General features: G+C 38.9%; 1 non-coding gene across 1 annotated transcript; it reads left to right on the top strand.

The window, feature by feature from the left end:
* The first annotated feature begins 41,218 nt into the window (after positions 1-41,218).
* Positions 41,219-41,324, top strand: LOC130466626 (small nucleolar RNA R71). Its single transcript, XR_008926798.1, has one exon. It is a non-coding gene; the product is annotated as a small nucleolar RNA R71 (small nucleolar RNA).
* Positions 41,325-72,089: the final 30,765 nt, after the last annotated feature.

The following is a 72,089-nucleotide window of genomic DNA, read 5'->3' as shown; positions in this document are numbered from 1 at the left end:
GTTTTGACATCCATCTGCCATATTTCGTAATCGTAATATGCAGCGATTGCTAACATTATCCGAATAGACTTTAGCATTGCAACTGGTGAAAAGGTTTCATCGTAATCCACACCGTGGACTTGCTTGTAACCTTTTGCAACCAATCTAGCTTTGAAAACTTCAAGTTTCCCATCCTTGTCCTTTTTCAGTTTGAAAACCCATTTGCTTCCAATGGCTTGGTAGCCATCTGGAAAATCGACCAAATCCCATACTTGGTTTTCAGACATGGAATCTAATTCAGATTGCATGGCTTCTTGCCATTGCTTGGAGCTAGGGCTCGTCATAGCTTGTTTGTAAGTCGCAGGTTCATCACTTTCAAGTAATAGAACGTCATAGCTCTCGTTCGTCAAAATACCTAAGTTCCTTTCCGGTTGAGATCTATATCTTTGCGATCTACGAGGGGTAACATTTCTAGATTGACCATGATTCTCACCAGATTTTTCTAAAGATCTCTGAGTTTCATCCTGAATGTCATCTTGAGCATTCTCTAGAGTTTGTTGTTCGACTCGAATTTCTTCGAGGTCTACTTTTCTCCCACTTGTCATTTTGGAAATGTGATCTTTCTCCAAAAAGACACCATCTCGAGCAACAAACACCTTGTTCTCAGATGTATTGTAGAAGTAATACCCCTTTGTTTCCTTTGGATAGCCCACAAGGATACATTTGTCAGATTTTGGATGAAGTTTGTCTGAAATTAATCGTTTGACGTATACTTCACATTCCCAAATCTTAAGAAAAGACACATTTGGAGGCTTTCCAAACCATAATTCGTATGGAGTCTTTTCGACAACTTTAGACGGAGCTCTATTTATAGTGAGTGCAGCTGTATTTAGTGCATGTCCCCAAAATTCTAATGGAAGTTCGGCCTGACCCATCATTGACCTGACCATGTCTAGCAAGGTTCTGTTCCTCCGTTCCGACACACCGTTCCATTGTGGTGTTCCTGGAGGAGTCAATTCTGATAGAATTCCACATTCTTTCAGATGGTCATCAAATTCATAGCTCAGATATTCACCGCCTCTATCAGACCGCAGTGCCTTAATCTTCTTGCCTAATTGATTCTCTACTTCACTCTGAAATTCCTTGAATTTGTCAAAGGATTCAGACTTATGCTTCATTAGGTAGACATAACCATACCTACTGAAGTCATCAGTGAAAGTGATAAAGTAGCTGAAACCACCTCTAGCATTTGTACTCATTGGTCCACATACATCTGTATGGATTAAACCCAATAGTTCATTTTCTCTTTCTCCAACTTTAGAGAAAGGTTGCTTTGTCATTTTTCCAAGTAAACATGATTCGCATTTACCATAATCCTCTAAGTCAAATGGTTCTAGAATTCCTTCCTTTTGAAGTCTTTCTAAGCGTTTCAAGTTTATATGGCCTAATCGACAATGCCACAGATAGGTGAGATCTGAATCATCCTTTTTGGCCTTTTTGGTATTTATGTTATATACTTGTTTGTCGTGATCTAATAAATAAAGTCCATTGACTAATCTAGCAGATCCATAAAACATCACTTTAAAATAAAACGAACAACTATTGTCTTTTATTAAAAAGGAAAATCCCTTAGCATCTAAGCAAGAAACTGAAATGATGTTTTTAGTAAGACTTGGAACATGGAAACATTCTTCCAGTTCCAAAACTAGCCCGGAGGGCAACGACAAATAGTAAGTTCCTACAGCTAATGCAACAATCCGTGCTCCATTTCCCACTCGTAGGTCGACTTCACCCTTGCTTAACTTTCTACTTCTTCTTAGTCCCTGTGGATTGGAACATAAGTGTGAGCCACAACCTGTATCTAATACCCAAGAAGTTGAATTAGCAAGTATACAGTCTATAACGAAAATACCTGAAGATGGAACGACTGTTCCGTTCTTCTGATCTTCCTTTAGCTTTGGACATTCTCTTTTGTAATGGCCTATTCCATCACAATAAAGACAGCTTGATGTGGACTTGTCCTGCTTTGATTTAGCATTGCCCTTGGACTTTCCACTTTTCTTGAACGGTCTCCTTCTAGCCTTGAGTAAATCTTTGGCTTCACAGTCCAGTATTATTTCATCCTTTCTGACAAGGTGAACAAATTCTGCAACTGTTTCTTCTCTTGGTTCACTTAGGTATAGTTGCTTGAAGCGACCAAACCCACTGTGTAGTGAATTGAGCAAGATAGAGACTGCCATCCTTTCTCTTATTGGTGTTCCTAGTAGACTTAGGCGATCAAAGTATGAACGCATAAGATCCACATGGAATCTCAGAGGGACGCCTACCCTCTGTTTAGTGCGAAGGAGCTGAACATGTGTTTCTTGGACCTCCATCCTATAACACCTGTTGGGAGAACTAACCTTTAGACCAGACATTGATTCAATCAACTCATGGACGTTCAGGTCCCTGTCCTCCGTGCTTCCACGACAGATATCCCTCAGATTCTTGATGAGCGTAAAAGGTTCATAGGCTACAAACCTTTTAGCCCAATCATCAGGGATATTGTTCAGCATGAGACTCATAACCTTTTTGAGATCCGCATCCCAGGCGTAAAATCTCTCAGGGGTCATGTCTCTGGCATAGTAGCTTGGCATGGGATGTGACAGTACATACTCAAGTCCATTGAGTTTGACTATTTCAACTAGCTTAGCTTCCCATTCAAGAAAATTTGCCAGGTTCAGCTTGACCATAAGCTCAGAACCCATGATGATGTTTTGATTGTTGTTTGCCATATTAAAACTACAATTGAAAAGAATAAACAAATAAATAACCATTCACAGTTTCTCTTAATAAACTTAAATCCTAGCATATATGCATAATTCAATGTTTATTAAGCATTTTATTCAAGTTATGTGTTCCGGCAGGTGTGAATAAAATGATTCCAAGATCCTAAAATCATTGAAGAACTAAGCACAGTTTGTCGACTTAATCCTAGAACATCTTAGGTAAGCAAAAGCCTTTTGCTAATAGTCTAGAAACTATTCTTGGTTGATAGGTACGTCTAAGAACTTATTAGGTAAACCTATCGATTTTGCCACGACATAAAAGGACTCCTTACTTATATCGTTGAGTTTCACCAAAACTAACATGTACTCACAATTATTTGTGTACCTTGCCCCTTTAGGACCAATAAGTAACACCTCGCTGAGCGAAAACTATTACTAGATTGATGTAAAGGATATCCAAGCAAGTGTATATTTTGGCATGGCACCTTTTAACTCAATTTTTAAGTTTGGAACTTAAGGCTCTTACTATGTTGGTTAGATTTTAAGTGAACTAAAATCCTTAATCATGCAACATAATCAAGCCACAATCTTATGCATTATTAAGACATATTTAAAGCAATAAATAACTTAAAGCATGCATAAGATAAATGTGATCTAGTATGGCCCGACTTCATCTTGAAGTTTTGACTTCAAAGTCCGTCTTGAAAATCTCCGTGGGAGGCACCATTTTCTTCAAATAGGATAAGCTATAATTAAAACTAATTACAACTATTTGATGGTACGCAGACCATATTTGAATTGAAAAACAACTTTGGTACTTTAGACCAATTACATTCAAATTAATGGTGCGCAGACCATATTTTCTATCCTATTTGGGCCATACTAGTCACTTCATAACCTGCAAAACAGTACATATACAATATATACCATTCACCCATTCATTATCATGAATGGCCCACATAGCTGGTTAGTAAAACACATTATGCATCACGTAAACATTTGCAGCAATTAATCAAGGGCACCAATAATCTACCAATTATTCAGTCCTTATTAATTCTAATCAAGTTGTTTTAACCTTAAGGATTTGTAGACCTAATCAAGAGTTTATGACTAAAGGGGCTCCCACTTAAACCAATAAATTCATATGCTTTACTAATTTTAAACATAAAAATGTATTTCTAGTCTAACCGGAAACATACAAATTTAATTAAAATTTAAAGCTCATATAAATTTATAATTGAATCCAAAAAGTTTAACTTAATTTCAGCCGTATTTAAATTAATTCATGATTTTAATTTTAGTAAAATAATTAGAATAAATAGAATTTATTATAATTACAATATTCAAAATTAAAATCCAAGAAAATAATTTAAATTATTAATTTTAAAATTAATTAAAATTACGTAAACTGAAAATTTCAAATTAAACATTCAAAACGATCTAATCGCAACGCAAACACCCTACGCATCGCATGCCCATGGGCCACACGCACACAGGCATCGCTGGCCATGTGCTCGCAGCCCATGCGCTCGTCGCGTAGCTGCTGCATCTTCCCATCGCAAGCCATCGCACAAGTGGTGCTCGCTGCGCGCGCGCCAGCGCTCGACGCACGCGAGCCATCGCTCGCTGTGTGCGCTCGCCAGCGCTTGCTGCGCGCACTCCAGCGCTTGATGCACGCGAGCCATCGCTCGCTGTGCGCGAGCAATTGCGCGCTGCGCGCGATCAGCGCTGGGCGCAAAGCTCGTGGCACGCGAGCTTGCGCTCGCTGCGCGCGAGGCTGCGCGCGCTTGCGCGAGGCAGTGCGCGTTGTGGCGCAGCTCGCTTGCTGCCCACACGCGACTGCCATGCCTTGCCTTCGCCCATGCCCATTCATCCATAGCTCGTTGCCCACGACACAAGGCATGGCTGCTGCCTTGTGCTCGTGCACCATGCCCTTGCTCATTGCATTCGTGCCGCACGGGCGACGAGCTCCCTTGCTCGTCGTCGCATGCCCGCACTATACAACGAGCTATATGAACGAATCGCATAAAAATTTAAAATTTATATTTAAAATTAATGACAAATTAATAAATAATATTAATTTCATAATTTTAGGGCGAAAATCGAAAATTTATTATTCAATTGATTTCCGATTATTATGGATTCAAGCCTAGGTCATAAAAATTTAAAATTTAACATAAATTTACAATTTTTATGGTGGTTTTTAATCATAGGTATCTAATTAAATTATAATTAATTATGAAAATCAAATTAATTCTAAATTATTCTAATTTTCAACAAATTAATCATAATTACAAATTAGATTGCATAATTAACAAGGCTAGGCATTCAAACTTGTTAAACATATACAGTAGGTCAATCAAAAATTCAAGATTTATCAACAAGAATCGCAAATATTTAATTTAACATCTTAAATTTACGAAATTTTGCATTCGAAAAACTAAAACCTTCGAAAAGTCATAGTTAGGCTTCGAATTTGAGAATTCTGGGTTCGGCAAAAAAATACCACTTTCGTCAAAATTTTAGAATGCCTTTTACATGCGGAATTGACACAAAAATCACTCGATTTGGATGAGTAACGAAGAAACTGCCGAAAAACTGCGTACGTATAATTAAATAAACGCAATTTGCAATTAATTAACAATTACGAAAATTAATCACCCCTTTTAATTCTTGCAAATTTGTAATATTTAACCATGTTCATGCAATTTAGATTATGAAAATAATAAGAGGCTCGTGATACCACTGTTAGGTTATGATACATATGACAATTCATAAATCATGCGGAAAAACCATTTAGCCAGGAATACATATTATTTACACATAATCATATAGCATAGTTTAGATGCATACTCTTTGTTGCGTGCCTTCCCTAGCTGCGCCCGAACCGAACAAGAACAAGTCTTTAGGACTCCAAGTTTCGTCCCTCCGTAGATAGTCCACAGCACGTCCGGATCCGCCTTAAGATTGACCAACTAGAATCGCCCTTAAGGTACTAAATAATTTCGGCACTTATAGTCAAGAAATGTGTCTGAATTTTCTCTCAAAAACTCACTTTGAATACTTGAATAATCTATTAAAATATGTGACCCTAGGCACTTATTTATAGAGTTATGGAAAGGGTTTTGGAATCCTATTAGGATACTAATTTATTAAATTATAACCCTAGTAGGACTCTAATTAAATAATCATTATCTAATAGTTTTAGGATTTAATCACACTTCGAATCCTGATTGCTTCAGGATTCCCGCACAAGCAATGCACGAGCACCGTACACCCGCGCAAGCCTTGCGGCCCACGCTAGGCGCACAGCGCTCGGCCCACTGCTGTGCTCCGCGCGCGCGCCCAAGGCCTTGGCTGGGCCTGGCCTTGCGCTGGGCCTGGTCGAGGCTTTGGCGTGCGCTGGTGTGCGTTGGCTCGCTGGGCGACGGCCTGGCTTCGTGCTGGGCCTTCGTCTAGCGGGCCTCGTCCGATGCTAATTCGTACGATACGCTTCCGATTAAATTCCCGATTCCGGAATTCATTTCCGATACGAACAATATTTAATATTTCCGATTCCGGAATTAATTTCCGTTTCGAACAAATATTTAATATTTCCGTTTCCGGAATTATTTTCCGATTCCGATAATATTTCCGATTCTGACAATATTTCCGTTTCCGGCAATATTTCCGATTCTGGCAATATTTCTATTTCCGATAATATTTTTCCGATACGTACCATGTTTCCGTTTCCGGGAACATCTACGACTTGGATAATATTTATATTTCCGATACGATCCATATTTCCGTTTCCGGCAATATCATCGTTTCCGGAGTATTCATTTCTTGCCTGTGACGATCTCAGCTCCCACTGAAACCAAGATCCGTCGATTCCGAATATCCATAGATTGAGTATCTAATGCCATTAAATACTTGATCCGTTTACGTACTATTTGTGTGACCCTACGGGTTCAGTCAAGAGTAAGCTGTGGATTAATATCATTAATTCCACTTGAACTGAAGCGGCCTCTAGCTAGGCATTCAGCTCACTTGATCTCACTGAATTATTAACTTGTTAATTAATACTGAACCGCATTTATTAGACTTAACATAGAATGCATACTTGGACCAAGGGCATTATTTCCTTCAGTAAACAACACTATTAACCCTAAGGTCCTCTGGGCAATTGATAACTACGATAAGCTTATCGAACTCCCTTAGCCAATTCTCAAGTACAGTTGGGTCTATCTCCCCTTGATACAAAGGAGGCTTGCTCTGGGCCACCTTCTTAAACATCTCACCAGCTGGATCAACTCCCTGGTTATTCCTATTCTGTGCTAAGTTCTACACTACTTCAGCTAGTTGCCTAACCACGTCGGCAATCCCTTGGGTAGTCATTTCCCTTCTCCTGAATAAAACAAAAGACTAATTTTAACAACTGGTTGGACACTGCCTTACTAAAACATTGCACTAACTAGTCATTCAATTGATACACATGCATGAAATTTTCGGACCCTAAGCAAGATAAGCGCCTGTTATAGGCCGCTTTTCCCTCCGCATCACAAAGTTCAAGTGGTGAAAATTGGACCACCTTGCAAGTATAATTTCATCGAAGAAATATATGAAATTCCTTTGCGATAATCGCTCAAAGAAACATAAACTTAGAATTAAAGGTAAAAGAAGGAATTCTAGGCTTTATTACTTCAATGGAAAATAATACATCCTTTGGATCGTACTTTATTCGGAAAACCCAAAACTGAACTACTAAAACCATAAATAGTAGTGTCCTACTTTATTGCTTCACTATATTTTAGCACTAGCTATTACATTAGAAAAGTCTTTTAGAATGCTACTCTACTATCCAACCACCATTACAAACTGGTGAAGAGTGCTCATGGTCTTCAAAGTCATCAAAGTCTTCCCCTAGATCAGACTCATACTCCATATCCTCATTGTTCTGCTGTAGCACACTGTTCACTTCATCATTGTTGGTTTCAGGCTCAATTTCTGTGTCACTGGAGATCTCAACAGTGGGTTCAGGAATGATAGGATTAGGGTTCTCAATCTCAACAACATCATCATCACTATCCTCATCCATTTGAGTTTCTGTATCATGATATATTCCTACATTGTGAACACTTGACACTATCTTACCATCCACAAAACATTCCTCCGCGAGCTCTATAACTGTAGTCATAATCTCCAAATCATACCTCCATCTACCATCTGGAGTACCATACTTGTAGTAATTAGGAATACCATTTTCCATATGCATGTCAGGAAATCGGTTCTTAAACTCTATGTATGGGTTCTTGAAAGGTAAGCAATGAATAACCATCTCTGCCATAACATCTTTCTTCCTTAGTTCAAGTAGGTTCTTCACTATAGCAAAGTAATTGCAGGAAAACTCGATCTTCTTCACATAAATGTGTGGGGTTTCACAATCTAGCTTCTCTAGGTTTCCTAGATTTGCGTACTTTGAAATCAACATCTTAACCCTAAAAGTTAACAACTACAAAGTCTTACTAAAGTGTTCCAAAAACAAAGTAAGTTCGTTGAGCCATACAATTTCAATGCACAAGTACATGCTTAATCATGAATCGTGATGCAATTAATCACATAAAGCAAAACAAGGCATGATCAAACTTGAATTAAAAGATCACAAAAATCAAGGCATAATCACATAAACACTTGGTTAGAAATGCATACTTAAATCAAACGCATACTTAGTCTAATTATACCCTTCTTATTCTACCCTTTCCTCACTTAGAAAGATAAATAAAAAATTTCAAATTTAATTTAAATAAATAACTTCAAATATTCACGAAATTATTAAAAATTAAAATCGAAAATTAAAATAATTAATCGAATAGTTTAATTAATTAATTCGATCATTTTCAAAAATAATTAGAAGAAATAAATAATTAATTCGGAATTTTTGAATTTTTTTTTCTTGAATAATCCGAAATTATTTCGGAATTGAAATAATTAATTCTAAAAAAAAAATCGAGTAATTTAAAACGATTCTCAAATTCTTGAAGTAATTGGTATTTGGCTTTTCAAAGTTTTGAGTACTCAAAAATAACATTTTGACTTTACGAAAATAGTTTTCGAAAATCCTAAAGTTCCGCAATCGTAGTTTAAGGATTTACCACTTTGCAGTATTAATTAATGCAAAGCAGCTCTCAAACTAGAGCTCTGCAAATACCACTTTGTAACACCCTAATAATTCCTTGCTTTTTATAAAACATTTTCCAACTTAAAACACAAGAATTACCAAGATATTACCGCCATTGTGATAACGGCTAAGGCTATTTACCAGAATTACGCAACAGAATTAACTCTTTCAAAACCTAATAAATAAATAGTTAATGGACATTAAAACAAATTGGAACCGTTGAGGCCCAAGTTCAAAGTATTAAACCATTTGAAATCCATTAACTGAAAATAGTAGTCATGACTTTAATTAGCTTTTAATAGGGTACCTAAGAGTCTAAGAGCAAACAACATTTAATAATAAAAAGAAATAGCAGGCTAAAACTTAAAGTTCAGAGACTACTACTGATATTTCTTTCCCTTTTCTACAATTTCAACTATTATAGGAAATGACATATTGTCTCTCCTACCATCTCTTTGCCTTTTCTACAATTTCTTGTGGCAATCAACACCAAACATGCGTTCACAATTTCACACGAATACATGTCACTATTCGTGCGAAAAAAATTGAAAGGTATATTACTACTATTGTACTTCGTATATTACTAGTAATGTCAAAAAGAGTTGTATTATTTAATACTAGATGCACAAAACGAGTGTCTTAAATTTCAAAACTAACCTATACGACCATCATTTCAAACGAGTATATAAAATGTGAGGACATTTCAGATATGTGTACACTCAATTTATCAGGAGCTCACTTATTTTGTTTTTATAGCAATCAATTTCATAAATAATACCCCATTTTCAATAGTTATGTTTTTTTAATTATTAATTAAGATCAATGTAATTTTCTATGATAATCATATGTTTAAATTTTCTTGGCCCTCGGAAGATATTTAGTCAAGATCCGCCAATGCATGCACCTGATCCTGTATTGGCTAAATGATAATAATACTAATAAGGTACATTCATATTAGAGTGTAAGGAAAGTACCAGTTGTTTGAGATTGCATCCAAGAGTCAGTTCAGCATATTTGAGAGAGATAACAGTAAGGAGCCTCACGTCCCAAAAAAACTTTGGGATATGACTCTAGCATTGACTTTATGTCAGTTGAAATCTAAGGAACTTTCTCCAAATTGTCGAACTGCAATGGAATTTTACTGATATAAGCACGTCACCCAGCTCGAGACTTGTTAACGATGACCTGCAAATGTGACAACGACTTAAAAATAAACATAAAATATGTGTACAACTCCAACCATGATTATGTTTATAAGCTATTTATGTACAGGTATCAATGTATCCTTAAAGATAATGACATAATACTGAGGGAATATTATTTACTAATGCAAAATCACTAAGTCAAAAACAAAAGTGAACAAATGGAGAAAAGAAGATTTCACCTGATTAGAAAACATAGAGTTTGGAACTGTTACTGGAAACTTTTCAGCATTCAATAACGAAGTTGTAGTTAAACCCATCTCCGTCACTTGACCTTCTATTGATCCAGCCTACAAAGAATAAGAAACAAAAAATTAAGGGCACAAAAATAAACCACAAAAAAACACTAATGAGAGAAAAAGAAAAACCATAAACAAGCTGTAATGACTTAGTATCTTGAACACAAAGGACATTGCTATAATCAGTTTACACCATAAGGAAGGTAATATTCGGACAAGGAGTAATTATCTATTTAAATATGGAGTAGAACCTTGGAATAGAGACTAACATCATAACTTGATTGTATCTCCAAATGAAAAGGGCTTTGAGAATTGCATAGACAATCCACCAAGAACATTACCAAGGATGTCTTTTGACGCAAAAGCAGTAACAACTCCTGGATAAAAAACAATATATACACGCATTTGAGTGTTCACAACACTAATAAGTACAGTAATAACAGCTAAAAGTTAGGCACAAAATGACAAAATAAGAAGAAAATGAATGTAAACATCATAGTTTTGCAAGTTGCAGAGCAATGCATAAACTCTTGCCAAAGGATCATATCTAGGTTTTGACACTTGGATCACAACAACCATGCTCACTATGTAGAGAACTAAGGCTGATAAGTGATAAGGTAGGTAGGTATAAATGATTAAAAAAAAGATCAAGTTTCAATGAAGAGCCACGGGGAAACTTGGGAACCTGGAGACGCGGGTTGATAGAAACACGATCAGAACATTCAACTTTTGTATTCCCAGCCCTCTAAGAAAATGAGAGGCTACAGAAATTCTAACTCAATTGTAGTCCTGCGACATTGTCCTAGGTGTTTAACGTCTATGTCAACACATTTAAGCCCAATTGTTAGACGATCCACCACATTAAGATCAGAGGGTTCAACCTCTCATGCCATTTCCTAGGATACACTCAAGCAACCTCTTATAACAACCGAGCCAACCTAGGACCAGTCTATCATGAACAAGCATAAACATCCATTGACTTTATTCAGCCATAAAATCACATCTATAGAGAGGTCAATTAACTAAGAGATCCAAAAAAATTGACCAAAATCCAGTAGCTTAGCTACAATCAGAAACCAATATATACAAAATATATATCAACAACTAGTAAACCAAGACCCTAGGCCACAATCAAGTAATGCAACAAAGTCATATTACAAACGACAATGAAGCATAAAAATCTGAAATTCCAAAGCCCAACAATATCATCCATACTCCCAACAACAAGAAAATACACAAGGAACCAGAAGAAAGTTCCTTTCACACATTTTCCCACAGAATATTCTGTTTCTGAGAGGAGGAGGAATCAGAATAACTTGAGATGCAGGAGGAACGAATTAAGGTGTTGACTCCTATTATGTCCTAAACACAAACCTAAAATGACCTAAACCAATATCTCAACCAACAAAAACCCAGAAATTTACATCAAATTAACAAGTCAAATGAAGAACAACAAATCAACCCTAAAAATAATCACATCAGATAAATATTTATCAAACAAATTCGAAGAAAACTAAGAGTTTAAGGATCAAATTCTTACCGCAATCGACGAGGTGAAGGTAAAAGAATAAGTAGTACCCTTCAGTGTCACACTAGTTTCCAATTATTACCTGAACACCATTTAACAACCAAAATTCATCAAAAAGTTGAAGAACTTAGGAATTTAGAAAAACCCCAAACAAATGCAGACAAAACCCTAGAAAAAGACGGCGATGAAAAATTCGAAAAGAGAGATATTACCTTGCCTACTATGCAACAAACTGGAAGAATCGTGGTTCAACTCGTGTGGCTTTGCTTCTCCTACTCTGGAATTCTTGATGAGAGTGTAAATCGGCACCAAATTCGCTCAATATCATATGATAACGCCAACATTCCTTCGAATAACAGTGAAAACGGCGGAATTCCAACCTTAGCAATGTTAGATCTGAAGAAGAGAAAGACAGGGAGAGAGAGAGAGAGAGAGAGAGAGAGAGAGAGAGAGAGAGAGAGAGAGAGAGAGAGAGAGAGAGAGGGGCGAGAGAGAGAGGAGATGCTAGGGTTTCAGGCCGGGACTGTGAATGGGCGAGAGAGAGAGAGAGAGATGAAAAGATAATTCACAGCGAGCCCACTTCAAGACTAAGTTGCAAGTATGGAACTTATTCGCAACAACCACATACCCCCACGCTGCAGTTAAATTTCTGATTTTTTTCATTAATTCATAGCGTTTTGAGCCCATATAGGTTGCTAAAAGATCATTAAATAGTTGACCCGCGTTGACCATAGGCTTTTCGTAGCAATCAGTAATCACGTGAGTTGCAAATGGGTTGCTGCAAATGGCATTTTTTCTACTAGTGTAAATAAGAAAATAGAGTTTATAAAATACGGAAGAATAAAACTCTCAACTCGAATCCCATGAACACTTCTCCCGCAAGTTATCTCTACAAACCTGCTTTATTAAAATCTACTCCCTCCGTCCCGGAATACTTGACCTGTTTTCCTTATCGGATCGTCCCTTAATACTTGACCTATTTCTAAAAATGGAAATATTCTAACAATATTATATTATTTCTCAATCCACCCCTATTAACCCACCTACCCCCTACTCCATACAAAAAATAATTAAAAATTTAACACCTACTCTCCCCCAACCCCACCTCTTAACCCACCTCCCACTAACTTCATTAAAATAATACCCCACTATCAACTACTACCTATTAAATTAAATAAGTCAATTCAAGTTCCTTTAACTCTGTATCGGTCAAACCGGGTCGAGTATTCCGGGACGGAGGGAGTACTCCCCAACAACGCAAATGCAATTGATGGTTCATGACAGGGTCATTAAGGCGAAAGCCATGACCAAAAGACATGAAGCACGAAGTCAGCAAAAGCTGAGTACGAACAAGCTAGAATAACATTCTACCCTAACATGCTTCACTCGACAAATTAAATAATCCACATGTAAAAGCCATATAATAAAAAATTGAACATGGAGACAAGACTCGACACATGACACGACTCTTGACTCACAATTTAATAAAAATATAGCTTCGAACGGGTAAAATAAAGTATCCTCAAAAGGAAAGAAAGGGTGATGGGAGCCCACCATACACCAAATAATAATAAGTCGGACTCCTACCGACGGAATTCCAATGCACAATGACCTAAAAAGAAAGAATGAAACAACGTCTTGTATCATTCGAGGAGTACAAGTTTTCCGGCAAGCCTCCCCCCATTGTTCATACTCAAGGTATATACGTTCCAAGAGTTTTGAAGCTCCTTTGGGTTACGCTTTACGTTAATTAATATATTATGTTCAAGGCGACTCAAGACACAACATACAAACAATTAAATAATTCAACAATTCAACAATTCAACGATGACTCTCCAATATTTTACTTCTTTTAGGACTTGTGATCCAACATAGACTCAAGTGAAATTAATCCCATTGTTCCTTCTCAAAAACACTGTTTGAGATAACCTGACATTGCCTGTTAACAAGCGGGGTGTGCCCTTAGCACGAATTGTCCTTAAGTCAATTCACATAGATTCTTCAACATATTCTACCTCTTGGTAGAATATATATTGCTCACTGACAATATTCAACTGGCTCAATGATTATGCTAGACATCCTGTACTATATCATAATAATAAAAACAACTTGCATGCGCACTACTCATACATGCAAACCAACTTGAACAACATGCTTGACATAATTCAACAATTATAAAAGTCCATACATGATAGTTCAATAGAATCTATAAAGCATAAATCAATTCATAACATGCTCATTCACATAGATTCAATAATAATAATCACATGCTTGTTCACACATCAAACATGATTCCATAATAATAATATGTTCATTCCCAATGTCAAACATGAATCCAAAATAATAACATATTCATTCCCAATCATCAAACATGAATTCTCAAATCGTAAGTTAACATGATTCACATTCAATTCACTTCACAAAGTCCTCAAGGGATGGGTGGTCACCCTAGTCTTGTACGTACCTGGAATACCTAAGTACGGGGGCCACTGTGCGAATCACGACACACTAGAAATCAACTCCTATAAACAAAACAAGAGAACTAAATTATTATCCATGTTTACTAAATTTCCAGCAACTATTTAAGATTCTAAAACTCTTAGTTTAATTAGAAATCATTCATTAATTGGTAATTTAATAGTCTCAAATAGTCAACTCAAGTCCTCACATAAAAACATTGACTTTTTAGCTTTAAAACCCTTAAAAACTAACTTTTTAAAGCTTATAAACAATCTGAAAATTTAGGTTGATTCCCATAATTTAAATTTTCATCAAATTATGTGAATCAATCGCTCAATCAATTTGAAACCAAAACCCTAACAATGGTTTAATCCGAAAACATGTTTTGACTTCAAAAATCAACACTTTATAAACTTATAAAATCTGAAAATTATAAACTCAATCATCAAAACCAAATCTCTTGAATTAAAACATAATAATAACCCAATACGGTTTTCACAACCCTTTTAATTAGTCTAAACAATCAAAATAATTAAACTAATCACAATAATTAAATCAATTTAAAACTGAAATTTAATATTTTTGAAAACAAAATCTGATTATCCCAATTAATAACACACACCCACACAACAATTAATTGTGTTGTGCGTGTGTGCGTCGAACAAGCAACGCAACAATAACAACAATACACGCACCGCAGCACGCAGGCAGCGCGGTAGGTGCGGCGAGGGCGAGAGGAGGGGCGCTGGTGCGGGACACTCGACACACGAGCAGCAGCGAGCACGAGGCTCAGCGCTGGGGGCTGCGGGAAGGGACGAGGCACACGCGACACACAGCAGTAGCGATGGTGCTGCGCTGCGGGGCGAGGCACGAAGAGAGAGGGGCAGCGAGGCTTGGGCGCACGGGGCTGGGCACACACACACGACACAACTTGTGCCTTGGGCTGCAAGGAATAAATCGGACAAGGGGGAGGGTGGGGCGCCGCAAGGAGAGAGAAAGAGAGGAGAGAGAGGGAGTGCTGAAATTTCTGTGAGGGTTTAATGAGAGGGCCTATTTGTAGGTTTTCTCTCCCTTGTGGGCTAGGTTAGGGTAATTATGAGTTGGGCTCATTACCGGGCTCATTTAAGTTTACTCCTTGCAAGCTTTGTTGGGTTTGATTAAAACAAAATGACCGGGCTTTAAGTTTATTAAATTCGTTTTTGAAATTCGACCCAACAATTCCCGATTAAATAAATTAATTGAATATATTTAATAAAAATACGATTTTCAAAATAATTAATATTTAAATTAATTAAAAATAAAAGTTAATTTAATTCTCATTAAATGAAATTAATTTATAAAAATACACGAAATGCTTTGTAAATATAATAAAATATATTCATAATTATAGAAAAATACGAGGTATTACAGAAATAGAGACTTAGATTTCTACTAGGAAACCAATTACTAATCCTAGCAGGATTACAATTAATTTATCATAGGATTAATAAAACACCTAGTGTTTGAATCTAATCCTAACTATCTAATTCTAGTAGAAGTAGGGAAACTATACTTAAGGTCCAAGTTACTTGGCTCCTAAGTAATCGTTACAAGACTTGGTACACAAGACGAACGCCACCAGCGCAGCCACGAAGGCCCGCTGGCGCGCGCACCTGGCCAGGCCGAAGCGAGGCTCGCTGCTGGCCTTCAACCTGCTGCTGCTTGTCGTGGCCCATTGCACTAAGCTCGTTGTTGGCCCATCGCACAAAGCCCACGCCTAGCTGGGCGCATGGTCCAGGGCTGGTGCTGGGCTTTTGTGTTTGGAGTTGGCGCTGGCCTTGTGCCTAGCGCTGTGCGTACGACCCTTGCTCGTCGAGTAATGGGCCGAATCCCTTGCCGGCTTGTCGCTCGTCGTACTTTCGATTCGTTTTTCTATTTCGGAATTTATTTCCGTTTGGAACAATATTTACCTTTCCGTTAATATTTTCGATTCCGGTAATAATTTCCGATTCCGACAATATTTGCGATTCCGGTAATATTATATTTTCCGGCAATATTTCCGATTCCAGCAATATTTCTATTTCCGATAATATTTTTCGATACAAACCATGTTTCCGTTTCTGGCAACATCTACGACTTGGATAATATTTATATTTCCGTCATGAGCCATATTCCCATTTCCGGCAACATCTTCATTTCCAGAATATTCTTTACTTTGCCTTTCGACGATTTCTACTCCAACTGGAACCGATATCCGTCATTTCCGAATGATCATAAATAAAGTACTTTAATGAATAATATATTCACTTAATTAAATACTTGATCCGTTCACGTACTATTTGTGTGACCTTACGGATTCAGTCAAGAGTAAGTTGTGGATTAATATTATTAATTCCACTTAACTGAAGCGACATCTAGCTAGGCATTCAGTTCACTTGATCTCACTGAATTATTAACTTGTTAATTAATAATGAACCGCATTTATTAGACTTAGCATTAAATGCATTAAATGGAAACTTGGACCAAGGGCATTATTTCCTCCAGTCTCCCACTTGTCCTTAGGGACAAATGTGCATTTCCTAATTCCTTTGTTACTCGATGCCTGCTCATGAACATAAGGTAAGAGTAATCATCCTCATTTTGTCCAAAGGTATTTCTAGGTGTCAGAGTTCAACTGATCAAAGAAACAGATAATCATAGCCTATGATTCATCTGAGCACGACCATGCATTTTACAGTTTCTATCTCTCCGAGTGGCCTTGTACAAATTTCGGCATCTCATCTGGGTTTATGGGAGGACAATCCCAATATTGTTATCTTGAGGTTAAACTTCGTTTGATAGGCTATTACCTAAGCGTTGCCGTTATAGCCTCCTTTTACGGTGCGACGCTTGACAACGTCAAAGTTACCAGTTATCAAACATGTAATCTTAAATCACTAAGGTATTGAGGATAAGTGTCTAATAATGTAATAAAATTTACTTATGACAGATTTTCATCTCTTACAATAAATTTTCATAGGTTTGTCCGATACTAATCTTATCAAGTAAGTATCCATGCAAATGATTGCGACATTGCAATGTCCACATAGTTCAAGAAACAAAACTACTAGTCATCTTGCATTCTAGTCGTCTAGTGTTTTCTATGCGTCAACCTTTATAGAAAACTTCCGACCAGGGACCATTTTCAACTTTTGACATTCAAGTTCACTTAATAGACATTTCTTAGTCAGAAGACTGGTCCTGACAGTCTATCTTGAATATATTGTCAAATTGAAAGGAATCATCATTTAATACTACACCAAGATAAAATGGAATATGAAAATACATTTCATATATGATAAATGTTCAACCCCAATGTTTTACATCCATGGGCCTCTAACCCATCTTTAAAACAATTAATGAAATTCAAAGCTATGCTTGATTTCCGGTGCCACAATGTGAGTGTTGCTTCTCACTTGTTGCATAGGTTTAGTTATCACGCTTTGCCAATCTTAATATCCCTTTCATCGAATGTCTTTTGAGATAGGATGATAGGATCTTTTGAGTTTGTTTAATATGTGATCTAGCCTTTCTTGCTTCAATACTGGTTCTACACATTTTTCAATGAAGAACTATCAAGTCAGCAGACATGTGATCTACCCAAGTTTAGTGAAGAGCTCTTTAACATAAACAACTCTGTTTCATTGCTTCTTAGGCGATAATTACTTTTACTTCAACTGTATAGGTTGCTAGTGATGCTTTGTTTGGATTTACTTTTCAAAGCAGTTCACGGATATGTGGAAGCTTTTCCATCTGTGTATCAGAACATAGAAATTAATATTTAATTTCCCACGCAACAACGCATGGTCTTCACTCCATGTTTCCATTTCAAACCACGATGCATATAGCTCGTTATTGCCAATGGTTAACTCCAAAGGGATCATGCTGGATCCTTTGCCAGTGTTTATGCGTGTTAGCATCAATATTCAACACATCTTTATTTCCTTGAATCAAGAACTAATCCTATTTACCTTTTCAAGTACCATAGGTCTTTCTTGATCTAATTCTAGTTGATCTGTACTTAGATCAATAGAGATTGGTATATGTTCGTCATGCCTAAAGCCATACGATACATTTTGGCCATACTTATATTATATCATACATGATAAATTCTTTTGCAGAATAATTCACAATTGAATTATATTCATGTGACTTTAGGTCATCCAGTTTCAGTAGATACTAGAACCAACTAAATTCTTTAATATATAATATAGGTGAAGAATTTCATTTAGATCCTTTGATGTTTTAACTTAGTAATTAAATGCTTACACATAATTCAAATATTCTTTACTTAGATTTATTCATATTGGTCGAATATCTCCAATGGAGTCTTTCGTGTTTGATTTAGTAAATGCCATTACTTAATCTAAAACAATATTATAAGATCTTTGTAAATAGATCTTAATACCCAGTATGTACTAAGTTTCTCCTTGGTCTATCATTGATGAATAATTTCAAATCTAAGTCATTAGCATATGAATGTTATTTCACAATAGAGAGATATGTGTGTGATACACATAGGACCTATTAAGTTATATGTACTCCCACTAAATTTCTCATAAGAATCATGTACATTTTATGAAACTAAAATACTTACTAGCTTCACTAAAATACAATTCTAATTCCCAATTGCTTTCTTAAATCTGTACTTAGATTTCATAAGCTAGCTTTCCTTTTCAAGTATTTATTTGAATGCACAAATCCTATGACATGCCATGTACATAGTTTCTTCAAACATTTTATTGAGGAAGATGTTTTGTCATCCAATTTCTATATGTACCAACATGCAATCATTGCTTGATTTATAGACTTGAGCATTACGGTTATGCATGAGGTTTCACCACAATCCACGTCGCGAATTTTCTTGTAACCTTTAGCAACTAATCTAGCTTTGTGTGTGAACACAATTCCATGTTTGATGGTTTTTATCCTTAAAACCAATTTGCAACCAATAGGTGTAAACCATTCTTGCAAACAAAATTTCAATTTTGTCATCAAAACATTGATTCTGTTTTATGGCCTTTAACCATCTAAAACATTTGAGTCTATATATGGCCTGTAACCATTTTAGGGAATCTATTTTCGTCATAGATTTCTCAGAAGACACAAACTCATTACCATTCTTGATAATAGTTTGACTGGAAGTTATAGGTTTCTTCACTATCTAATAGAAGAATCTCATAGCTTCAGTGACCTGAACTCTATGCCTACATGGGTATAGAACATCAAACAATAGAATATCAATAGACACTTTGAAAGTCCTTTGAATATTCTATTCTCCTTGAAACACTTGTAAAGCCTTCTAAGAGATGTATATTCTTTAAAGCCACTTCTAAAATCCTTAAAGAATATGTGTTCGGATTTTCTGAAGAACTTCGAAAAGCCTCCGGAATCTCCGGTTTATGTTTGTTGTTTTGCCTCGAAGACTTTCGAGGTCTATTTCTCCCACTTGTCAATCAAACAAACATTATGTTCTCAAAAATTCATGGTCGAAACAATTTCCTTGTGTCTCATTTGAATAAATCACAATGAAACATATATCTATACTTGGGCCTTAGTTTGTCGAATGACAAACACTAAGCTCCCACTGAGTTTAGCAACTCTTAATATATATATATATATATATATATATATATATATATATATATATATATATATATATATATATATATATATATATATATATATATATATATATATATATATATATATATATATATATATATATATATATATATATGTGTGTGTTATTGAAAAGATATTCTAAAATTATTTTTCAATAGCTTTGACGAATTTGGTTTAGTTTGGTGGTAGTTGAGCATTTTGTTTAGAAATTATAGGAAAAATATTTATGATTCATCATTGATCGAATCAAGTTCTAATTGACTTCGATCATTCCAATTTAGTTAAACCATATCTTATGGAGCTAGATTGTGAAATTACAACACACAATCATTGATGATCATTCTTGGTATAAATAATCTTCAACATGATCCAACCCAGATCCTTATGATTTCTTGCCAAGTGGACGTTTTTATACTTTTCTATGAATCTTTGAACTAGCCAAACAGATTCAAACTTATATCACTTTGAGTAAATAAATCAATATTCACTCAAAACCCTGTGAAATAATAAAGTCATAAAATCTTTCTTTAGCTTTGAACTTTATTGTCTAGGTGTTCTAACAATAGTTCATATCTTTTGTTACTTTCAACAAGTAAGACTAGCTTGTCTTGAATGATCTAGAAATCAATCAACTTTCAGAAGTCCATCAAAATAGAGCTTTAGAACGTTAACTTGTTGAAATGGTCTAAGCAACAGTGCCAAAGATTAGTGGAACTCAAATCACGGGGTTGATTTGAACCTAGTAAAGTTCTTATTTAAAGAGTTGTTTGTTTTAATCAAGCATACGTGACTCAACCCGTAAATGACCATTTCATTCAAATAAACAAACAAACATTGTTTTTGTTTTTCTTGAATGTGAGTCTTTCTGTGTTTGAAAACAGAAATTTAGGTATGCTGATTAGCTTCCATTGTTTGAGTTATTACCAAAGAAATAACCTCAAGCGGTCACTTATCTTTCAACATAAATTTATAGGTAGAAACAGAATGTAAGTTTCTTTCACTTGTTCCTTGTTTTCCTATTTCTTGTACTTTTTCTTATAGTCTTAATAAGAATTGACTTCTCAAGTGTTGACTTTTGTACTTTGTTAGGCATGTCCAATGTCACTCCAACAAAGTTCTTACCATTTTATTTATGTTGAATATTTTTCTTCAACTAGATGATCTTACCAGAAGCTTCTAAAGGTCTCTAAGCATCGATCTATTCGAATGTCTAGGGACTAGACTCATTCGAGATTAAATGGACAAAGATATTAAGTTGTTAACCATTGGTAAAGTTGAGGGTTAAACTCAATGCTTTATGATCTCAATATATACTACATTGTATTTTGAATCTACAAGCACCAATTGGTTTCCCATTCGACTTTGTTAGTAAAAAACAACCATAAAAGTCTTTATAAGAAACATACATTTTAAATTGCTCATTTTCTCTCATTTCCGTGAATCGTTCTTGAATTCACTACCAATCGAGGATATTTATTGTTACCTTTGTAAAAGGATTTACTACAGTGCAAGATATTTAATTATAAACAATAATTAAAACATACATTGAAGAATGCAAAGTCTAAACATTTATCATGAGTAATAACTTGAAAATTAAAGCAATCATCCAATTTAAACAAGTCATTGGCATTTTATTCGAAATATTTAGTTCCGGCAGGTGCGAATAAAATGAATCCAAGATCATTAAATCATTGAAGAATTAAGCACATTATGTATTTTGACTCAATTCTAAAATATTTTAGGTAAGCAAATCCTTTGCTAATAGTCTAGAAACTACTCTTGGTTGATAGGTACGTCTAAGAACTTATTAGGTAAACCTATCTCATTTGCCACGACATAAAAGGACTCCTTACTTAGTTGAGTTTTACCAAAACTAACATGTACTCACAACTAATGTGTACCCTACCCCTTTAATATGTACTCACAACTAAGGTGTACCTTACCCCTTTAGAATCAATAAGTAACACATCGCTATGGCGGAAAACTATTACTAGATTGATGTAAAGGTTAACCAAGTAAGAGTTATTTTGAAATGACACCTTTTAACTCAATTTTAATGTTTGGAACTTAGGGCTCTTACTACATTGGTATGATTTTAAGTGAACTAAAATCCTTAATCATGCAACATAATCAAGCCACAATCTCATGCATAATATTAAGACATATTTAAAGCAATAAATAACTTAAAACATACATAAGATTTAAATGTGATCTAGTATGGTCTGACTTCATCTTGAAGCTTCAACTTCAAACTCCGTCTTGAAAATAGATTGGAAACTCCGTCTTGAATTTCACCATGGGAGGCACCATTTTATTCAAATAAGATAAGCTATAATTAAAGTAATTACAACTAATTATTGATGGTATGCAGACCATATTTAAAGAAAAATTTGGTGCATTAGACCAATTTTACATTCAAATTAATGGTACGCAAACCATATTTACTATCTTATTTGGGCCATACTAGTCACTTTCCACAACCTGCAAAACAGTACATTTACAATATACCATTCATCTATTTATTTATTAGTGAATGACCCACTTAGCAAGTTAGTAGAAAATATATGCATCACATAAACATTTGCAACAACTAATCAAAGGTTCCAACAATCTACAAACTATTCAACCTTATTAGTTCTAATCGAGTTGTTTTAACCTTAAAGGAATAAAGACCTAATCAAGAGTTTAATGACTAAAAGCTCCCACTAAAACCAAGAATTTACATGCTTTACTAATTTTTAAACATAAAATTGTATTTCCTAGTCCAACCGCAAACTTACAAATTTAATTAAAATTTAAAGCTCACATAAAGTAATTTTAAATCCCTTAATTATTTTCCAGTTGATTAAAATTAATTAATAAAATTTTTACCAAGGTTTTAATTTTATTTAAAAAAATTAGTATAAAATAAATTATAATAATTAAATTCCGAGAAAAATTAAAATCACGAAATTAAAAATTAATCAAAGTCGTTGTTCAACGGAAAAATTAAAACGAAACGAACCAACAAACTAAGGCAAGACCGTAGGCCAAAGCCCACGCCTCACCCAAGCCGTACAGCAGCAGCGCCCATGGGCCGCGTGCACGAGTGCAGCGCCCATGGCCTGCTCTGTCGATGGTCGTGTGGAGCATCGCAGCGAGCAACGCAGTAGCCAACGCTGTGCTTGCTTTTTTGCGTTGGTCAGTGGGCTAGGCATAGTGGCACGCGAGCTCCCTTGCTCAGCGTGCTGCTCGCCCTGCCTTTTGCCTTGCGCTTGATGCTCGTCGCCTTGCTCGATCACACATCACACACCGCACATGCCATGTGCCCGCACGCGCATGCTTGTGCCTTGCCCGCTGCCTAGTACCGCATGGGCGACGAGCTCCCTTGCTCATCGTCGCATGCCCGCACCATGCAACACTCCTTAAGGGTAACACTTAGCTTCCACTGCTTCGTGCGTGCAAGATTGTGAACGATTCATAAAAATCAAAACTTTTATCATTAAATTTTACGACAAATTAATAATCCATATTAATTTCACTAAATTTAGGCGAAAAATCGAAAATTTATTTGTCAAATTAATTTCCGATTACATGATTTCTTAGGGATTAAAATCTAGGTCATAAGATTTTTAAAAAAAAATCAACTTAAAAAAAATTATGGTGGTTTTTTAATCATAAGATCCTAATTAAATTATCAATTAATTATGAAAATCAAAACAAATTCTAAATTATTTGAAATTCAACAAATTAATTATAAATACAAATTAGGTTGTATAATTAACAAAATTAGACCTTAAAATTCTTAAACATATACAGTAGGTCAATCATAAATTCAAGATTTACATACAAGATTAGTAAATATTTAATTTAACATCATAAAAATTACAAATTTTGCATTCGAAAAACTAAAACCTCCGAAAAGTCATAGCTAGGCTTCGAATTTGAGAATTCTAGGTTCGGCATCAAATCTAAGATTTTTGTCAAAATTTTAAAACGTCGTTTACATGCGAAATTCACTATAAAAACATAAGATTTCGACCATTATTGACAAAACTGCCGAAAATCCTGCGAACATATAATTCAAATAATCGCACGAATTTGCAATCGATTACAATCACGAAATCAATCACCTCTTTAATTCATTGCAAATTAAAAAAACTTAATCCATGTTAACTATAATTGGTTATGGAATTAATTAGAAGCTCTTGATACCGCTGTAAGGTTATGAACAATATAAACAATATAATTCATGTGGAAAAACCATAAAGGTAGGAATCCAAATTAATTGCCACATAGTCAATTAGCATCATTTAGGTTACATACAATGTGATGCGTGCCTTCCCTAGCTGCTCCCAAACCGAACAAGAACAAGTCTTTAGAGCTCCAAGTATTGCCCCTCCGTAGATAGTCCACATCACTGCACGTTCAGAGCCGCCTTAGGTTCAACCAACTAGGATATTCACTAAGGTTTTATTCACTCGGGTTAGGCTATTAATTATGTTCTCCCTTGAACACAATCTATATAAAGTATATGTTATGGGTTTTATAAATTGTGAATACTAATCACATATTTATAGAGTAGGAAATAGAGACTTAGAGTTCTACTAGGAAACCAATTACTAATCCTATCAGGATTACAATTAATTAGAATCATAGGATGAATAAAACACCTAGTGTTTGAATCTAATCCTAACTATCTAATTCTATTAGAAGTAGGAAAACTAAACTTTAGTTCCAAGTTACTTGGCACCTAAGTGATTGTTACAAGACTTGGTGCACAAGAAGAACTCCACCAGCGCAGCCACGAAGGCCCACTGGCGCGCACGCCTGGCCAGGCCCAAGCAAGGCTCGCTGTTGGCCTTCGGCCTGCTGCTTGTTGTGGCCCAATGCACCAAGCTCGTCGTTGGCCCATCGCACAAAGCCCACGCCTAGCTACGCGCATGGTCCAGCGCTGGCGCTTGGCCTTTGTGCTTGCCGTTGGTGCTGGGCCTTGTGCCTAGCGCTGTACGTACGACCCTTGCTCGTCGAGTGATGGGCCGGCTCCCTTGCCGGCTTGTCGCTCGTCGTGCTTCCGATTCGTTTTCCAATTTTTGGAATTTATTTCCGTTTCGAACAATATTTACCTTTTCGTTAATTAATATTTTCGATTCTGGTAATAATTTTTGATTCCGACAATATTTCCGATTCCGGCTATATTTCCGATTCCGGCAATATTTCTATTTCCGATAATATTTTCCGATACGAACCATATTTCCGTTTCTGCCACCATCTACGACTTGGATAATATTTATATTTCCGTCATGAACCATATTTCCGTTTTCGGCAACATCTTCATTTCCGGAATATTCTTTACTTTGCCTTTTGACGATTCCCACTGGAACCAAGATCCGTCATTTCCGAATGATCATAAATAGAGTACTTTAATGAATAATATATTCACTTAAATACTTGATCCGTTCACGTACTAGTTGTGTGACGGTACGGGTTCAGTCAAGAGTAAGGTGTGGATTAATATTATTAATTCCATTTGAACTGAAGCGGCCTCTAGCTAGGCATCTTATTAACTTGTTAATTAATACTGAAGCGCATTTATTAGACTTAGCATTAAATGTATTAAATGCAAACTTGGACCAAGGGCATGATTTCCTTCAGGTAACAATCTTCTTTAGGGAAGGCATCCAAGATGAAGTATTCCGATTCAGTCGGCTTTACTTAGTTTTGTAACGGTTGGGAGAGGGTTTCAACATGAAGAGGGATCATAATTCATTTCATTGCCTAGATTAAATAGGCAAAGGCCCCCTACTTGGTATGTGCTACACTGCTACATGAATCTTTGAGTGCCCAACTCTTTTCTTACATGAGCTGCTTATTGTATCTACTCAACTTTTTATTTCTTCTTTTCTTTGTTGCTCGCAAATAGAATGTGGCATGATTATGATAAAAGTTTACGAACTATTGTGTAGAAGTGTTTTCGATATGTTCTATGTCTTCTTTATTACTATGTTTTCCTTCACATGGTTATCCCTTCTCTTGTTTTTTGGTAAGTATATTCTTTCTTTGATACATCTAATGTTATTATGGTTCCCGTGAGTCAGATTTTGATTTTTGATACCTTAAAAAAATTGAATCCAATGATGTTTGAGAAGGAGGGAAAGGAGAGACTAAAATAACATCAGTATCAAATGCACTATGGAAGAGTACAATCATAAACGAAGATTTAGTCATTTAAAAACCGTTGTCAGAATATGATTTTTTGCAGAATGTGAATTTGAACACCAAACAGTAAATCTAAACACACAAATAGATTTACTGCCTCTCCACCTCCACATCACAAACTTAAGAAGATAGACTGGTTCAGATTCCAGCACTCCCAAGAACATGCTCGAAAAAAGTTAACAACTAACCAACCAGCAATCCTAGCTCCAATGAACTTGTTACTTGTCACTCTATGGACTGTCTAATGCAAGTCTAACACACTAAACTTACAAATCCAGCAAGAATCTAAGCTCCAACATATTGGCAGGGAAAATTCGAATCCTAACAAAGTGCAACGATTTTCAGAGCACTGCTCATCCAACTAAACACTTATTACAATTTCGATCCTGAAAAATCTACTATTGAAACTAGCAACTGTAGACTAAAATCCAACTCAAATAAAAATAAATAAACTATTGAACTAATTCTTTACTACCTTCCAAAAAATATTCTCATAATTGGCACCACATTAGAAAATAACTTTTCATTAGTGCGCACCCTAAGAAAATCAACCCAAATCCGAATCTACATCGATCAAAATATAATTAAATTCATCAATTTCAAAATCCCACCAAGAATTCAAGACTTAAATAGAATCTAAGTGGCACCCAAAATTCCACAACTCAATTCAGGATCTTTAATAAAAACACACTAAATTCTAAGCATCAAAATGCAAGAAAATAGCCTTTCAAAGATTCTCACACTTAATAGAAAAATAAAGCAAATTTCAACCAAATAAGAAAATCAAATTCAGAATTAAATCCAAAATTGAAATCAATTATATTTGAAAGAATTTACTAACTGGGCAACAAGAAGAAAGGAGAAAAGTAAAAAATGGTTGGGTGGGAACTTTGAAGCATGATGTTTCTTCTCTTCTGCTTTAGAATTAGCAGATCATAAATTGTATCTGAGTTGAGCTAAACCAAACCCCCTTGTGTTCCTTCTTTGTTTATTCTTAAAGGACTGGCAGTTGGCCTGGGAAATGATATCAAGTATAATTTTCACTAAATTGATCACTTTAACTCGCTCTTGGACTTATCATCCCCTAGAATAAGAGTGCAAACTAAACTAAACTCCAATTTCAATCAGACATGACTCTGACCTGCCACCTTAGAGCTTGCTAAGCAGTAAGGTGATATAGGATCATACCATCATTGCTGGCATGTGCAAGATGCTTTCACACCGCACGAAGCACCTATGAGTGAAAGGTTTGCATATATTTCTTTTACCAATAATCTCCACACGAACAACACCCATTCTTAAAATGATGGAACCGCTTGTTATCTCTAACTACTATCTCCCTGTTCACAACCTTGGATACCAATTTAATAGCGTTATGGATACCCTACCCGGACCCTGTCAGACCCTACCCTAAAATTAGGGTATGGATCTTTATTTTTTAGACCCTATAGGGTTAGGGTAGGGTATGGGCATATGCTGTTTTTTTTAGGGTAGGGTAAGGGTCTTAATTTTTCAGACCCGTACCCTACCCATACCCTACCCGCGGACCCTTAAGACCCATACCCTACCCATACCCTATATTTAGACCCGCTTAAATTTTGTTATTTTTATGTACGTCACTTTTTTTGTTGGATCTTGATGATGAAGTAGATGATGATATTGACGATAACTACTACTAAAGTACTGAATGGATGCCTATTTATTAACATTAATGTTGTGTAGTTAAGAATGTGGGATTTTGTAATTTATGAGCTTCGTACTTTAAAATGTATTGTGTTTAAGGAAAGACAAGGATAATTTTTGAAGACTAGCTATTTATTTATTTTAAAATGCCTTATTAATCGTTGTTCTTGTACTATTTTTGCATATTACATATAATTGCATACAAAAAAGGAAATAAAAGTTATAGTTTTACACGGACCCGCATAAGACCCTAGACCCTACCCATACCTTGTCGGACCCTTAGGGTCCGGGTAAGGGTCTTATAATTTTAGACCCTATAGGGTAAGGGTAGGGTATGGGTATATGTCAAAAATTTAGGGTCCGGGTCCGGGTATTACTAGACCCTACCCAGACCCTACCCCTTGCCATCCCTAGTTATTGTAGTCACCACATATACGTAGATTCTTGCAAACTCCCAGTCTCATACCTTCTGCAGCTTTTAACAAGCCAAAGGATACTACGAGCTTCTCACTATGCCCCCTCAACATTTGTATTTCTCTTCTTGTCCTTCATCACGAAGCACTGAGCTAGTATCAGGAACGTAACCATTATTATTGATCTTCTCCTCTAATACACTCCACATTTCTCGAATCTCTTCTGATTTAGAACGCATGTGATCACCAACCACAAAATTATAAATCTTCCCTCCAACTTCAATCCAACTATAACCAGCATCTTTCTGAAGACCTTTCTCCCTCATCTTTTCCCTCACACTTCTAACATTGCCCCACTTACCTGATTGTGCTAGTATATTTGATACTAAAACATATATCTCTACCATGTTTGGATCTAGTTGTAGCAGTTTCTCAGTTGCCATTCTTCCTAAATACTTATTGCCATGAGTCCTACAAAAGCTAACCAAAGAAGTCCAAATTTTAGCGCCAGCTTCCATGGGCATGTCTTTCACAAACTCCATTGCTTCATACAGGTATGTCATTGATTTTTCTGGAAATCTGGAGAAAGCTATCTCTATATTCTCTCCTCTTCTAGCCCCCTTAACTAGCAACCTTTTAGTTGATCAGAAATACTAGCATGTGCAGGATGCTGCCTCCTACCAAACCCCAACCTCCTACCAAACCCCAGCCAGTAAAAAAGCTGCCCCCACAGACCTCTTCAGGCATGCCTAAAGCTTGGAACCTACTCAGATTAAGGGTAGTGATATCATCAGGTTTCTATTTGGCAGTGTATCAACTATGGCCTGGGTGTAACTGCAAGGATAAAACTACCGAAGCAATGTCTCAACTATGGCATAGTTTCTAGCTACTTCTATGTGTAGGGGCGACTTTCTCATCAACTAAAACTAACCCAATATTCATCAACACTAAAGCTAACCACATCTTTTTTTGTGTGAAAATTATGCATTTCTTAAGCACAACTTTTATGATTTTCAATTACCAAATCTTTATCATTTATTTGACACACCCATTAACACTAATTCAACCACTCAATTAAGAAAATCAATTGGAAAAAAAACCCAGAGGAACACTCTAAATAGCTTAACTTAAATAAATAAATAAAGATAACTGACTCGATTTTAATAATTAAGGATAAGAATAAATACTTGGAAACCCACAATTAGCAAAGCAAGATTGGCCGGAATCCCGTATCGATGCCACGCGACAATGACAAGGGAAAAACATGGAAATTAGTTATAGTTATAGTTTGATGTAAGGATGGTCTATTTTAGTTATAGTTATAGATTTTTACTTATTTCATGAAAAGTAAGTTGAGATCGATAAGCTCTAATAATTTCAGATAAGTCTGATTAAGATAATTAATGAGGAGGGTAATATTCACCTTTTAACGTATCTGATTTTAAATGGACCTAATTAACATGCATAACCTATTGATCATAACTTATTAAGTTGTGATTTGTACTTGGTCTAATATTAATCAAGCTCGAGAAGAATTTACAATTTAACTACTCGATCAAAGTAGAAACTGGTACTATCGCATGGTAATTACAATATGTAATTATATGTACTCCTTACACTCATAGGTTCAATTTTCTACCATTAAAAAAATTTAATACACTAAATCCAGATTTTCTACTTTGGTTATCGTTTTCCCCTACAACTATATATGTTCGCTATCCGTATATTTTTCTGTAATGCTACATAGTATGGAATATAAAATATGTATGATGTTTCCGCATGATTATAGACTTTATTTAATTTCATTCAATTAAGAATTATTTAACCTTTATTTTATCTACTTTTATGATCACAAAAAAAATATTACAATCACCAAGATCATTTACACACGTTGACCTTTGAATTTTTGCAGATAAGTCTAGTCAAACTTAATGAGACGAACACCTCCTACTTTTAGGTAATTATAATAAAAATATATTTAATCACCAATTTTCAATAGTAAAGAAAACAAGTTTGATGTTATTCTAACAAAATTGTAAGACCACTTGTTTCCCGTGACAATAAATCATATTGTCTATATATGTATGTTGTTTTTGCATGTTGCTAAAACTATTCGAATAACTTTTTATCAACGAATTGACAACCAATAAAATTAAGATTTAAGGTCATTATGGAAGCAAATAATAAAGCATAAACTCGTTTCTAATGACAACAAAACAAAAATTACTTGTCGTAGGTTGTTGAAAACGGATTCAACGAAATTTTTGACCGTAACGAAAGCTCCATATAATTTAGCAAAGAATTTTAATATAAATTGTTTATAATGGAAACAAAATAAAAATCTTATGTCATGTTAGCACCGGATAATAAAACAACTTATTTCCAATGGCAATAAATCAAATCAAACATTTGTTTTCACAATGGGTTGCTAAAACTATTTTTATTTTATCTTTCGAAAAATAAATCCGATTCCATGTTTTAGAAACAACAGTTAAGTGTTTGGTTTCTAATGACAACAAATCAAGTACTCATTGCCATGTTTTGTTAGTAAATGGAAACAAATAAAACTATGATGCCATCTCGCAACCAATAATAAAAATATTGCGTTTCCATTTGCAACAAATCAAATACATGTTTCCGTAGTTAGTTGCTAAAATTGATTAAACAACGTTCCACGTCTGTGGGAATATATACACATAACGTAGCAACAAATATTAACATAACTTGTTTCTAAAGGAAACAAAATAAAAATCTGATGCCATGTTAGCAACAGATAGTAAAACAACTTATTTTCAATGGCAACAAATCAAACATTTGTTTCCACATTATGTTTCTAAAACTATTTTTTTTTAATCTATTTAAAAAAAAAATATAATTCCATATTTTAGCAACAAATAGCAAAATGACTTGTTTCTAATGGAGACAAATCAAGTACTCGTTGCCATGTTTTGTTACTAAATGGAAACAAATCAAAACCATGATGCTATCTAGCAACAAATATTAAAAATAATTTGTTTCCATTTGCAACAAATCAAATATATGATTCCATCTAGCAATAAATAGTAAGAAAAATGGTTTCCAATGGGGAAAAAAATGTCGTTGCTACCATTTGAACTTGGCAACCAAAAAAAAAACTTGGGTTTCTATTTAGCAACAGTACAAAACTCAGTTGCCAAACTTTGAATTTTGGAATTGAATTTTGTACCGAGTTTCGAAATGGAAACGGGCTCGGGAATTAGACTTTGGATTTGGCATTTTGGAATACATCTTAGCAATTGAGGCTTCTGCACGGAGTTGTACCTACCACCTAGCAAGGATAATCGTTTCGTCATTATCCCATTAGGAGAGACAAGAATTAGGTGTCTACAGAAGCTCCCACTTTGACTGAGCGTTCGGTTAGGAAAGCGAAAGTCAAAGTTTTCTAATCAGGACGGAGAATAGTCAAGATGTTCTGCAAATTCTTTGTACGCCGGTACCTGCACATGATAAGTGTTAGAAAAAGGATAGAGTCTATCTCCGTGCGGCTTAACGACTCTGATCTTTGCATGTATTGCATTTATTTTCCGCCTTTGACTTAGAACGCAGCTTTGGCATCGAAAGTTTTGAATCTTGGATTTTGAATTTTGAACTTTGAAATTTTGAATTTTGAATGCCCGGAGTGAATCCGCTGGGTTTTTGTACTTGCTTGAAATGCCATGTGAAGCATGAACCACTGCGGAATACATCCACTGAGGAGAAGAGTTTTTTTTACTAACTCTTGGAATTTGAATTTCTTTGATTTTCCCGGAGCTTGGGTCCGCAGGGAGTAGAAGGCTTAAATCCGCATAGTTTTTGGACTTTGTATGCTTGAGATATTAATCTATCATTGCTGATGGAACAAATGTATACCCGTATTTATTGGAAAGAAGCCTGATTCGGCGTTTGATGCCTGGTGTAGGAAACCGTAGCAGCAAAGTACGCACAATCAGCATGGAGGACCGCGCAAAGATTCCGCGCATGCAGACTTCCAGGGCTTGCGCCTGGTGCACCATGATAAGGTGTTTTTCCGTCGTTGAATAGAAATACACCTCACCAAACAAAATTTATAAAACCACTCAACTACCGGCTAGCGGTAAGCAAAGGGATCGTCCCAAAGAAACGGTGGTTATTGAGTTTGAAAGTCAATCTAGTTCGAACGAGGATTTGGTTTTGAATTGTCACTTTTAAGAATCTAAAACTTAGAATTATGCAAAAATTGAATCAAGAAAGGGAAACGTTAGGGATTCGGGGATAGGCTAGGGAAACCGGGGGAAATGAATTCAACTATCTAGAAATGGTGATCATGCAACAAAATGGTGATTAGGCAAATGACATCTAAAGACGAACCCGCCACCTCTCGGATAGGGAACGCTAAGCGTCTAATCCACGGAAGAGCTTTCGCCTAATCCTAGATTAAACTAACTAGTATATAATAGGCACCGCCATTTGATCACACAAGATAGGCCCACAATCTCTCGCCAAACCTATCCTATGGTTCCACGTGAACCCAATCGAATAGCATTTGCAACTACCACTCAACTAGCATGAATATCCTATCATCAAATCATATTTAATCACATGAATCAACCAACAATCAATCAACAATTTCCCCTAATTAAGCCCCTAGATTCTCCCCTTTCCCTAACCTAATTCTACTCACTAATCATTCTAGAAATCAAGCAATCCATTAATTCTAATCTAGCAAGCATGAAATTGAAGGAGTAGGAGAAGAGAATTAAGAGTTCAATTGCACAATCAAATCATATATTGAATATCAAAGTAACTTCAAGCAATGAAATCAAGAATTCAAGAAATTAAGGAATTGAAGAACAATCAACAACAAAGCAAGAGCAAGAATTAAGAAACTAAGAATTAAATTGCAAGAAAAGAGAAGAGTGGAAGGAATTACAGATTTGAAGCTTGAAATCAATGAGTTTCTCTCTCTAGAACACTAGCTTGAAGAGAAAAATATCTAAAACTTCCTAAATTCTATTTCTGAAATTAATTGTTTAATGAAAATAATGAAAATTCTATTTATACTAAACCCCAAAAATAAGAGATTTAAACTCGAAAACTGAATCCCGCGCAGCCGTGTGAACGGGCATACCCAGTTGCGATCGCACCTGTGCGATCGTGCTGTGATTCCATGCGAACGAGCTCAGCGACGATTTTTCTCCTTCGTGCCGTGCGATCGTGCTCAACAACCGTGCGATCGCACAGTTCTGACTTGGCCAATTCTTCATAAATCCTCATGTGCTCGCACAGGAATTCAGTGCTAGCCCACCGAAATTCCGTGCGAGCGGGCTCCTCTGCGGTGCGATCGCACAAAATCACTCATAATTCCTGCATCGGTTTTTAGATTTGTGCGAACGAGTTCTTCTTCTGGTGCGGTCGCACAAATTCCCATATAGTTCCTGCATCGATTTTCCGAATTTGTGCGAACACACACTCCTTGGGGAACGAGCACACGAACCTGCTTGACTTTGGAGGAAACTTTGCTGACCCGTGCGAATGCACATAAATTCCGTGCGATCGCACGGGCTCTATTCGAGCAATTCTCATCCATTTTCCATCATTTTCAACATTTTTACCTCAAAAGTACAAAGATGGAATAAGGGGATAAAAATTGCAACAAAACTATGCAAAACTATCAAAAAGCATAATAAAATTCTATAAAATCCTAGGGCTAGAGCGACATAAATGCCGCTCATCAAACTCCCCCAAGCTAAGTGTTTGCTAGTCTCTAGCAAACAAAACTCAACTAGGGAAGAATGAGCAACTAATCAAATTCTAAAAATTTACCAAAATCAAAATCTAGCAAATCTAATCAAGGCAAGACTAAAATGGAAAACACAAAGCAAGAAAAGAAAGAAAGAAAAGAAGAAGAAAAGAAAAGAGAATAAAAGAAATTAAACTACAAAATCCAAGATGGGCCTTATTATGGAACAAGTATAGAAGAACACTAATATTACTAATCAAATAAATGAGTACACGCTAACTAATGTCCTAAATCGAGTGAAAGATTAGAGCATCAAGCAAAGCGAACTAAGGGCAAGCACTAGTCAATCCCCCTACATCCGGGCATACCACGTCAAATCTCTAGATCTTATCCACCCTTGAGAATAGCGTCTCAAGACACCGCAAAGGCGCCAGAAAATCAATATTAGGCTACCCGACATCTTAGCATGACAACCTTGTTCCTTAAGCTTGACCAAATCCTCCCTCCACCGACAATGACTCAACTCTAAAGGGTCAAGAGGGCTTTTAGGGCGTAACGTAGGCTAGGGGTAAGGTGCGGAACAAATTTGGAAATTTGTTGCTCATACCTAAACTGAAGCGCAATGATGGAACTAAACTCAAGCATTTTAAACCAAACACAAACTCGTACCACTTATTTGGGGTACCCCCAAGCTTATTCAACAACAATTCTAAACTACAACTCTTTTTACATTTTTTTCCTTGATTTGATTTTCCCCTTTTTTTGTGTTTCAAATGAAACTTTTCATGCCTTGTTTTTCTCTATTTTTTTGGCTTTTTCACAACTTAACTCTCTTCTTGCTTTTGCATCAATTATTCACTATATACAACATTCTTCCAAAACTTTGCCATTCATACCAAACAACATTCATTCCTCAACTTTGCATAATCAATCCAAAACAACAAGCATCATAACTCTAAGCTTCACTATCACTTCTAAGGGTGAAAACAAAACAAAGGCTATTAGGCTTGTAATGTGCTCATAAGAAATGAAGGGTCAAGGCTCAAATGGCTAGCAAAGGGGGCAAATGCAAACAAAAACATATGAGAAAAATAGAAAATAAAGTCCTAAACTAAAAAGAAAAATAGTCACCGAAAGAAATGCCTCTATCGTCCCATAACGTAGTTCGGTCGCGGTCTCGGGAAGGAAATGGTCAAACTCGGGAGACAAGAAAGTCAATGCTAAGGATCCATGCCACTCAATATATGAAAATGTGTTTGGGCTAATTTGAACATGAACCTCACATGGGAGCAAATACCACTCTCTCCGGTTTCAAGTCACTAGAGAGATCGACACCATCTTACCACAAGCCAAGGGTTCAAGACGCATGCTACTCAAAGTTCAACCGACTTTCTTCACACCTAAATCCTAGATTCGATCCAAGACATTAAGAACCGTGTAAAAATCTACCAATTAGGAATAAAAGCATTCTAATCTACAAGTTCCAATGTTATATGCCCCAATCAAGAATATTGCCTAAGAAAACCTAGAAAAACATGCCTTGACGAAAAGGAAATCAAAAAAAAAGAAAAAGGAAGAAAAATAAGAAAACACACCAAAAAGGGAAACAAAAAGAAACAAACAAAAAGAAAAGAAACTAAAATCAAACTAAATCAAACTAGAAACAAAGAAACAAGCACATAATGGTATGATTTCATAGCAATGAGCATCAACAAGTAGGCATCCACACCCAAAACTCCCCCCAAGCTAGAATTAGGCCATGTCCTCAAGGCCTAAAACCAAGCAAGGAGGGGCACAACTGCCCATCCAACCAAATGCCCCAACATGATATATGCCCGTCCCCTAAAGTATGCATTAGAGTTAGAAGGATGTTACCGGAATTGTCGTGGGAGCAAGTCCCGCAAAGAACCGTTAAAACCCGAACAAACTCACCAAAATATAGACAGACAAGGAACACGGTGGAAAGTGTGAACCACCGCCAAGAAACATACCAAAAATGACTCAAAAACAACCAAGAAAAAAATGTTAGGAGTCAAGGGCCAAATGGCCAAAACACACCAAAAGTATCATCATAGACTCATCATCATCATATATACAACCACACGAAGTGGCAAGAAGACCAACAACACCAATAAGCTTCAAAAGATCCCTAAGCAAACCCCCACTCCCCATTTTGCCCCCAAGCTAATCGCAAGCATACCATCACATCAAGACGGGGGAGAAATGGAGTGAACCTTAAGAAGAAGGACCCGAGGCATGTGCCTTACCCTTCGAATCATAAATCCTCCAATAGTCATCCCGCTCAAGGCGATGAGCACGAGCCTCATCGGTGGTGAACAGGGTGAAATTGTAGGTGGGGTCCACATCGGGCCCCGAAGCATCGGTATAAGGCGACCAACCATATTCGGGCCGAAGGGGGTAATTGCCATGGGGTGGCTCTCCTCGGGGACTATCCCAACCTCCCGTGTACCCCTAGGCCATCCGGTGAAATCCTCGGGCCAACCATCTGGCCGATCTACCGGGGGGGGGGAGTGGGATACATGTGGTCACCACGGTAGTCACTCCCGCCCATCATGGTATAATCATAAGGCGGAAGAGAGGGAGGAGTGACACCGGGTTGGGATGGGCCCGTCCAATACGGGTAAGTGGGTGTACGCTCCTCATTCCAACTAGGGATGGGCCCTTGTTGGGGAGGGTTATAAGGATAGTTGACATAGGGGGAAAAGTCCCCTTTGTCAACATGGAAGTCGTACACCCACCTACAGTAGTAGGACGAGTCATAATCGGGATAAGAATCCCCCGTGCGGCTCCCTCGAGGAGAAAGAGAAGCCAAGGTATGAGCTTGGTTCTCTTGTCCTTGCAAGATAGCCGCAAGTGTAGATTGCAAGCCATGGAAATGAAAAGGAGAGGAGGAAGAGGACGTACCATTCTCATTAGGGGAAGGCTCCGAGATAGGAGGAGGACCATGGGGAGGAGACTCCGGAGCGAGTTGAGGAGGAGGAAACCGTTGTTCTTGGGCAATGAATTGAGGATCGCGGGGAAGCAAATACCGGACATTGGGAGTCCAAGAAGTGATGGTAGGATTGGGGAGGATGCACCAATCTCGTTGCTTCACCGTCCAAATATACTTATCATTCTTGGTGGCCTTGATCCACTTGGCATTGGAGAGCGTCCTCAAGTCAAGGAACTCCCCTCCGGGAACCTCATCCAACTCAGCTAGGGTGTGCTCATAAGGATCACCGGGGAGTGCCCTCAAGAGAAGAGTGAGCATCCCACCTATTAGAATATCCTTACTAGTTGGTTGCCCGTCCCGATGCTCACTTGTTCGGGTGATCAAAAGCTACCCAAAATCCAAGATCCCTTCATCCTTTTTAGTATCTAGCCATAGTGCCCCAAGTTCCGGACTCGACAAGGATCTGGTGGCCCCTTATGCAAAGACCGCGTATAGGAGCATGCGGTTCATGTAACGGATGGCGGGGTGATGAAAAGAAGATGACTTCGCCGAGGTGGAAATGAACTTCCTCTCCTCTCCCGTGAGCTCTCCCCACCAAATATTCTCATCATAAGAATCCGCACACTCCGCCACCGGGTTAACGACAAGACCCCGATTTGGGTAGATAGTGAAGAAATCATTGATCGCTTCGTCGGTGAGCACATGTTGATTATTGAATGCTTGAAAATGAAGCTCGACCGACTCATTTTCATTGTCATGAACTCGGCGCCTCCTAGCCGAGGCAAGAAACTCGAGAGTGACTCTCCTGTATGTCTTGGCACTCATCCCCACAAACTCCTCGAGATCGAGCCCCTCAATCAAAGTGTTAAGCTCCTTCTTAAACCCCAAAGTTTGAACGGCCTTCTTGTCATAGAATTTTATCGGGGGGATGTTCCGCTTAGACAATTCCTCAAAGTAAGTCCAAGGCCGTTGCTCCGGAAATGAAATTCCGTAAGTCTCGAAGGCCGGAGGAGTGACAGCCTTGCGCTTGTTCGGTTGGGATTTAGGTCCCTTCTTTGATCGTTTTTTCATCATGATGAGCCTTAGGGAGCAAAAATCTACACACAAGAAAGAAAAGAAACACAATCCAAAGCAAAAGGAAAAACTAAGTTAATCAAAAAAGGCTACAATCTACTATGAAAACTATCACAAACAAGTACCAATTCACCACTCAAGTTCAATGCGAACAAGAGTACTTCAAACAATCCTCATCAACCTAAAACAACAACCCAACTAGAATTCCACCAACATTTCACCAAAAATCTACCAATAGACTAGTCTTTACAAATATTAACAATGAAACATGCATAGCAAGTCTAGACTTTCAAGGAATAAGCAAAAAACACACATGCAAATCCAAACAATCAAAATCAAAAATTTCAGAATTTCACCAAAATAATATGAACAATGAGCTTAAATGCAAAGAAAAATGGAGAAAGAAGGGAAAGAAATCATCACCACTAGTAAGGGAGGAAGACAAGATCACCCAAAAGCAAACACCAAAGCTCCAATTGCAACAAGGAATCACAAAATCAAAGTTCACATAAACCCTAGAAATTGGGGGGTTTTGTGAAAAAATCTGAAATTATTGGTTTTGAAGTGAGGGAAGAAGATTAATTTGTGAATGCGAGTGATTTAGAGTGAAATGTGTGAGTGGGATTGAGCAGGAAATGGAATTTGAGGAGTTTGAGTAGAGAGAAAAGTGGAGAGATGGTGAAGAAATGAAAAATGAAAGTAAGAAATGAAAAAGAAAGGGTGTGTTTCCTGATAAGCTCGATCGCAGAACTGGGTTGCCTGACCCGTGCGAGCGCACAAAATATCCATGCGATCGCACGGCTCGAGCTCGATCGCACAGAAGACGAGCGCGATCGCACGAAACTGCTGGGAGCTACTGACTCAAATTTCTAGTTTTGTGCGACCACACGAATCAGCTGTGCTATCGCACAGAACTGGAATAATTCCTTTTGGCCTTGCTCGACTAATGCACCCCCATCTCATCATATTTATTTATTAAAAAAAAGGAAAAAATATAAAAATATGAAAAAAAAAATTTAAGAACAAAAAAAAAAACAAATTAGGACAAGAGTTAGACAACCGGGTTGCCTCCCGCGTAGCGCTCGTTTAACGTCATTAGCTTGGCGGACCCCCCCAAAAGGTCAAGGGGGGTCGAACACAACCAACCTAGCGTCAACATTAGTCAACATGCACTTCTTTGCCCCTTTGGGCACAAAGATCTTACCGACATCACCATTCAAGAGGCGGAAACCAAATAATCCACCAACATGCCCCTCCTCGAGACTCGATGGACTCTTATCTTTCTTGGACGGCTTAGCTTTCTTAGCCAATGCATGATACACTTTGGAGGGTTTAGCTCCATTATCATCATCAACATGCATTTCAAATATCTCGGGGATGGTTACAACATCATCAAACTCATCCCCAAGCGCCTTTGGGACTCCATGGACGTTCTTGTCATCAAGAGAGGACCTAGCAAGATCATTAGCACACTTAGAAACATGAAAATCGTTAGAAGAATTAGCACAAGACTGATTGTTCTCAACACAAGAAAGAGTGTCAATTTTCATGCAACTTTTCATTTTAGAGCAACATTGATCATCAATAGCAAGCTTGAAGCTAGCTTTGGCGTAGGGATAGAAAAACTTCCCGGGTCTTTGAGTTTGGGTGGCGTTTTGTTAAGAATGATAGCACTACAATTTTCGGTGAGGCTCACCATCTCCTTTACGTCGCAATTTCGCTTCCAATTCAAGATTTCCTTAAGGAATCTTAAGTAGGTAGGCATTTGTTTCAACGCATCCATAAAGGGGAGAGTGAAATGCAATTTTCGAAGAACCTCAAGACATTTTGAGAATTGCACATCTAACTTGTGCCTTTTAACTCTTTGAGGATAGGGGGGAGGAGGAGTTGGGAGAGGAGGAAGAGGAGTCTCCTTCGACTTATCACCATCACTCATGTCGTCGACATGAGACTTCTCTTCCGCATCATCACGGTCCGAGGACTCATTTCCCATAGAACTCTCACCCCTAGAGCTAGGAGCTTCAACATGCGTAGCACTATCATCTAAGGTCTTCCCACTCCTTGTCCTTCGGGTGGGAGACTTGTATGCACTTGTTTCTATTTGATAGTGCTAGCTAGTTGAGCAAGTTGGGTCTCAATCATTTTCAAGTGAGTGTTAGATTGTTTGAATCCATCCTCAAACTCGACATTCTTCTTGGCTTGCGCCCCCACAAACGACTCCATGAGATCCTCAAGATTAGACTTAAGAGGCGGGAGTGGTGGAGGTGCAACGCCATAACCACTAAGGTTTGCTTGATATTGGCTGCCAAAGGTCCTCGGTCCATTGAATCCGGGAGGTGGCAATTGAGATGCACCATAAGGACCTCCCGAGTTCAAAGGATAACCCCCACTTGAGGCACCCCTAAATTTCCCATAAGAGTAGTTATAACCCCCTCCACCTTGATGGTTGGGATTATAACTCCTTTTGGTTATATTGGCCTTGATTGCCAAAACCTTGAGATTGACCATATGGCGCTTGGCTTTGATAGCCTTGTGCTCTATAGCCACCTCGATTTTAGCTATCATACCCACTTCCTTGGCCATAGCCTTGGTGGGGACCATACATGGAGGGCCCTCTATGTTGCCTAGCAAAATTAGGATTGTTAGGGTTATCATTCCTAGACCTCTCATTTATGGCATTAGCATACTCTACATCAAACTCGCCTTCATACGAAGGGCCATAATCCACAAATGACAAGTTATGAACTAAGAGGCATGCATCGGGGGAATGACTATAGTCTTGGCAATTTTCGCAAAAGAAGGTGCCCGGAGGCATTGAGACATAAGACCTAACCTTGCCCTTCCCCTTAGAGAGAAGAGTGGCCGAGGGAGGAGGGATTGTAGACGGTGATGGCGATTGGCTTGGTGTGTTTTCGAGCTTCTCCAAGCGTGAGGTAAGCTTCTCTATCATCCGTTCTTGCTCTATGGCGTACACCGAACCCTTACCATCTTCACTCCTACCTTTCCCATCATAATTCCTTGTGCTTACGTGCCAAGATTGGTAGTTTTGAACTACATCCTCAATGATTTCCTCTATTTGATCCTCAGTTTTATTCATAATGGGGCCTCCGCGCCCGCATCAAGACTTGTCTTCGAACTTGGACTCAACCCCAAGTAGAATGTTTGGAGCAACAACCATTTAGGAATTCCATGGTGAGGGAATTCCCTTTGGTACTCCTTAAAACGATCCCAAACTTCGAAGAGTGACGCATCTCACTTTTTTTCAAAGGATTCAATCTTGTGGCGACACTCTGCCGTCTTCCCATGCGAATAGAACTTGTTTAAGAAAGCACTTGTCACTTCGGTCCAAGTGCGAAGTGAGTTGGGCTTGACCTCCTTGTCAAGACAATCACTTGCTCGCCCAAGTAGAGAGAACCGAAACAATATCAACCTCACGTAATCCAATGTGACACCATTGTGCTTGATTGTGTCACAATAGTGCTCGAATGTTCGTGAGGTGATTCATTACTCTTCTCACATAAGGGGTGGATTTGCACCAAATTGATCAAGGCAGGCTTGATCTCAAAGTTGTTGGCACCCGTTGTTGGGGCTTGAATACCACATGTAGCTTTGAATTCCCCCGGTATTCCCAAGTTCTTAACCGGGAGCGCCATGTTCTCAAAAACTTGCTCACTCTCTTGTTGTTCCTCACCAACACTCAACGATGCGAATCTGTTATTGCTTGATGAGCTAAACCGTACACGCCTTTGTCCCCTAAGTGTCCTCTCCAATTCGAGGTCAAGAGGATGGAGGGTCCTTTGACGAGCACGCCCCCTAACAAGCATACAAACTCAAGAAAAACCGTGAGCAATGCCAAGGAAAAAAGAAAGCTAAGAGAAATTGCAATGTTTTTGTATTTTCTAATGATGAACTAGTCTCAACTTAAACTCAAAAACAACAACCGTTCCCTGGCAACGGCGCCATTTTGATAAGGTGTTTTTCCGTCGTTGAATAGAAATACACCTCACCAAACAAAATTTATAAAACCACTCAACTACCGGCTAGCGGTAAGCAAAGGGATCGTCCCAAAGAAACGGTGGTTATTGAGTTTGAAAGTCAATCTAGTTCGAACAAGGATTTGGTTTTGAATTGTCACTTTTAAGAATCTAAAACTTAGAATTATGCAAAAATTGAATCAAGAAAGGGAAACGTTAGGGATTCGGGGATAGGCTAGGGAAACCGGGGGAAATGAATTCAACTATCTAGAAATGGTGATCATGCAACAAAATGGTGATTAGGCAAATGGCATCTAAAGACGAACCCGCCACCTCTCGGATAGGGAACGCTAAGCGTCTAATCCACGGAAGGGCTTTCGCCTAATCCTAGATTAAACTAACTAGCATATAATAGGCACCGCCATTTGATCACACAAGATAGACCCACAATCTCTCGCCAAACCTACCCTCTTTCCCTAACCTAATTCTACTCACTAATCATTCTAGAAATCAAGCAATCCATTAATTCTAAGCTAGCAAGCATGAAATTGAAGGAGTAGGAGAAGAGAATTAAGAGTTCAATTGCACAATTAAATCACAAATTGAATATCAAAGTAACTTCAATCAATGAAATCAAGAATTCAAGAAATTAAGGAATTGAAGAACAATCAATTAACAACAAAGCAAGAGCAAGAATTAAGAAACTAAGAATTAAATTGCAAGAAAAAGAGAAGAGTTGAAGGAATTACAGATTTGAAGCTTGAAATCAATGAGTTTCTCTCTCTAGGACACTAGCTTGAAGAGCAAAATATCTAAAACTTCCTAAATTCTATTCCTGAAATTAATTGTTTAATGAAAATAATGAAAATTCTATTTATACTAAACCCCAAAAATAAGAGATTTAAACTCGAAAACCGAATCTCGTGCAGCCGTGCGAACGGGCATACCCAGCTACGATCGCACCTGTGCGATCGTGCTGTGATTCCATGCGAACGAGCTCAGCAACGCTTTTCCTCCTTCGTGCCGTGCGATCGTGCTCAGCAGCCGTGCTATCGCACGGTTCTGACTTGGCCAATTCTTCATAAATCCCCATGTGCTCGCACAGGAATTCAGTGCGAGCCCACCGAAATTCCGTGCGAGCGGGCTCCTCTGCGGTGCGATCGCACAAAATCACTCATAATTCCTGCATCGATTTTCCAGATTCGTGCGAACGAGCTCTTCTTCTGGTGCGGTCGCACAAATTCCCATATAGTTCCTGCATCGATTTTCCGAATTTGTGCGAACACACACTCCTGGGGGAACGAGCACACGAACCTGCTTCACTTTGGAGGCAACTTTGCTGACCCGTGCGAAGGCACATAAATTCCGTGCGATTGCACGGGCTCTTTTCGAGCAATTCTCAGCCATTTTCCATCATTTTCAACATTTTTACCTGAAAAGTACAAAGATGGAATAAGGGGATAAAAGTTGCAACAAAACTATGCAAAACTATCAAAAAGCATAATAAAATTCTATAAAATCCTAGGCCTAGAGCGACATAAATGCCGCTCATCACACCACCAGCGCCAGGCGTAGGGGATGTGCATATATACTCTCGCCGTGCTCTGGTCGAGCACATTCATTTGTTTTTCTTTTTCTTTATCTTAAAGTTCGATTGCTCTCTCCCTTTGATCTTGTTGCTCCTGCATTTCCTCTACACCTGTCCATGTAAGTATTTCAAGTTTTTCTTTTGAAATTACCTTAGGATTGTATGTAGGATAATTTTTTGTACTTGAAATGTTCTTGTATTGTTCGTTCTGTACTTGTATCTTAAAAATGTTTAAATGTAGATAGTAGTAGGCTTCTTGTACTTTGTATGAAAAATAGTTTGACAGCCATCTCGAACATGAACTGTTAGAACTTTGTAGAATGAGAATTTGAACTTTTGCACTTGGAATCTTGTACGTAGAATTTGTAGATGACGACTTTACCGGGGACCTTTATGGGTCTTGTATAGGAATAGGCATGGATAGCCTAAGCGTTGATGTTGACCTTGAATACATGCTTTAGCATGGATAGCCTACGCGTTGGTGTTGACCTTGAATAGTCTCTTGAAATAGAAGTCCCTGGCTAGACTTGTACTGCCACTAGGGATGTTTGGGATTTTTAATTTTGTACGCCCTAGTATGAGATATCCCCCCAGACGTGGATGTTGATTTTGGTATTTTAAATGCTTCTAGTATGCCTCCCCACACTCGGAGGAAGCTAGCTGAGTGCTCGAGCAGTCGAGCAGCTATGGAGGATGCTTCCGACAATGAAGTTTCTGAGATGGAGGCGTTTCCCACAAGCGCGACCCCTCGGGAAAGACCTACTTTCGATGGTCGTGGCTGGCGGCCGATGGACCTTGTATTCCATCTGAGACTTCATTTGTCTCAGCGGCCACGTACTGGCGTGGAATACCTTGTACTCTGCTTTTGAATTTTCTATTTGAATTGTATTTATTTGTATTTACCCTTCCTTTTTGTAGACTGATATGACAGAGATCCAAGTGTTTTGGTCTCGGAGGGAGCTCTTGCATGCTTCTCGGATTATTCACTAGGATGAAGAGGCCTGGGGTATTTGGGCTTAGACTGGTTTCACCACCTTCTGGGAGGCGGTTAGAGGTCTTGAGGGAAACACGGGCGTCAAATTCCGGACACAGGCCCTCTTGGAGTGGTGGTGTGTTAGGTTATGAAAAATATAAACAATATAATTCATGCGGAAAAACCATAAAGACAGGAATCCACATTAATTGCCACATATTCAAATAGCATAATTAGTATACACACAATGTGATGCGTGCCTTCCCTAGCTGCTCCCGAACCGAACAAGAACAAGTTTAGGACTCCAAATGTTGCCCCTCCGTAGATAGTCCACAGCACGTTCGGATCCGCCTCAGATTCAATTAACTAGAATATTATCTAAGGTTTTATGTGCACTCGGGAAACTTATTATAATGTTAGGGAAATATTAAATTCTATCTTGAACTTGATGTATGTGAATACTTATTGAATTGCATTATAAATTGTGATCATGAACCACATACTTATAGGGTGGAAATAAAGGAGTTAGTATTCTACTAGGAATCAAATAACTAAATCCATTAGGATTCTAGTTAAATAATGTAATTAGAATTTTATGTTTAATCAAATACCTAAGTATTTCAGATTTAACTAAAATATCCAATTTGAGTAGAATTAGGAAAACACGATTACTTGACAACAAAGTAATCCTAACCGGGCAGGGATTGGAGTAGCACCCCCCCCCCCCCTGCGCAGCCCGCAGCCCGCAGGCTCACGAGTGGCGCTGCTGCTTGCTCGGCTGACCTAAGGGCGCTGGTAGCATGCACGCGACCCACTTGAATTATTAACTTGTTATTAACTTGTTTATTAACTTGTTTAATCATTTAACACTGAACCGCATTTATTAGACTTAGCATTGAATGCATACTTGGACCAAGGGAATTATTTCCTTCATGGTGGGACACCACTGACACGTTCCATATGTGTTGGGGGGAGATTACCATCACTCCCTTTGTGTTTGCTATGATTATCGGGCTCCCGTTTTCTGAGACGGAGGTCGCTTTTGACTCCAACTTGACATGGAGGTCTGCTGGTGTCAGGGACTTAATGGGCCCTGTTGTAGATTTGATCACAGAAAGCGACTCCAATGCTTCGGTGGAAGTGATTTTGAGAGGTATTGGCATGGCTGGTACCACGGCTGAGCAGAGGGTTCGACTCTTCCTTCTAGTGCTCATATGCCGGATGGTTATCTCGAGCAGGAGTAGCCGAGTGCTAGCGCGCTACTTGGGGCCTTTGAGCAACTTCCAGACCATTTCGAGGTTTATCTGGGGTAGCTTGGCATATAGACGCCTCTTGTATGAGTTAAAGAATGCTTTAAGGACTACATTGGAGAGCTCAGTTGGCATAGCTTCCCTGTGGAGAGTGTTGGAGGTTTTTGAGACTCCTTGAACTCGTATCTTGTACTTGTACTTTGTATGTTGTATTTCATATGCATACAACTAACTAATGTCTTGTTTTCTTGAAGATTTGGGCGTATGAGAATTTCCCTGGCTTGGCGTCTGCTCGCCCTAGAGTTGCGGCTTACCCGTTTGTTGCCTCTTGGGAAGGAGCGGAGCACATTGGTACGACTGTAGCAGTATTTCGCAGAGCATTGCGGATCACACCTTTCGAGGAGGTACGTTTGTATTTCGTAGAGACTTGTACTGGTTGAATTTTGTATATTGACTGAGCTGCCTACTTTGTAGGTGCGTTGGTCCCCTTTTTCGATGTGTCCATACCCGTCTACGCTATCCGAGCCTACTCCATGTCTGAGCGACGGGTGCTGATTCCGGGGGTTTATCGCCCCATGTTATATCTAGGTAAGCAAGTGACACTCCAACATAGTACTGTAGATCGGTTTGTTCCTCTGGACCCTCCGGAGTCCATGATGTTGAGGGCTACCGCAGCTATTCGAGCCTACCTGGATGTTGTTGAGGCGGGTGGCGACTCCTTGTGTCACCCATGGGGGAATTTTGTAAACAGGGCTTCTAGCTACAGAGATTTCCTGCCGAGGCTTGCTCCAGTAGTTCGTTTCGTGTCACCGGTAAACTTTGAACTTGAATCTTGTATTCTTGTATTTTTTTTGTATTCTTGTATGACTTGAATCCTGTATGTGTGTTTGCAGGTCGAGGAGGTCGTCCAGGAGGATGCCCCTATGCTGATAAGGTCCTCCGTTATGTGGACTCAAATGGGGAGCAAGTAGAGTTCCTTGTTCCAGTGGCCCATTCCTTAGAGTGGATAGCGGCCAACGCCCTTCCTGAGCACTACGTGGCTGTGAGTGCTCTTGTATTTCTTGAAATTGTTGTACTCTTGTATATAGAAAATGACTTCAAATTCAGTACGTATGCAGGCACCTCGGGCAAGAGTGCATGGTTGGATGGTTGTACTTGATTCCCCAAAGTAGCGTTGTGTCAAGCTGACTAAGAAGCTCGCTGGTCGAGATCAAGCTGTAAGTTTACTATCTCTATGCTGCTTCTATTTTGAAATTTGTACATGGATATCTGATGCTTGTACTTTGTATAGGAGCGCCGACGTGGCCGTAGAGAGTCCGAGGGTAGAGCTCCTCAGATCGGTGTTTCGATGGAGCAGACAGGGGGAAGCTTGTGCCCGGACCCTGACTCTAGTGCTGAGAATTTTTGGAGGCCCTCTTCTTCTGCCCAGGCTGGAAGGTATTCATACTCCTTTGTAGATACGGGTGGTCATCCGCCTCGGGGACCTCCTATGGGTAGCTATGGAGTTATGGGTGGTTCTCATTCTTTGAGTGCCGGCTTCATGAAGCCGAACATGGCTCAGTGGCAGAAGTGTGAGAGGATGCGCTTGTTTGAAGAGATGGAGATGCGGCGTCGTTTTGCTGCGGCCCAACAGTCCTATCAGTTCTTTTCCCGTCAGCGGGGACCTCAGCAGTTTCCTAGTACACTTCATATTCTAGAGCAGGAGCCAACTACCTCAGGGAAAAAGATTGACTGAGATTTAGAGCGATATATGAGCCAGAACAGGGGCGAGGGACCTGCTGAGACTGGTTGTAGCTGATGATGATTCAGACTGATCCTACATCGTAGCAAGATCTAGCTTTTCCTTGGATAGGCTGATTTGTATTTGGGACTTTTGTATGGATATTTGTATTTTGTACTTGTATTGATATTTGTAGGTTTGTACTTGAATTTTTTATTTGCATGGATATTTGTAGGTTTGTACTTGGATTTTGAATTTGTATGGTTTTGAATTTGGATTTTGTATTTATATGGTTTGAATTTTGTATGGTTTTTGAAACAACGCGGGTTTTTGATATGTTGTTGCGTGTTTTCGCATGGTTTGAATTGAATTGGTATGCGTTGTGTGTGCATTTTTGAAATTTGTGGCTACATGTATGCATGCAAAATGAAAAATTTGCCCATTTTAACGGGTGTATATACCTACTATAAGCCCCCACTTTGACTGAGGTTTTTTGGTTAGAATGAGCGCAAGTCAAAGTACATTCAACTTTTTCTTATGCATATGATGACTCGACTTAGGACGTCGATCTAGGACTAGAATGCTTGAATTTCGGACAAATAACCCGAAATTGACCCGGGTGCTGATTTGAACTACTTGAATTGGCGCGACTTGTGGCTTTCGGAACATCCAACCTAAATCATTGAGTTGATTCCATTGAACTATGCATTGCAGAAGGCGTGGTTTATGCCATAAAGTTGGAGGTTGGGTTTGTACTTCTGGCAGGCCCTGCGCCTAGCGCCGACCTTGCGTCTAGCGCTGGTGGTACAAATGCCGGCTCTTGTATAAATAGAGGGCTTTGCAAATCAATTCTTTGCACCTCTACTTCCTTGTTCAGATTCGCTCTATACTTCTTCTTTGAAAAGAAAGCAAATGGCTATGTCTTTTGAAAATGCCTTGAACTCATGGCTTGGTTCGCTAGGCAAGTTAAAGAAAAGAGAGCTTGATGCCATGCATCTTGGGGTGCTTGTCTCTTTCTGGTTTGTAAAGATTGATTTGCACTTTCTCCATGCTACTTTGGAGGCTTGGGATCCAGTGAACCATGTTTTCCGCTTTGGAACCAACGAGGTATGCCCCCTCCCTGAAGAGTTTAGTGATATACTTGGCTGGCCCCTCATGGTAGAGCCTTGCTTGCCCAGGGTTGAAGAACACTTATTTTCACCTTTCGAGAGGTATTTGGGTCTTGAGCCCCCACTCTTTAGTGTTGTTGTGTATGGACGAGGGGTGGATTTGTCCCTCTTTGTTGCTCATTTTAATGGAATAAGCATTCTCAAGGTTTGCCGCTTGAGGGGTCTGGATTTTTGTATCTTTGCTCGTTTCCTGTTTTTGAAACATGGGCTTGGCAATGGCAATGCCTCCATGATAGAGATTGTAGAACAGTTTGCTGGTGGAGAAGACCCAATGCCTCTTGTAATTGGCGAGACACTGTTAGGCTAGATATGCTGAAATCGGACCCATTTTCCATGCTTTTAGGAAGCGCAGTGTTACTTGAAGTAAGTATCTGAAGTTTCTTTTATGTTGAAATTTGTATTTGTATTTAGAGTATTGAATATTGAACTTCTTTTTTTGTATCTTCCCCAAGGTCTAGCTTATGGAGAGGCTCATGTTGGTGGCACCACCAGAAAACATTGTAAGTTACAATAGAAAAGGTTTCACTGTGCGTCCCATGCTATACGGCCGGCTTTCTTTGGATGAGTGGCGTTGTGTACTCTCGGAGATTGGATCCTCCATCAGGTGGGTAATTTTTGGTGGGAATTGCTTCCATGACGCATGCACCTGGCTCATGTTGGTGGCATCCTCCTGCTCGAGTGATGAGACAATATGGCTTGAGGCAAGTGATTCTAGGGTGTGCTATGGACCATCAGAAGCGTGTTGTACTGAACATTGACCGTCTTACATGGTGGTGAAGGTATTCGATTGCCAAACCTTCATTGGATATTCAATTCCCACCCGAGCCTGCTACTCTGTCTGCGGGGTATGTTGTTTGGATGAAAGGTCCTATCCAAAGAGACGCTTCTTTCTCCGAGTCTGTGGGAGTCAGAGGTTCTTGGGCTAGACATCCCGCATCAATTGCTTATTAGGAGAGTGATGAGAGCGTGGCCCATTTGATGCTTGACCAGTTCAGATCTAGAGGAGGTTCATCATCTTCTCGCCTTGGAAAGTTTGCTAGTTCCTTCTCCCACAGCCTGGGCAAGGGGAAGATGGATGAATGACTTCAAGAAGGGAAAGGGGATAATACTCAAGGCGGCAAGGCTCAGGAGAATAGTCGCCCAATCCCAGAACTTTATAGGCTTGAAGTGTTTGAAATTTTTTTTTGTAGGAAATGTGTTTAGGAGTGTGTTTATAAATGTGTTGGGTGGAAGTGAAAAGGCTTGAAATGACTTTGCTTCACTTGATTCCGAACTTGTAATCGAATTAGCTTGAATTAAGGCCTTAGAGACGTTTAAAAAAAGTCATTTGAAATCGTGCCAAATCCCGCTCGAACATGCTTTTGATTTGCACATTTGGAATAAGAACAACAACATCGATTGAATTTTGATTTATGGACTTGATTTGATTTTTAGGATGCCCTTAATTGAGGAAACTTGACTTTTTTTTATTGAATATTAAGGTGGCCGGGCCTTGGAATGAGGTTGCCTACGTGTCCCGTTAAGGAATCAGGCCAAACAGAGTTCTAACTTACAGAAATTTTTGAAAATTGAACTTGAATTTGAATTTAGACATAGAACTTCTTGAGTTGATCCCTGGTTCGTCTAAGAACGGAACTCAGTCCCATCGACATATGTTAATGTAACTTCTCCCCCGTAGAGGATCATCTTGACAATGTTTGGCCCAACCCAGTTGGGTCTGAATTTTCCCCTTGGATCCATGACGCTCTTGCGAAGGGCTTTCCAGACAAGCTCGCCTTCTTTAATGTTTCGGGTTCTAGCCCTTTTATTGAAATGACTGGCCACTCGGCGCTAAAAGACTTGTACAAGGTGAGTGGCTTGAAGCTGGCCCTCATCGAGTCTGGGATTTCGCTTTCGAGGACTATCCTTAAAGAAGGCAGCTCCAGCTCAATAGGTTGTACCGCTTCCATCCCATAGACCAATGAAAATGGAGTGGCGCCAGTTGAAGTGAGAATTGAAGTTTGATACCCCCACAATGCAAAGTGTAGTTTTGGGGACATTCTTTGTAATTGGTTGTCATTTTCATGATGATGGTCTTGACATTTTTGTTGGCCGCTTCAACTGCCCCATTGGTCTGTGGGCGATAAGGCGAAAAATGGTGATGTTAAATTTTGTACTGGGTGAATAGATCTTCACATTCGCCTTGAAAATGGGTCCCCTGATCAATGATGAATTCACGAGAAACACCATATCTGCATATGATGTTTTCTTGAATGAACTGGGCCACTTTCTTGGAACCCAATACTTTGAAAGATTTGGCGTCGATACACTTGGTGAAATAATCGATTGCAACGAGTATGAACTCATGACCCCCGATGCCTGTTGGAGTGACTTTGCCGATGTTAGGTTATGATACATATGACAATACATAAATCATGCGGAAAAACCATAAAGCCAGGAAAGCATATTATTTACACATAATCATTTAGCATAGTATAGATGCATACACTTTGTAGCGTTCCTTCCCTAGCTGCGCCCGAACCGAACAAGAACAAGTCTTTAGGACTCCAAGCGTCGTCCCTCCGTAGATAGTCCACAGTACGTCCGGATCCGCCTCAAGATTGACCAACTAGAATCGCCCTTAAGGTGCTAGGAATTTTCGGTTGTTATTGTGCAAGAGTGTGGCTGAATTTTCTTTCAAAAACTTACCCTTTGAATACTTCAATCGTACCCATAAATTATGACCCTAGGCCCTTATTTATAGAGGTTTGGAAATGGAATTGGAATCCTAGTAGGATACGATTTAATTAAACTTAGAATCCTATAAGGACTCTATTTAATTAAATAATCCTAATAGGAATAGGAATTTAATCACACACCAAAAACCTAATAGATTTAGGAATTGTGCATGGACGCAAACACACACGCACGGAGCCACGAGGGCACCCGCACGCGTGCGCTCGGCCCACGCAGCCCACGCTAGGCAGCCTTGCCTTGGCGCGCTGGGCCTGCCTTGCGGTGGGCCTGGCGCTGCCTTGGGCTAGGCGTGCGCGCGTCCTTGCTTGCTGGGCGATGGCCTGGCTTCGTGCAGGGCCTTCGTCCGGCAGGCCTGGTCCGATGCTTATTCGTACGATACGCTTCCGATTAAATTCCCGGTTCCAGAATTCATTTCCGATACGAACAATATTTAATATTTCCGATTCCGGAATTAATTTCCGTTTCGAACAAATATTTAATATTTCCGTTTCCGGAATTATTTTCCGATTCCGATAATATTTCCGATTCTGACAATATTTATGTTTCCGGCAATATTTCCGATTCCGGCAATATTTCGATTTCCGATAATATTTTCCGATACGTACCATGTTTCCTTTTCCGTCAACATCTACGACTTGGATAATATTTAAATTTCCGATACGATCCATATCTCCGTTTCCGGCAATATCATCGTTTCCGGAGTATTCGTTTCTTGCTTGTGACGATCTCAGCTCCCACTGAAACCAAGATCCGTCGATTCCGAATATCCATAGATAGAGTATTTAATGCCATTAAATACTTGATCCGTTTACGTACTATTTGTGTGACCCTACGGGTTCAGTGAAGAGTAAGCTGTGGATTAATATCATTAATTCCACTTGAACTGAAGCGGCCTCTAGCTAGGCATTCAGCTCACTTGATCTCACTGAATTATGAACTTGTTAATTAATACTGAACCGCATTTATTAGACTCAACATAGAATGCATACTTGGACCAAGGGCATTATTTCCTTCAGCCTCCCACTTGTCCTTAGGGACAAGTGTGCATTTCCTAATTCCTTTGTAACTCGATGCTTGCTCTTGAACATAAGGTAAGAGTTGTCATCCTTATTATGTCCGGAGGTGTTTCTCGGTTTCAGAGTTCAACTGATCAAATAAACAGATAATCATAGCCTATGATTCATCCGAGCACGGCCATGCATTTCACAGTTTCTAGCTCTCCGAGTGGCCTTGTACAACTTTTAAGCATCTCATCCCGATTTATGGGAGGACAATCACTCAGGTATTGAGGATTTAGTGTCTAATAATTTTAATGAAATTTACTTATGACAGATTTTCATCTCTTACAGTAAAGTTCATAGGTCTGTCCGATACTAGTCTTCCCAAAGTAAGTATCTATGCAAATGATTATGAAATTGCCATGTCCACATAGTTCAAGAAACAGAACTACTAGTCATCTTGCATTCTAGTCGTCTAACGTTTTCTATGCGTCCAATTTTATAGAAAACTCCGACCAGGGACCATTTTCAACTTTTGACATTCAAGTTCACTTGATAGACATTTCTTAGTTACAGGACTGGTCCTGACAGTCTATCTTGAATATATCGTCAAATTGAAGGGACTCATCATTTAATACTAAACCAAGATTAAATGGAATATGAAAATATATTTCATATATATGATAAATGTTCAACCCCAATGTTTCACAACCATGGGCCTCAATCCCATCTTCTAAAACAGTTCATGGAATTCAAAGCTATGCTTGATTTCCAGTGCTACAATGTGAGTGTTGCTTCTCACTTGTTGCATAGGTTTAGTTATCATGCTTTGCCAATCTTAATATCCTTTTCATCGAATGTCTCTTCGAGATAGGATGATAAGATCTTTTGAGTGTGTTTAGTTTGTGATCTATTCTTTCTAGCTACAACAGTGGTTCTACGCATTTTGCAATGAAGAACCATCAAGTCAGCAGACATGTGATCTACCGAAGTTCAATGAAGAACTGTTTAACATAAACAACCCTGTTTAATTGCTTCTTAGGCAATAAGTACTTTTACTTCAATTGTATAGGTTGCTAGTGATGCTTTGTTTGGATTTACTTATCCAAGCAGTTCACATATATGTGGAAGACTCTCCAGCTGTATCTTAGAACATATAAATTATTATTTTAATTTCCCACGCAAGAACTCATGGTCTCCAATCCATGTTGCCATTTCAAAACACGATGCTCTATAGCTCGTCCTTGTCAATGGTTAACTCCAAATGAATCTTGCTTGATCCTTTGCTAGTGTTTTTATGCGTGCATCATCAATATTTAGCATATTTTTATTTCCTTGAATCAAGAACTATTCCTATGTACCTTTTCAAGTACCATAAGTATTCTTGATCTCAATCTAGTTGATCTTCACTTAGATCAATAGAGATTGGTATATGTTCGTCATGCCTAAAGTCATACGATACATTTTGGCGATCCTTATATTATATCATACATGATAAATTCGTTTGCAGAATATTTCCCAATTGAATTATATCCATGTAACTTTAGCTCATTCAATTTCAGTAGATACTGAATCCAGCTAAATTCTTTGACATATAATATAGGTGAAGAATCTCATTTAGATCCTTTGATGTTTAACTTAGTAAATGCTTATACATAGTTCAAACATTCTTTACTTAGATTTATTCACATGGGTCGAATATCTCCAATGGAGTATTTCGTGTTTGATTTAGTAAATTCCATTACTTAATCCTGTGAGGGGGTCGAAAAAGCGCGAGGCTAATGCGTGACTTCGTCCCTCGTGGGTTTGACGATTCTTTTTATTCAATCAAGTGTAATTGGATTTCCTGTGAGTATACACCCAATTGACTAGTAATATAGGAGTCGCCATTCAGTTTTTAATGACAATGAGAAAAACTGACAAAACCCGGTTATCGTGACATAAAGGGAGTGCAATTATGTTTGACCACGACGGCCGTAGGTTCCCTTGTGATCCCTGGTGTGGGGATCTCTCAACATACACCCGCAAGGTAGAGATTGAGGGTTCGGGGGACTGTAACTACCGAGAGGAGTACTTCGCTCGTCGATAACTCCAGAGGAAGGATATCCTAACTAGCTGAGCATAAATAATTGAAGGGACATGCGTTAACTATTAAACTAATCTGAGTTGATTTTAGCAATATGCAACACATAATACTAGATCGATCGAGATTATCTGATTTAAATACCATTAAGGGACCTAGCATGATATTCCAATTTCCCAAAAATATTATATTTGTTAGGCGTGATAGAACAATCAGATTAGGTTAGTTTAACAGTTCATAAAAAGGGCGAGGGAAGCAGTTAAATCATCGAAAAGAGACACATTACGACGCACCCTTGAGAGGTGCGTCACGGTTCTCAGAAAACTAACCACTTTGACTTTGCTATTTCTCCTTTTTATTTAACGAATCTCAATTATGGGACAGGATACGTTCTGTTCGATTTATGGATCGATTGCGACAGAACGCGTGAACAATTTGGCAGCGAGAGGCTTAGGCTAAGGGTTGGAGTCAATACTCAGAATATAGTTATGTGTTGTTGTTGTTGTGTTCCTTTCACGTCATAGGGAAGAGTTCGTGGAAAGATAGAATTGCAGAGTTCTAATCCACAAAGAATTAGGAAAAAACACGTACCCAGAGCCAGGCGTTGAAAATAGGGTCTGAGTTGTTTTCTTTAGTCAGATTCGGATTGCTGAAATCCGTAGAGTTTGAGATTAATTCGAGTATTTTAGCGCGTATCAATTTTATGACGGAATGCGTCTGGGCCCGTTACGAACTCTAGGCTCGTTAGGATTTTAATTAATACGTAACTCTTATTTCTGAATCATATTAGAAATAGGATTCTCGCAGTTTTCTATCTCATTTAGGATTTATGTTGGAATGCAACACCTAATTCTGACAGGTTTCTATCTTTTATGATTTGCCACTTTTAGAAGCTACCTTTTACGGCAGTTTCTATTTTTAGCAGGTTTCCATAAATAGCAGGTTTCGGGTGAAATGAAATGGGGAATTGAGATTCGTTTATTTTATAGGAGACGCGTTGTCAAGTGGAGTTTTTATGCTTTTATCATCGAACCTTTCCCTTGCGGGAATGGGGACAAAAGTAGGTGTCTACAGTTAGCCCCCACTTTGATTGAGTCTTGGAGTAAGACGATGGTCAAAGTATTAGACGGAGTGCGTCACACAAGCCACGGTGTATTGTTACCTGTTTCGCGAGGGTCTCACGAGCCCCCGAGTGACAACATTTGACTTAAGGGTCATCACTTGAAGCGTCGACATATCCCTCACGTGTCATTGGGATTTGTCAACTGATAGTATAGAAACTTCCTCACTTTGTCATTGGAAGGATCTAAAGGTGCGTAGAAACTCCCTCACTTTGTCATTGGGAGTAGCTACAGAGTTTTTCGAAATCAAAGCTATAAAGTGTAATTGGGCCTGGCCAAGCCCAATCACGAGTTAAAACGTTTTTTAAAGATTCTCATTTTCAGGGCTAGCTAAACGATAAAACCCCCTTGTTTTTATAGGACGTAAAACGAAGGAAAATCCAGCACCCTTGTTTTTATAGGACGTAAAACAAAGGAAAATCCAGAAAAAGTTATCGCTGCAGCGACTAAGGACCTGCGCGGTTAGTGACGCAGACCCCGCCGGCTGAAGATGGCGAGCCTGTCCGCTGAGGGTGGACACCCCGTCCGATAGAAGTGGACGAATCTGTTTTTGAAATTTTGAAAATAAGGACCTACGCGGTTTGTGACGTAGACCCCGCCGGCTGAAGATGGCGAACTTGTCCGCTGAGGGTGGACGCCCCGTCCGATAGAAGCGGACGAATCTGTTTTGAAATTTTTTTGCTTTTTTGAAAATAAGGACCTAATTGGTTTGCGCCGTAGACCCCGCCGGCTGAAGATGGCGAGCCTATTTTAATTTTGAAGATTTTATTTCTTTCGAAAACTGAGGACCTGCGCGGCTAGTGACGCAGACCCCGCCTGCTGAGGGTGGGCGAGCCCTGTCCGCTGAGGGTGGACGTCCCTGAATTCGTTTTCTTTTCGATTTGGGAACTCGCGCGGTTTGTGACGCGATCTTGCCGACTGAAGATGGGCAAGTTCCTATTTCTTTGGTTCTTGTGATTTCTTTTGAGAATTTCTTTTATTCATTCTTGCAAGAGCGAATTCTTTCGAGGGGTGCTCGAATTTAGTTGTAACCTTAACGTGGGCTGACAACGTGTTCAGACAGATCTTTATCTTGCGACCGTCCGCTTTCGTGATTTTGAGCTAGTCTTTACGGCTCGACTTGGTCTTTGATCAGAGGACCATGCACAAGCGTCAGTGACGCCCTTTCGATGAGGTCGAACCTATTGTTGTTCTTTTTTGAGATATCCAAACATGATATGGTGAATGGCGCAGTCCGGGAATGTGATTTTGATCGCGCGCTCCTCGTTGGAGTCTATTTTTCGCGAGCCCCCAAGCACTGGGGCTCGTCGGTTGTTTTGCGCATCTTATAATCATGTTTGGGGTCATGCTCGTATGTGCGAGCGACCTTCTATAGTAGTGTGCTACTTTAGCGAAGCCATGGAGTGCGACTTTAGTTTTCAGGCGACATCCGGTTTTAGCTTGGCCCGGATTAACCCTTTGACAGACAAACATTTTTTTTATTTGGAAAACCAATGACTTGACGACACATATTTTTGGTGTTTCGAAGAATGACAATGATATTTAACTTGCCTTTTTTTTGAAAGTGTACACAAGCATTTTCTGAGACGAGTCTAAGTTTCGACCAAGTTTTAATGTCATTATTTTTTTTCTTGCTTATTTGGGAGCTAAAGGTGCTTTGGGCTTGATCCTACTTGAAATAGGGCCTCGTGTTTTAGCAACACGGTCTTAAGTCCTTTCCTGTTCCGTGTTTTGTGAAATCTGGGCCTTGGGCTGCATTTTCAGCGCCCAAGTTCAGGCGTTAAACATTTCGGCGCCCACGGGTGGGCGCTGAAAGTCCTTTCCTGGTAATATTTGATTTTCGGATTTCTAAACACGTTTCCGAATGGGATCAGGATGTCATTGGGTGCGTTCAGCTATATATAGGGGCTAGATACGTCTTTATTTTCCACCACTCTCAAATTCTTTCTCTTCTTTTGCTGTGCTCTAATTATTCACTGCTTTTGCCATATCGATTCCTACTTTCTCACTCCAACGGACTGTCAGGCGTTGGCTACGGGCCCTTACTCCCACAGAAAAAGCTTTGTTAAAAGAATACCACTTAGAGGCACTTTTAGGCTTACAACAAATTAATATCGATTATAACTTTCTGCATGCTGCCCTAAGCTTTTGGGACTCCGATCATCATGTTTTTTCCTTTCGGGGCAATGAAATATGTACTTTGCCCGATGAATTTGCTGCGATCCTTGGTTATCCTACTAATGCTACTCCTGTTACCCCTGGCACCGTTGAAGAGGGTAAAACAACCATAAGGGCTTTCCTAGGGCTAGATGATAATATGTTTGCTGAAATTGTTGTAGACGATAAGGTTAACTTGGCAAAACTTGTAAAACATCATTTTAAGCCTAGTAAGAATATGACCGAACAGAAATTAAATATTCGAGCCCTTGTATTTTGCTTGTTGAATCATTATTTGATGTCGAATAACAATGGTGAGTTCGGTGACATAAGGTTGATCCCTTTGATTAGCCAGATGGAAAGTTGCTATTCTATGATGCCGTTGGTTGTTGCCGAGACTTTGCTGAGTGCGGATGAGCTGAAGAAGGATGCCAAATCTGAACTTTTTAAGGGAAGCCCCCTATTACTGCAGGTAATCGATTTTTTCTTTGCGCACATGTATGTTTTTTTTTTTTGCATATATTTCTTTTTGCCTGGGGCTGAGTTTCAGCGCCCAGGCTGGGCGCTAGAAATTTCGGCGCCTGGTCCCGGGCGTTGAAACTGCGCCCCAGGAACCTTTTTTTCTTTATTTTCATTCTTTTGATTCGATCGTACCTGTTTTCGCAGATTTGGCTTGCGGAACGGCTTAGACTTTTGGAAGCTCCTGCCGATCCTAAACATTATCGCCCTATAGCCTTGGGTAACCAGAAATACTTGCACCAAGGCCAGGACGAGGCCTAATGGGCCTCCTTTTTTACTTATGGCATTTGTTCTATTAAGTGGGTGGTACCATGGTGGGGTTTGACTACTATGACAGGGGGGGTCTGATGTATCGGTTTATGTTTCTTTATTGGGGCTATCTCGTCCCATTTATATTTTCCCTTACCGAGTCATGCGTCAATATGGTTTAAGGCAGACTATCCCCTTTTCTGATACGGTACCACCAAAGGTAGCGGCCTTTTCACAAACACGGGTCTTAGCGTGGGCTAAGTATTATGACGGTCTCCCGCGTTGGGCCGTAGCTACAAATGGCTTTGTGGGTCTTTCTGAAAATTACAAGTTGTGGATGAGCTCCGATGACAAAGATGTGAGGACCGAGGCCGGCTGAGCTTTTGATACCTCGTATTCGTGTTAAGTATGAGGGTCCTGATTCTGCCAAACCTCGTACCTATAGTGTTAAGACTGTGAAAGCTCGTCCTGATCGAAAGCAAAAGGAAGTTCCTCCCCATTCCAGTTTCAGGCCTAAAAAGATGCCTAACATGAAGGGGCCTGCCGTTGTTAAAAGAAATGCAAGCTCTCGCGGAGATCGTCGCCGGAACAATGTATGGGTTAGGAAGGCTCAGCCGCCTGTAGAAACAGCGGCTAGTTTAGTTGATGATAATAATTCTTCTCCCACCATTGTCTGTGCCTTCGAGGCTGAGCGGGCTATAACTGAGAACGTTTCTGAAGCCTTGGCATCTTTGGAAGTTAGTGTCCAGGAGCCGGTTCTTATGGAGATTGACATTGGGGCAGCGCAGAGGACTGTGGGAGTGGATCCTGCGAATATTGCCCTCTACAAGACTTTATTTGATGATCCAGAAGAACTAGAGTAGTGTAGTTCTTGCTAGGGTGTACGTGCCCTCTATTTATTTATTCCTAGCACTTCGTTTACCTTCTTATTATATTTTAATAAAGGCGTATTTTTAGTTTTCATTTTCACTCTTTTTATTTTGTTTCTCCTCTTTTTTATGTATTTTATACGTCTAACACTTTTTGCACAAAGAATATATAATTTTTTTTTTTTTTTATTTGGACCGAATCCTTGGTAAGGATTGCCTACGTATCTTGTCAGAAACAGGTCGCGCGTAGTTCTAGCTTTAGAATAAGTTCTAGTATGCCGGATTTTGGTAGATATGTCTTGAAGTGGAAACATATTACTTAATCGGTCAAATGAGTGAAGTATTTATCAATATTTTCATCGGCCGTTTTTTTGCCATAGGTTGCGTAAAATTCGACTAATTTGTATAGCTATATTCTTGGTAAGCCTATTTGGATACGTACTGTACCCCCCAAGTGTTCGTTATTTTTCCGTTGTGTGCGGATAAAATGACGAGCACTTTCAAAAAGAAAACTTTTGGCAGGCAGAGAGTTTCAACGCCCAGGCTGGGGCGTCAGAAATTTCGGCGCCCAGCCCTGGGCGCTGAAAATGACTTAGGCGGTCAATTTTTGACGCTTTGCTTCACATGTTCTTGCGTTTATTTATGTTCCCTTTTTTTTTGTGCCTTGATATTGTGCTTCGTATTTAAAGTTAATTTTGAAGCTATTTTGGAGGCTTTTCTGACTTTTAGCGTGGAATGCACTTTTGTCTGGATTAATTTTTTCTGTTGGTGACTTGAAATAGTTTTGAAAATGGAGTTAGGGTGCGGAAGTTATGAAGATCTTTGTGTGGGCTTTGGAGGTGGGTTGTTAGTGAAGGGTATGATGGAATCTATGTTTTATGAATCTGGTTTTTGGTAACATTTGCATTGTTTTAAATTTTTGATTTTCTTTGATTTTGGGTTGCATGGATTGGCTCTTATGATGACACTGGTTGGCTTTTTAGGTTTTGGGGATATGAATGGGATAGTGTGGTTTATTTTGTGGGTTTCGGGAATTGGTTCCCATGGCACTATTTCAAAACCGAGTGGGCTTTGTTTGTTGGGCCTAGAGTGGGCCGCCTCTTTATTTTTGTATTTTGCAAGTACATTTGGTGTTTAGTGTTAGGGTAAAAATTTAAGGAGAAATATTACGCCTTTATTGATTCGGAAAGTAAGGAAAACACACTGAAATAAAACTGACCCATATTCTAAAGGGCCTTAGGACCATCTAAAATCTCTATTTTTTTTCAATCAATCTAAAGAACTACTATGCGCTTTTTACTAATGGTGCTCTATGTGGCTCAAGCCTGGGGTTTAGTCTCATAAAACTTCGGTCCTTCACCGGTACTCATCTTGAATTCCATTCCTTTTGCATTGACCCACTGATATGTCTTCACCCATCCGTTCTCGACCTCTTCTATTGTTGATGTAGGAGAGATTAACCGGGTTGGATCGAAACCTTCATCTTGTAAAGCTAGGGTAGTCATCACAGTCTCGTTCTCCATAGGCCTCGATTCGTTAAACAATGTCCATAGAGCCTGGTTGTCCAATATTTCAGCTGTTTTAGTCTTGGTGAGGTGGGGTGCCTCATCCAAGGTGTGGCAGTCATGGAAAATTTCAAATCCGGGTTTTAGCAAGCCATCCTGAACGAAGGGTTCAGGGAAATCACAGCATGGGTGTTCTTCTCCTTCCCGAACGAACATCCCGTTAAGGGTCCTTCGATATGGGGGAAGGAGGGTGGTTTGTTTGGCTTTGTTAAGGCGTAGCCTAGATAGGCGGTCAGCAATATCTTCCTCCGTTGGTTCATAACCTAAGCCAAAGGGAGTAGATTTGTCGGGAAAAGGATGGAACGTGCATTCCTTCTTCCTTATGCCCAATGGGGTTCCTGGGAAATAACCTTGAGCTAACAGCATTCTAGGGATGACTCGGGATGCATGCGGGTCTAGGAATGCTGGATCATAATCTTCGATGAACTGGATTGTTTCTTCCATTTGAAACCCATAAAGGTCGTCTGCAGTTTCGGCCGTTCCAACCATAGTACAACTGACGTCGAAAGGAGGGGCGCGGATCTCTAGTATTACCCCGTCATGGTTAAGTTTAACCATTTGGTGCAAGGTAGAAGCCACACCTCCTAAGTCATGGAGCCAAGGTCGCCCCAAGAGGAGGTTGAAAGTGGGCTTGATGTCGATTATTTGAAACTCCGTGGTGCGTGCCACAGGCCCGGTTTGTATGGTAAGGTTGATTTTTCCCAATAGAGGCCTTCGGGAGTTATCATAAGCTCGTACACCTTGCGTGGAGGTTTGGAAGTCATCGTTTCCTAGCCCCAAGCAATGGGCGGTTCGCAATGGGCAGACATTAACTGCCGAACCATTATCTACGAGCGCTAGGGGGATGTTTTGTCCTTTGCATCCAACCACTAGGTAAAGGGCTTTATTGTGAGCACCCCCCTCTTTGGGTAAGTCTTTATCAGTGAAAACTATGGCCTTTTCTCCGACATCTCTCGTGACATGGCTAACCAATGAGTCAGGTGTGATATCTGTAGGTACTGAGATGAGGTCATGTGAGCGAATAAGCTTTTCGCGATGTTCCTTTGAAGTACACATAAGATCCCAGATGGTAATCTCAGCCTTGTTCCTTTTTAGTTGTTTCAGGAGAGGATTTTCAATGACTTCCGTGGCGGTAGCGTGCCGTCCATTCTCAGGAGTTTGCCTAACCGGGACGTCGTCCGTAGGAGGTGGGCGAATATACGGTTGGTATATTCTTCCTGATCGGGTGAGGTTGTCGACCTCGGGCTCCTGAGGGGTGGTGTCAATGAGAGCATACCCGGGCCAAGTTTCAGTGAAGAAGTCCTGGCCCGAGACTTGAGATAGGTAAATATCTTCAGCATCATCGTTCCACACACCGCACGCTTCCCTCTCGATTCGATCCATAGGGACCACAGCGAGTGGTGCACCTTGAGGTGTAATATACACCGTGGGGTCGAAATTCTCTGGTTGGTCGAGAGAGATGTGACAAGAGACGAGTGGGCTCTTGTTGTTGTTGGGTTTGCCAATGTTAGGGAGAGGTATCACTTCATCCTCTATCATGTCCTGGATCGTATGTTTTAGACTCCAGCAGTTTTCAGTGTCATGCCCATTTCCTTGATGGAATTTGCAGTAAGTACCTTCGACCCAATATTTTTTTTTGACAGGAGGGTCACGGGTGGGGCCTATAGGTCTCAACTTTCCTTGATTGGTTAGTCTTTCAAAGGCTTGTACCAAAGTTTACCCGAGTGGGGCAAACTTTCGATCTCGGACCCATCTTACAGGGTTTCTTCGGGCGGGAGCCTCTTCTACAGCATGGACTTCTTGGGCTTGAGATATGTTACCCCGATTATAGGTGTTGGTCTTATATGTGGGTTTGCTCTGTATGGTTTTGGCGAGGTCGTCCTCGATCTTTATTCCCACATCATAAACTCTTTTGAAAGTGTCGAGTCCCAGGTACCTAAGGTGTTGTCTGTATGCCGGGTCCAGGTTGTCAATGAAATTTTGGACCAATTCTGTTTCGGGAGGCCTATTGATTAGCTGGGCCGCCTGGTCCCTCCATCTAGCAAAGTAGGTTGTGAAACCCTCATTTTTCTTTTGGAAGAGAACTTCCAGCTCGCGCATAGTGACTTGGAAATCCATGTTCGACGAGTATTGCTTGATGAAGACATTGACAAAGTCTTCCCAAGTGGGGAAGAGCTTAGGGTCCTGGTGATAGTACCATTTGAGCGGCACAGGTTCCAAGGACAAAGGAAAGGCAGGTAAGTACATGGACTTGTCCATGCCTTTCAAGTTCATGGTATTCACAAAGCTCAGTAGATGATCACGGGGGTTGTCCGTGGCCTTGAACATTGGTAAGTCAGATGAACTGAACTTTTCTGGTAATTTTCCAGGAAAAGGTTCAGGATCAAGGGAGAAGTATTTTCTCCCCATGGTTTGCTGTAGGACCGTTTTTTCAATCCTCTTCTCGTTTTCGAGGTCATTTTTGGCTTGCGCAGCCGCTAAAGCTTCATTTTCCATTTTCAGTTGGCCCATAAGTTGGGTCATTTGGACCATCTGGTCTCGCAAATCTTCGATGGACATGTTTGAAGGTGCGAATCGAGGTTGGGGAAGCGGAGATCCTTGAAATGAGGGACGACGGACGGAGCTTGGAGTTACTAAACCTGGTGTTGGCGATGTATCTTCGAGACGCACTAACCGTTGATTCCCTGATCGGCACCAAGTCGCAGGACCAGTCCTAGGCATAAGATAAGCTAAAGTTTAGGTTCCCAAAGTTTCAAGCATTACTTAGTATAGACTTCGACTCTCTAAATTGGTTTTTCACTCTTTCTTTTGTCGGTACACTTTTTGGTTTTTTTTTTTATCTTGGTCAATCTTTGGATTTTCGAAACACTTGCCCGTGTGACATTCATAGTTGTTAGCATGTTCGGTTTTGGTGCAGAGCATTGCCGTCGTAGGAGGTCCAACAACGACACAAAGAGTTATTAATTTTTCACGAGTCGCTTTTTGAAATCGAGTGCTTTTCTTACGCCCTCGTAGCAATTCTTTTGATGAACATTTTTTTGCGCTACGTATTTTCCTTTCGTGCGGGCACCGAGGCTGCTGCGCCTGACCAGAAGGCCAAGCAGCAACTTCAGCGCCCTGCTAGGGGCGTGAGAAATTCTGGCGCCCAGCCAGGGGCGTTGAAAATGCGTCCCTGGCTGGTTCTCGTTTTCTGTCTTCTGTTTATGCGACTTCGACTTGCGTGCTTGCCTAATAACGTCCTCTACGCGTAGCAGCGTTTGTGGGATTCGTTACAGGCCATCCCGAGCGTCGCTTATTTTTGTGGCGATCATTCGGGTTTGCGGAACACGTGTTTCGGTATAACTCTTTGGCAAATTAGTCTATGAATGTTAGGGCAATTTTTAAGGTCGTTGGTTTTCTAGGATAGTTTGTCACACACAACCACATATTTCGCTACACATAACTACATTACAAACATGGATTTGAAAATTAAATATGCCACGTAGTTTATGATAGGCTTCTATGGGTAGTTTATTTGCGCCTGGCTTGGTACCGCTTCTATCTTAGATCCAACACATGCCCCGGTCGAGGTAGTGTCTTCAACAGACGAATTTCACTCAAGAGGCCAACTCGCAAGTGCAAGCCCAGGGGGCATGCAGGCGAGAGGGACCTAATGGGCGAGCGATTGGGTTCGGAATAGGTGTACTACCTGCACAAGCACCGAGTGGGAAACATGCGCGGCGTATGCACCCCCCTATTGGCGAAAAAAGGTATCCTTAGTCCCAACTCCCGAGGGAGCCGAGATTCGTTATGATGTTCTGCCCGTTCACATTAATATGCTGATTTTCAGGTCGTCCCAACTTGATGGGGAAATAAACGCGGGGTAGGATCGTTTCACCCTTCGGCTATTTTGATTACCTACAAGCACGAGTATTTCCTTCACTATTCCCAGTGGAGTCGCCACTGTGAGGGGGTCGAAAAAGCGCGAGGCTAATGCGTGACCTCGTCCCTCGTGGGTGTGACGATTCTTTTTATTCAATCAAGTGTACTTGGATTTCCTGTGAGTATACACCCAATTGACTAGTAATATAGGAGTCGCCATTCAGTTTTTAACGACAATGAGAAAAACTGACAAAACCCGGTGATCATGACATAAAGGGAGTGCAATTATGTTTGACCACGACGGCTGTAGGCTCCCTTGTGATCCCTGGTGTGGGAATCTCTCAACATACACCCGCAAGGTAGAGATTGAGGGTTCGGGGGACTGTAACTACCGAGAGGAGTACTTCGCTCGTCGATAACTCAAGAAGCAGGATATCCTTACTAGCTCAGCATAAATAATTGAAGGGACATGCGTTAACTATTAAACTAATCTGAGTTGATTTTAGCAATATGCAACACATAATACTAGATCGATCGCGATTATCTTATTTAAATAGCATTAAGGGACCTAGCATGATATTCCAATTTCCCAAAAATATTATATTTGTTAGGCGTGATAGAACAATCAGATTAGGTTACTTTAACTGTTCATAAAAACGGCGAGGGAAGCAGTTAAATCATCGAAAAGGGACACATTACGGCGCACCCTTGAGAGGTGCGTCACGGTTCTCAGAAAACTAACCACTTTGACTTTGCTATTTCTCCTTTTTATTTAACGAATCTCAATTATGGGACAGGATACGTTCTGTTCGATTTATGGATCGATTGCGACAGAACGCGTGAACAATTTCGCAGCGAGAGGCTTAGGCTAAGGGTTGGAGTCAATACTCAGAATATAGTTATGAAATCCGTAGAGTTTGAGATTAATTCGAGTCTTTTAGCGCGTATCAATTTTATGACGGAATGCGTCTGGGCCCGTTACGAACTCTAGGCTCGTTAGGATTTTAATTAATACGTAACTCTTATTTCTGAATCATATTAGAAATAGGATTCTCGCAGTTTTCTATCTCATTTAGGATTTATGTTGGAATGCAACACCTAATTCTGACAGGTTTCTATCTTTTATGATTTGCCACTTTTAGAAGCTACCTTTTACGGCAGTTACTTTATAGGAGACGCGTTGTCAAGTGGAGTTTTTATGCTTTCATCATCGAACCTTTCCCTTGCGGGAATGGGGACAAAAGTAGGTGTCTACAAATCCAAAACAATATTATAAGATCTTTGTAAATAGATCTTATTACCCAGTATGTACTAAGTTTCTCCATGGTCCATCATTGATGAATAATTTCAAATCTAAGTCATTAGCATTTGAATGTTATTTCACAATAGAGAGATATGTGTGTGATACACATAGGACCAATTAAGTTTTACGTACTCCCACTAAACTTCTTATATATATATAAGAATTATGTATATTTTATGAAACTAAAATACTTATTAGCTTCACTAAAATACAATTCCAATTCCCAATTGCTTGCTTAAATCTGTACTTAGATTTCATAAGCTAGCTTTCCATTTCAAGTATTTATTTGGATCCACAAATCCTATGACATACCATGTACATTGTTTCTTCCAACATTTGACTGAGGAAGATGTTTTGTCATCCAATTGCCATATGTACCAATATGCAATCAGTGCTTGAATTATAGAATTAAGCATTACGATTTTGCATGAGGTTTCAACACAATCCACACCGTGAATTTGCTTGTAACCTTTAGCAACAAATCTAGCTTTGTGTGTGAACACAATTTCATGTTTGATGGTTTTTATCCTTAAAACAACCTTGCAACCAATAGGTGTGAAACTATTCTTGCAAATCAACAAAATTTCAATTTTATCATCAAAACATTGAGTATGTTTTATGGCCTCTAACCATTTAAAACATTTGAGTCTATACATGGCCTCTAACCATTTTTAGGGAATCTGGGTTTCGTCATAGCTTTCTTACAGGTCACAAACTCATTAATCTACATGATAATAGTTTGACTGCAAGTTGTAGGTTTCTTCACTATCTAATAGAAGAATCTCATACCTTCAGTGACCTGAACTCCATGCGTACTTGGGTATAGAACATCAAACAATAGAATATCAATAGCCGCTTGAAAGTCCTTTGAATATTCTGTTTTCCTTGAAGCACTTGTAAAGTCTTCTAAGAGATGTCTATTCTTTAAAGCCACTTCTAAAAGTCCTTTAAAGAATAAGCTCGGATTTTCTGAAGCACTTCGAAAAGCCTCCGGAATGTCCGTCTATGTTTGTTGTTCCCACTTGTCATTTTCGAGGTCTATTTTCTCCGGAAAAGACTTTCGAGGTCTATTTCCTCCCACTTGTCATTTTCGAAACGAATCTCCAAAAGGACATTATTTCGAGCAAACAAACATTATGTTCTCAAAAATTCGTGGTAGAAACAATACCCTTGTGTCTCATTTGAATAAATCACAATGAAACATATATCTATACTTGGGCCTTAGTTGGTTGAATGACAAACACTAAGCTCCCACTGAGTTTAGCAACTCTCTAGATATATATATTTGAAAAGATATTCTGATATTACTTTTCAATAGCTTTGACGAATTTGTTTTAGTTGGTGGTAGTTGAGCATTTTGTTTTAGAAATTATAGGAAAAGTCTTTATGATTCATCATTGATCGAATCAAGTACTAATTGACTTCAATCGTTCCAACTTAGATATGCCATATCTTATGGAGCTAGATCGTGAAATTACAACACACAATCATTGATGATTATTTTTGGTCTCAAGTAATCATTAACAGATTCAAGATCTTTATGATTTCTTGCCAAGGGGATTTTATACTTCTGAATCTTTGAACTAGCCAAACAGATTCAAGTTTATATCACTTTGAGTAAATAAACCTATATTCACTCAAATCCATGTGCAATAATAAAGTCATAAAATCTTTCTTTAGCTTTGAATTCTATTGTCTAGGAGTTCTAACAATAGTTCATATCTTTTGTTACTTTCAACAAGTAAGACTAGTTGTCTTAAATTGATCTAGAAATCAATCAACTTTCAAAAGTCCATCAAAATAGAGCTTTTGAATGTTAACTTGTTGATATGGTCTAAGCAACAATGCTAAAGGTTAGTGGAACTCAAATCAAGAGATTGATTTGAACCTAGTAAAGTTTTATTGTTAGAGATTTGTTTGTTTTAATCAAGCATATTGACTCAACCCGTAAATGACCATTTCATTCAAATAAACAAAACAAACATAGTTTTTGTTCTTCTGAATGTGAGTCTTTCTGTGTTTGAAAAAAGAAATTTAGGTATGCTAATTGTGGAATAAAATAGCCATTAAGTTCCAGCCTTTGAAAGGACTTTAAAACAAACTAGATGACCCTACAACTAATGTAGCATTGCCATGCTTCATTTCCTACTTGTAGGGCATTAGTGTACACTAGCTTCCATTGTTTGAGTTATTAACGAAGTAAGAACCTCAAGCGGTATATGATACCAAGGAAGTTTGATTGCTAGGTCACTTCTCTTTAAACATTAACTTTTAGGTAGAAACGGAATTGTAAATTCCTTTCATTTGTTCCTTTGTTTTCCTATTTCTTGTACCCTTTCTTATAGTCTTAAGAATTGAATACTCTAGTGTTGACTTTTATACTTTGTTTAGACATATCCAATGTCACCAACAAGGTTCTTTACCATTTATGTTGAATATTATTGTTTCAACTAGATGATCTTACCAGAAGCTTCTAAAGTTCTCTAAGCATCGATCTATTCGAATGTCTAGGGACTAGACTCATTCGAGAATTTAGGTTGTTAACCATTGGTAAGGCTGAGCGTTTAAACTCAATGCTTTATGATCTCAAAACTACATTGTATTTTGAATTCACAAGCACCAATCGGTTTGCCATTCGACTTTGATACTCGAAAACAACCATAAAAGTCGCTAAAAGAAACGTACATTTTAAAATTGCTCACATCTCTCATTTCCGTGAATCGTTCTTGGATTCACTACCAATCGAGGAAATTTACTGTTACCTTTCTAAAAGGATTTATTGCAGTGCAAGATATTCAATTATAAACAATAATTAAAACATAAATTGAAGCATGCAAAGTCTAAACATTTATCATGAGTAATAACTTGAAAATTAAAGCAATCATGCAATTTCAACAAGTTATTAGCATTTTATTCGAATTTATTGTTCCGGCAGGTGTGAATAAAATGATTCCAAGATCCTAAAACCATCGAAGAATTAAGCACAGTTTGTCGACTCAATTCTAAAAACATTTTAGGTAAGCAAAAGCCTTTTGCTAATAGTCTAGAAACTATTCTTGGTTGATAGGCACATCTAAGAACTTATTAGGTAAACATATCGATTTTGCCACGACATAAAAGGACTCCTTACTTATATCGTTGAGTTTCACCAAAACTAACATGTACTCACAATTATTTGTGTACCTTGCCCCTTTAGGACCAATAAGTAACACCTCGCTGAGCGAAAACTATTACTAGATTGATGTAAAGGATATCCAAGCAAGTGTATATTTTGGCATGGCACCTTTTAACTCAATTTTTAAGTTTGGAACTTAAGGCTCTTACTATGTTGGTTAGATTTTAAGTGAACTAAAATCCTTAATCATGCAACATAATCAAGCCACAATCTCATGCATAATTAAGACATATTTAAAGAAATAAATAACTTAAAGCATGCATAAGATAAATGTGATCTAGTATGGCCCGACTTCATCTTGAAACTTCAACTTCAAAGTCCGTCTCGAAAATCTCCGTGGGAGGCACCATTTTCTTCAAATAGGATAAGCTATAATTAAACTAATTACAACTATTTGATGGTACGCAGACCATATTTGAATTGAAAAACAATTTTGGTACTTTAGACCAATTACATTCAAATTAATGGTACGCAGACCATATTTTCTATCCTATTTGGGCCATACTAGTCACTTCAGAACCTGCAAAACAGTACATATACAATATTTACCATTCACCCATTCATTATCATGAATGGCCCACATAGCTGGTTAGTAAAACACATTATGCATCACATAAACATTTGCAGCAATTAATCAAGGGCACCAATAATCTACAAATTATGCAGTCCTTATTAATTCTAATCAGGTTGATTTAACCTTAAGGATTTGTAGACCTGTTCAAGAGTTTATGACTAAAAGGGCTCCCACTTAAACCAATAAATTCATATGCTTTACTAATTTTAAACATAAAAATGTATTTCTAGTCTAACCGGAAACATACAAATTTAATTAAAATTTAAAGCTCATATAAATTTATAATTGAATTCACATATTTAATTTATTTTCAGTCGTATTTAAATTAATTCATGATTTTAATTTTAGTAAAATAATTAGAATAAATGAAATTTATTATAATTATAATATTCAAAATTAAAATACAAGAAAATAATTTAAATTATTAATTTTAAAATTAATTAAAATTACGTAAACTGAAAATTTCAAATTAAATTTTTAAAACGATCTAATCGTAACTTAAAGCACGCACCTACACCACACAAAGCACAGCCATAGGCCACACGCACGCAGCCATCGCTGGCCATGTGCGCGCAGCCTATGTGCTGCGTCGCATCTGCTGCTGCTCACCATCGCAAGGCGCGCGCCAGCACTCGTCGCAACAAGCTCGCTGCTCACCATCGCTGGGCGCAGCGCTCATCGCACGCGCTCGCTGCTCACCATCGCTGGGCGCAGCGCTCGTCGCACGCGAGCTTGCGCTCGCTGCGCGCGAGGCTACGCACGTTGCGCGTGGCAGTTGCCTCGTGGCGCAGCTCGCCTGCTGCCCACACGCGACTGTTGCTGCCTTGCTCTCGCCCCTGCCCACTCGCTCGTCGCACACAGCACACGACACAAGGCAGGGTTGCTGCCTTGTGCTCGTGCACCATGGCCTTGCTCATTGCATTCGTACCGCATGGGCGACGAGCTCCCTTGCTCATCGTCGCATACCCGCACTATACAACACCCCTTAAAGTTAACACGTAGCGTCCATTGCTTTGTGCGTGCAAGTTATATGAGCGAATCGCATAAAATTTAAAAATTTTATTTTCAAAATTAATGACAAATTAATAAATCATATTAATTTCATAATTTTAGGGCGAAAAATCGAAAATTTATTAATTTATTGATTTCCGATTAACATGGATTCAAGTCTAGGTCATAAAAATTTAAAATTTAACATAAATTTATAATTTTTATAGTGGTTTTTAATCATAGGTATCTAATAAAATTATAACTAATTATGAAAATGAAATTAATTCTAAATTATTCCAATTTTCAACAAATTAATTATAATTACAAATTAGATTACATAATTAACAAGGCTAGGCATTCAAACTTGTTAAACATATACAGTAGGTCAATCAAAAATTCAAGATTTAACAACAAGAATCGCAAATATTTAATTTAACATCTTAAATTTACGAAATTTTGCGTTCGAAAAACTAAAACCTCCGAAAAGTCATAATTAGGCTTCGAATTTGAGAATTCTGGGTTCGGTCGAAAAAAACTAATTTTGTCAAAATTTTAGAATTCCTTTTACATGCGGAATTGACACAAAAATCACTCGATTTGGATGAGTAACGAAGAAACTGCCGAAAAACTACGTACATATAATTAAATAAACGCAATTTGCAATTAATTAACAATTACGAAAATTAATCACCCCTTTTGATTCTTGCAAATTTGTAATATTTAACCATGTTTATGCAATTTAGATTATAAAAATAATAAGAGACTCGTGATACCACTGTTAGGTTATGATACATATGACAATACATAAATCATGCGGAAAAACCATAAAGCCAGGAAAACATATTATTTACACATAATCATTTAGCATAGTACAGATGTATACACTTTGTAGCGTGCCTTCCCTAGCTGCACCCGAACCGAACAAGAGCAAGTCTTTAGGACTCCAAGCGTTATCCCTCCGTGGATAGTCCACAGTACGTCCGGATCCCCCTCAAGATTGACCAACTAGAATCGCCCTTGAGGTGCTAGGAATTTTCGGTTGTTATTGTGCAAGAGTGTGGCTGAATTTTCTTTCAAAAACTTACCCTTTGAATACTTCAACCGTACCCATAAATTATGACCCTAGGCCCTTATTTATAGAGGTTTGGAAAGGGAATTGGAATCCTAGTAGGATACGATTT

The sequence above is a fragment of the Spinacia oleracea genome, chromosome 1 (assembly GCF_020520425.1).
Source record: "Spinacia oleracea cultivar Varoflay chromosome 1, BTI_SOV_V1, whole genome shotgun sequence".
NCBI lineage: Eukaryota > Viridiplantae > Streptophyta > Magnoliopsida > Caryophyllales > Amaranthaceae > Spinacia > Spinacia oleracea.
The sequence above is the reverse complement of the archived record's forward strand: the minus strand, read 5'-3'. Positions and strand labels throughout refer to the sequence as shown.